We start from the raw sequence: 69,722 nt of genomic DNA, 5'->3' as shown, positions 1-69,722 counted from the left end.
TATTTCTACTGCCAGCGTGCCCTTCTTAAGGCGATGATTGCCGATCTGTCGCCTTCTGCGACATATAGCCGCACCCCCTTTGCCTCTCCTTATATACTTCGGATGAAGGTTACTCCCTCCATCCCAAATTACTATTTGTTTTGATTTTCGTAGGTACATAGCTTTTGTCATGCATCTAGATATATATTGTGTCTAGATACATAGCAAAAGTTATGCATCTAAAAAAGCTAAAACGAATAGTAATTTGGGACGGAGGGAGTATCATGGCAAGTCCCGATTACAAAGTAGAAACTTCTAATTGAATTGTAATTATATCTGTAGAGTTTGGACTCCTTGTGTAGTCGAGCTAGCTTGTTGGCCAAGTTCCCTATCAGTGAGAATACCTCGGGGCTCCACCTCTGTAAGTCCTTTATCGCACATAGCGTCACCATTGATGCCGATTCTATATGGTACTGATTCATCACAACTAAGTCCTTCTGATGGGTGTCAAATATGTTATTTGGTAAAGATCTATGCATTAGACGATTCGCAAGTATAAAGTATTGTCTTTACTCCGTCATTGGTTCCAGCAAAAGAATACATTGATGCTTGAACCTTCTCCTCAATCCAAATATCGGTTGTAGCCCATACTATACTCTTATCATTTCCAAAATTTTTATCATTGTTGATTTTTTTCAAACTTTGACCATCAATATTTATTTAGTTGATTAGTTGAGTGAAATTAATTAGATCAGGACCACTAGATTTGTCATCAAAATACTTTAAGCATTCCTTATATGTTTGTCAAATGAACGAAAAAGTTAAAGTGATAAATATTGAAGAGTGGAAGGAGTAATTTTTTCATGATAAAAGGTTTTACAACAAAAAGAATAGTACGCAGACACTTGTCATCAATCTAATATTTGTAAGTAAAATAATTGCCTTTTTTCCATAGTCAAGAGACAAAAGAGGTCTATAAGAAAAAGAAATAGCACTGTAACCTGCGGTCTATGCCTACTCCCCATGATTTTCTGCCACGGTCTATGCCTACTCCCCATGATTTTCTGCCATTTACATCAGATGTTCTATTGAGTAGCCAACCCATCAAAAAACATTAGCGATCAATTACACCATTATGCAATACTAGTGCTTGCCATCATGATTTTTCCATGAGCATCACCTTCGATTTTCACAAGCCAAATTCAAAGAAATTCTTAAAAATGCAGTTTGATTATAATTTTGCATGAATAAATGTAGTCCCACACAATCTAATGAAAATTCAAACATAAAACAATTAATATATTTTAAGAGTAATAATACATATTGAAAGAAGTTAGATATAATTCAACTACAAATGATGTTTATAAATGGAATTTATGAAAGAGTTGCATTATCATAACTTATAAAATGGTAGAAACTAACATTAACCAACTAAGCAACACGAAATGGATCTCTTACCAGAATGATGGATTTATAGGATTCACCTCTGCAGACAACTTTCAGTCATGAATAAAATCGACAATTGATCTCTACAGGACCTCCATCTTGCCTGAGAAAACCTTCCAAAAAACATGCTCTTGTCACAATCTTTTGTAAATTGATGCAATCACTCCGGCATAATGCAATGCACTTATCAGATATAAATATGTAAGTGAATATGCAGTAATTAGTACATTATTGTCCTCTTAGCGCTAGCTATCATGAATCCAAATTAGGGATAGAAAAAAAATAAAGGAATGGCAGAAATTGTTGAATCATATCACTCTACAGTCAATGAGCACGTCTAGACCTACCACCACCATCTTGTGGAAATTGAGACAGATGAAAAGAATAATAAGGTTTTGTTTTGTCTTTAACTTCTCGCTTTCTAGAAGAAGAGACTCATGGTGTAAACAGAGGGGCAATCACTCTTACTTGGATAGGCAGCAAGAGTTTTTACCATCATGTGTATGTAGCCCTGCTTATCAGTTTGGACTTAATAGTTTTATTAGTTATGTTTTTGCTTTGGACTTGCTGGAATTGGTTTCTATTGGGCTGCTCTATCACATGGTTGGGGTTGAGTTGGGTTTTAGGAGGAAGCAGGCTGGGGAGGTGTTTGGAGTGTGTAGTATTGCATCGGATGTAAATGGCATTCAGCTCACGGGTTACAAACCATAAAACTCTGACGGGCTCACGAACTATCCTCATCTCCTTGCCCTCCTGGCTCCCTCGTCCCTCCCTTCCAGCATAGCCACAGGCCACGGCTCCACCCGGCTTGTTGCCGCCACGCTTCTGCATGGCCACACGCCCCCACTAACGCCACCACGGCTCTACCCGCTAGCTTTTGATGAGGGCTGCATAGGTGATGCGGCTCTAGGGTTGAGGGGCGTGGGCGATGCAGCGCTGCGAGGCGGCGGCACTTGTCTCCAAGATCCATGACACCTTGATGTGGGGGGCAAGATCAAGTGAAGCATGTGCCAACTCCTTTTGATGTAATGAATCATCCCTTGCTTACCCCTTTGGAAGATCTTTTCGTTTCCTGTGATTCACTTCAACTTGTAATAGTATTTTCTATCATAATTAAACATGGGAAGGGATAAGCAAACAACTGTGAATCAGTAAAGGTAAAATGAACAAGATGCAGGAGCTGCTGCTGTATGTTTATTTTCTATTCCTTTTAGAGGCAGCAACAATTTCTGGCAGCTGTATGTTATTTGTTCTAGTAACAAATGATTAATTGAATCATTAGATAAACAAGACCTCCTGTGTTTTAATCCTTTGTCATGTGCAGTAGCTTGTAGCTATATGCAAATTTTGGTGGTCTGCTTGCCCTCTGAAATGCTAATTGTAATAAGCAGTATTAAATCATTGTTTTCTGAATGAACAGTCCGTTGTTAGCTTGTCTGTACAAGTCTATAATATGAGTACCGTGTCCAATCTAATTGTTTGTGATAGAGCATTTGTTAGAATCTGAACTTCTTTACTGGTCTTTGTACATCCATTGTTCATGTGGTTTGGTGAGCTGATTAGTTAGACAAAAAAAAATCTTTCACGTGGTTTGGTGAACTGGGAACTGTTTTAACATTGGTCATGATTTTAGGACTGTCCATGGAATTTCTTTCTTGTGTACAGGGACTTTTTGTTGTTCACTATCTATGCCTGATGAGTGTAGCTGCGAATTATATAGTGTGGTCGCAGCCCCAAGAGAACTTTGTGTTTGACCCTCAGCTTTGTCGTGAGTGAAGGTGTGATCTTAGTCAATCTAGTCTGATTTCTTTTGTAGTTTCTATTACCTAATATTTGTGTGTACTACTATTCTCCATGTATGCTTGTTGTGAGCTAGTAATAATCTTCCTGGATGCTTTAGTTGGATTCATGGAGCATATCTAGCTTCCTATATGACAAAAGGTTGTTGTGGTCTTGTTGTTTTGTGGCATGCATGTCTAGTTAGGTTCAGGCATGGTTAGTTAGATCATGTTGTAGTAGTTAGCAGGTGCTTTTTTGTTTGTGGCACCCCAAAGTACTCTCCACCTGTTATTTCTGATGTCAGTTACATTTCTACTGAATTGTTATTTTGCCATGGTTAGCATGCCTTGATCTTGTGCTTAGATTTCTTTTTTTCTAGAAAGGTCAAAGTATAATATTATGCTTTTACTAATTTTCATGTTGTCTTTGAAGGTTTTCCTGAGAATGGTACTGACAATGGATCAAATGATCAGTCTGCAACAGCAGCATCAGCATGAAGAGAGGTTGATGACAATGGATCAAATGATGAGTCTGAAGAATAAGTGTTCAATTCCTTCGGTCCTGCAGGCAATGGAGTCATTACTACCTAATCTGACATGGCATTTCATGAGCAGCGAGGATGGCATTCCATTTGTTAGATTAGAGTTTTATGATGGATTATGTCAGGATGGATTGACATGTTTTGCTATTTAAAATAGTTGAATTGCTAAAGTGTTTGTTGTATTATATTGGTAAGTAAGTATGAGTGATCTGAAATGCAACACCGTGCTTTGTATGGGTGCATGGGGTCAGCAATTGCTTTGCTTGCATGGCAGCATGGGTGTCACCCAGCAATATTTTGCACGGTACTACGGCAGCACGGGGTGCCGCGCCACCATCCAGCAATGGGCACCTCACGGGCTGGGAAATGGTTTCTTAATGGGTAGAAGTTATGATTGGCTAATAGTTTGTTTAGGTCAGTAGCAGAAACAACTAAATGGCTTGGGGTGGTCTGCTTTCTGCTGCTGATGGATTGAATTAAGGTGGGTTGTCTTCCCTTAGCATGCTAGCATAGATAGGTGGGGTTACAGGCTAGATTGCAGCCCAAACAAGCAGGGCTATGTGTATGGCTATAGGGAGGGATCTATGAAACCGAAATTAATGTGCTATAGGTAGAGAGTTATGTGGCCTAAAACCAAAATGAAAAAACCTATAAAAGGGACAAGCATGTCTCGGTTTGGAGGTTTAAAATTAGTGGCATGACTTGTGAGACCAAACTTAATGGTTGTTATCAGATGTTATTTCAAAATTTCAACCACTGATCTCTTGGTTAATAAATAGGAGTGTGTGTGTATATATATATGCATTATTAGTTTTAAACTAACATTTTCCAGAGTTTTGTTGGATTGAAGTGGTTCGCAGGAATATGTCCAAAGTAAGCATGAGATAACGCTAGTGGAGCATATGCAATCATGGTGCAAATGAACTCTAAATATATCATCCTAAAAAATAATCTCAAATTCCAAATTTGACATCACCATGTTGAAGAGCTCCTTCAGATAATCGAAATGAACATTTGGATCACCTAATTCGGAGTTCGGATGCAAAAGTTATACCTCTCAGAAGATGGCAACATGGCCTGACTGGTTCGGCCGGTCCAAACCCAAGCCTAGTGGCTCTCAACTTTGCCAAAAGGCTCATTGAACATCCCAAGGCCCAAGGGAAGGCAGTGGCAGCCCATTCACCCTAAGGGAGAGTCGGCCGACCTAGCCCAACTGCATATATATGATGGTGGGAGTTTCTTTAGCGTGAAATCTTGGTACCAGAACTGACCCTAGGATGTTGGTTCCCTCTAGGTGGCGCAAAAGAGAAGGATGATGAGAATCTTCCTCTAGAATTAAGTGGAGGTTCTCCACTCTCCCAGCAAGACACTTCTACACTATAAATACAGACCCCCATCTCTCACTTCCAACACACACCATCAAGGAGCAAGTATCCTACCACTCTTCCAAGATGCAGAACTAGTGTAGGCTAGTTTGGGAGTTAGAATCGAGCTGAGAGTTCTCTCTCAGGTTCTGGAGTTATCTTCAAAAGTCTAGGTATGAGCTCTCTTGTACCCTTTCTTTTGTAAGGCTTATCTCTCATTTAATATAGTGGTCTTTTCCTTATTTATTCTATGCCGAGCACTTATCTTATTTACTTTTCACGTTATCTTTTAGTACTTTACTCTAGTAGCGGAATAATAATTTTAGATTAATGAAGGTATTGTTGTTCCTGGATGCGCTCATATGTATTCTTTCTCGTTCATGGGTTCCTCGTTTGTGATAAGATAGATTTGTTCTATTTTATCGTGATTATCTCTATCTACAGTTGAGATGGAGATAGTAGTCGCTAGTGTAAATACGGTGTCTAGATTAGAAGCTAACTTGGTTTGCGCTCGGCTCCATAGATAGCTGTAGTAGGCGGAAGGTGGTAACAATCCTGTGTGTCCTCTGGATTCTACCACGTTCAAGTTGTATCTGTAGGTCCTTTATTAGGGGACATCTGGACTCCTTCTCATCCCTTTTTGAGATTCAGATTTATTAGTGTACTGAAGTGAATAGAAAATAATATCATGTTGGAACTTTATTCCATTTAGAAACACTGAGTTATAGTAAGTAGAGGTGACAGCTCTTACCTTGCTATACATCTCTTCCTGAGCGATATAAGCTTAGGCCCTGTTTGTTCTAGCTTTTGCTTTCCGAAAGCTGACTTTCTGAAAGCTGAGGTTCGTTTGGCAACCCAGCTTCTCCGAGGATAAGAGTGGATGGAAGAGATGTACAATGTCTCTATTACCCCTATGTGTCCGTACTGATTGTATTTGTTTCATGCACAATTATTCATAGACTTTGTTGACAACATAATTATAATAAATTTAATGGGTCATTATCCATGCATTTATAAGTCACAAACATGTTCAAACGACATTACACTACTCTCTCATGGCCATCAAAGCATCAGCAATACTATCACGGAAAGCATTCATGTCGCTCTCTTCATGTCCATGTGCTTGCGGCTGAGATGATGTTGCTTGATCAACACTTGGAACAAAGTCTTCATTTTGATCGCACAAGTCAAAAAGTTCATCAGTCAAAGCACTTTCTCTAATAAAGTTGTGTAGGGCCATACATGCAATTATAATCCTTGCTTGCTTTTCCATTGTATAACTCGATATTTTTTGTAATATGCTCCACTTCATTTTGAGAACACCAAATGACCTTTCAATCACATTCCGTAGTGATGAATGTAAGTGATTGAACACTTCTTTTTTACCTCTTGGCTCTGGACCTTGTCGAAACTCTGGTAAATGATACTTCTCTCCTTTATATGGTGAAAGAAAATCCTTCCGGTTAGGATAACCCGAGTCAACAAGGTAGTATTTTCCTACACATATTTCTAAGATGTTAGTAATAATATATGGTTCATTTAATAAAACAATTGTAGGTGCCATATTGTTGTACCTTCTGGCGGAAAAGGAAATTTGTCAGCATATTTCTGCAATGCTTCATTAAAAACCCTTGTGTCATGCACTGAACCAGGCCATCCAGCAACAACAAAATTGAATCTCATATCGAAGTCACATACAGCCAATACATTCTGAGTGGTACATCGGTACCGACCAAAATGTGTAATCTGTTCAGTAGAAGGAACAACTACAGGGATATGAGTTCCATCAATTGCTCCAATAGCACCATGAAAATGAGGTGAAAACCGATGCTCTTGTAGTTTAGGATGAACAATAGAAAACTCTGGATCTTTTGGTTTAATAATGTCTGCAGCCATTTTGTTCAAGCAATTCAACACATGAGTGAACTTTCTATTAATGGTCTCTGTAGATCTTTGAAATCTATCCTCAACTTGACTAAAAGGTTGAGAACCACCTACTATCCATAAAAACATGGCCAAACTTTCAATGGAATGCATACCCGTAGTTGATTTCAACCCATAGTTGGTAACTAAGGTTTCATGCAAACTATCAAAAACTGCCCTTGTCATCCTGAACATTCTATAACATGATCTATGTCTGTTCAAAGTGGTAGTAACCCATTGATAACCAGTCACCTCAGGTTGTCTCCTTCCTGACTTGTTTAGATAAGTTTGATCATAATACATACCAAACATGTTTGCAGCATTGATCAACCGATTCATCTTTTTCTGCTGACCAACTGCAATTTCCAACAACTTCGAATATTCATCATCACTTGATTCATCACTTGCAGAACTCATCTACATAAAGACACATGGATAATAACATCACAAGTTTGGTACGAATAACAGTAACTAGGTAGAACAAGTTTGGTACAACTAACAGTAGGTCACAAATACATCACAAGGCACAAATATAGAGTTTTACAAAAATAACAGTAGCTAGATAGATAGGATACATAAATAATTCTTGCATGGCCGACTACTTCTTTGTTTCTTCATAGCATCTCTTCAGCCAATTGAACCTTCCTTCATTGGTATCAAAGCTAGACAAAAAAAATTTCACGATTTGCAGAATGCTTGAACAACTGTGTTGCAATGTAGTGCTCATCACTTCCTTCTACAGCTCCACATTCTTTAACTAATGCCATAACCTCTCTAACCGACTCACGTGTGAAGTCACCGGTCAATGCTTTGGAGGTCACAGAGTTGGAACTAATCACATCATCCACCATGCGTGACATCACCCTCACCATAGGATTCTTCCCTTTCTTCCTTGGGCTAATTTTCCTAGGGCTACCAGATGTCACCTTCCTCTTCAGTACAGTGCGTGTAGATGATGTGGGTGTAAATTTCTCACTCCCTATTTCTTGAATTGGATCATCATCACTCTCTTCTTCATTGGGAACGCTATCCCCACCACCTTCTTCACTAGGAATGCATGCAGATTGGCCTGAGACATGACTCTTCTCAAACATTATTTCCCATTGTTTCAAACATGGTGGAGGAGCATAACGGAATGCCTTTTTCTCCCTCCTGAGGTGTCCCTGTAAAAAAATAGAGAATACATTAGTCACTTGCATATAGTACAAAGAATTCCAATGAACATACACACGACAGATTGCTAACCTTTGTATTTGTCTCCCACCATGTATCACTTGCTGTAGGTATCCCCAGGATGCCTTCCAAGGCCAGAATCGCTCCAAAGCAATTTCCAAAAACCATACAAGGTTTTAAAGTTATCCCAACGGTTTTTCAGTTGTTTCTGGGTATAATTTTTTCCTGTTTGAGTGAAAAACTTTTCTCGCAAGTTCTTACAGCCTCTTGCATTCAGTGTACCTATAGGCCTATTTCCAGCTGCAATCTTCTCAACAACAATGTTACAAAAAATTATAGTCATTTCAGGATTTTCCCAATCTGCTTGGCATACAACCTTCTCGATTTCGTTGCTCTTTCCCTTGCCCTTTCCTTTGTTATCCATCTAGACAAAGAGTTTTTGTTCATGATTGCATACAAAGATATCATTTAACAGATTGCTGATTCCAAATCCTAATCCATGATTCAAAGCTCCTAGACCGTGATTCTAGGCTACCATAATTCTAGGGGTTGTAGTGCTCACCTTGCTACAGATGTGGCGACGACGAGCAGGGCCACTGCAGATCGGGCCGCTGGAGATCGTCCACGAGCAGGGCCGCTACAGATCGGGCCGCTGGAGATCGTCCACAAGCAGGGCCGCTGCAGATCGGGCCGCTGGAGATCGTCCACGAGCAGGGCCGCTGCAGATCGGGCATGAGCAGGGATGGGGACGGGCGGCGTGAGCCTGTCGGACGGCGGCTCGACGGGATGGGAACAGGCGGCGGGTGCAGGGGTGACAGGCGGCGGCTGCAGGGGCAGGCGGTGGGCAGCGGCTGCAGGGACGGGCGGCGGGCGACGGCTGCAGGGACGGACGGCGGGCGGCAGCTGCGGTGACGGGCGGCGGGTGCAGGGGCGACGGGCGGCGGGTGCAGGGGCGACGGGCGGCGGCTGCGGCGACGGGCGGCGGGTGCAGGGGCGACGGGCGGCGGGTGCAGGGGCGACGGACGGTGGCTCGACGGGATGGGGATGGGCGGCGCGGAATGCGGATGGTGGCGGCGCGAATCCGGCCAGACGATGGCTCGACGGGATGGGCGGCGGGCGGCGCGGGATGGGCAGCGGGCGCCGCTTGCAGGGGCGGCGGGCGGCGCTTGTAGGGGCGGCGGCCGGAGGGAGCACGGCCGGATAGGGAGGGCGGCGCGATGGGGATTGCGGCGTAGGAGTGGATAGGATTTGGGAGGAGGAGGCGAACGGGAGAAAAAAAGAAGGTACCGTTTCGGCACTTTAGCGATGGCAGGCGGGTAATTCCTGCCGAAAGCTCGCGAGAAGCTGATTTTTTCCTCCTTTCCACCTTTCTACTGTAACTTGACTTTCCACAGCTTCTAGCCCATGAAAATCTAGGGTCGAAAGCTAGCTGTTTGTTTGGGCTTTCAGCTTCTGGGGGCTGAAAGCTAGCTGAAAGCCCACAAACAGGACCTTAGTCTTTTAGCTTGGCATAATAAATAGGAATGGCCTGCCTCAGGAACCATTTGCTCGACTCATTGTTCTCCCATCTGTCTACCATCTCCTGACTATTTTAGGTGTAGAGTTATCCTTGTGTGTCAATAAACTATTCTGCTACTCTCTCCATCCCAAATTACTGTTCATTTTGACTTTTCTAGGTACATAGCTTTTGATATGCAGCTGGATATATACTATGTCTAAATGCATAATAAAAGTTATGTATTCAGAAAAGTCAAAACAAATTGTATTTTGGGACGGAGGAAGTATATTATTATCACTTACCCCCACTTTGGTTTAGACGGTATTTTAATTAGTGGATAAGTCATTGTTAGTTATCAATATCCTTTAGCCACTGCTTCTTTGAGAAAAATATGATACTCTGGAATACTCCCATGTAACATGCTGCAACGATATCCGTACACTTGTAGTTCATTCATTCAGTAAGGCGTAAGAATTGCCAACAATGGCTCAAGTGGATGAATTGCCAACAATGGCTCAAGTGGATGAAGTAGTTATATGTAATTCACATCATGATCAATTCATATTTATTTGGTTTCTCCTAAGAGATTAGAGATTATATTTATTTGGTGACAATCCGGTTATGTTGGTGGTAGCAGTGAATGTTTGACTTGTGATCATTTTGGGTAGTGATGAAGGTTTGTGATGTGATAACCTTGAGTATTTGTGTTGAATGTTTGCATATCATTGCATTGCTAAAATGGACATATCTTGAACCTGCGTTCATGACGATGTAGTCATGTCACTGAACTTGCATTGCTAAACTGGGCAAATGATGAGTAGAGTACCACCACGTTGTTGTGAACGACTAGCTTGACACACTTTCATCTTCAAATTGAATGAATATGTGATTCGCACAATTCATTTATAACAAGTATAAATGATTATTACTCCAATATAATTCCTTGGTCTTTCCAATATCCTTCATGAGAATCATGCATGGATTTAGAACAAGCATAGGAATTGCATCTAGAATTTTGAAGTGCAGCAGATGAATTTTTCAGATGATCTATTTTGGTTTCCTTCGGGATATAGTAATGGTGCTAGCTGTGTGATCCAACTCCTTAATCAACTATGTAGCATCTAATCTGAAAGTTCAGTGACCGCTTCTCCGTTGCTCTTAACACTCAATCAATGGCTAATTGGCAAATGTTTTGTTTTTAGGAAGAATTGTTTTGTGTGTTCAGTTGTTCACATCATCATGTGGCACGTGGAACTGTGGGTGCCCATCAGCTACCACCCAGCCTCTCTCTTCATGTAGCACAGAACTGATGCTTGAATCTTAAGACGGGCTCTGGAAATGCAATCTGGCTTCTCCAGTTCAGTTCGATAGCTCCACTTGCGTCATCAGAAAAGAGAGAGGTTCAGTCTGAAAGAAAGTTCAGTAATAGCTGCTTCTCAGTTGCTTTGTTCACTAGATCGGTGTCAAATTGCCAAGTGTTTCGTCATGTGGCATCTTGGGACTGATCGATGTTGTGTTACTGCAAGACCTGATTTTCCAGGCTGCAGATACTTCTTGCAGATTGCTAGATCATGCATTCCAGACACAACCGCATTGCATTCACAAGATCTTTTTCCCCTTCTTCTTCGATCTTCTTGTATTCTTCCTCCAACAGAAAGAATATGTATGATATGATGAGCATATGTACAAGATGAGAGTATGTACAGAGACTGTTGCATACCCCAGTAATACACAGTATACCATTTGCACTGCTTCCTTCCTATCCTACCTGCTACAAATATTTTGGGAGCTAAATCAATATTTTCCTCCCCTAATTTTTCTACTTTGTAAACCTCAATCCATCTACACCCATAACCGATCATGACCGTATTTACAGTGATCTTTAAAGGATCAATAATCAACCAAAATCTATGTACAGAACCTGTGGCTAGCTGAAGTGGTTTACGAGTAGAGCTTGACGAGGCTGAAGCCCTGGAACGGCCGGTAGAACTTGAACAGGTTTCCGAAGATGAACGCCGTCGTGCCGGCGCCGGCGACGTCGGCGTCCTTCCTTGCCGCGTCGTCCCCGGCGGCGAAGGGGTTGTTCTTGACCCTCAGCGTGGCCTCGCCGATCTGCGCGCGGATGGCCTCGATCGTCTTGGCCTCCACGGGGTGCCCCTGCGTGTCCGACAGGTAGAACGTGTCCACGGCCTCGCCGCCGGCGGACGAGATCTCGGCGCGGCGGATGGTGAGCCCGTTCTCCCGGAAGATGCGGGTGATGTCGGAGAGCAGGCCGGCGCGGTCCCCAGTGCGCACCTCCAGCTCCAGGCCCTCGGCGGTGCGCCGCTCGATGGCGGCCTCGAGGCACCGCACCAGCCGCCGCCGCTCGGCCTCGCACCGGACGGCGTGCCCGTCGACGCGCCGGATGTAGTACTCCTGGTACGCGCCGCCGCCGGGCTCGGCGCTGACAGTGCCGTGGTGCACCACGTACTCCATGTCCGTGATGGTGCACACGGTGTCGAACAGAAGCTTGGGCCGGTCCCGGCACCGGACCACCACGGCGGAGTACCCGCGCTCGGCGCACGCCGTCACGGACACCTCCGTCCGCGCCGGGCCGCCGGCGGCGGTGGTGGCGTCGGCGTCGGCGTCGGCGTCGGCGTCGGCGACGGGCGCGGCGGCGTGACCTCCCCTGTCGTCGTCGAACATCATCTGGTGCAGACGCCGCTCCTTGTGCTGCGCGAGGCCGCCCGCGGCGCCGCCGCCGCCGGCGCGCACGTCGCTCTGCCCGCGCAGCAGGTTGCCGAGGCGCGCGCTGATGCCGGCGATGCGGCAGGCGTCCTCGATGGCGCCGCCGGCCTCGGCGTCCGTGACGTGCACGACGGCCGCGACGCGCGTGTTGTGCGTCCACAGCTCGGCGCTCTGGACGGCGCAGCCCATGGCGGCGAGCACCGCGCACACCTCGGAGAGCAGGCCGGGGCGGTCGGTGCCGGTGAGCTCGATGGAGGTGTACTCCTCCGACGGCACGATGCCCACGCTGTTGCGCGCCTCCGGGTAGTACCAGTCGTCAGACTCCAGCGTCTGCCGGGCAGCAAACCCAACTCGATCAGAATCAAATCACAGCAAAAAATCATTCGATTAAAAATCACAAATTTCAGAGAAAGAACCACCCGATTACCTTCTGGATGTATGAGATGGTTGAGGCGTCAACAACCTTGTTGCCGTCACGGTCGGTGACATTGAACACTGAAGGTTAGAAATGGAAAAGAATTCAGTTTCTTTTCTTTTTTCAGACCCGAAGAACTATAATTTGTTAGAGCGGGAGAAGTAGCATATAGTGATTGGGTACTGACCGTCCATGAACCAGCTGCCGTCGGAGGAGAAGTATGCCTTGCGGATGACGAGGTTGAGGTCGGCGATGACCTGGACGACGGCGAGCAGCGTGCCGTGGCTGTTGACGCTGTCCACCCTGATCACCGTGGCGTCGTCGGAGGCATCGTTGTCGATCACAACCCTGTAATTTGCACGGCATATGTAAGTAATCGATCGGAGAACAGAGAAACCCAAGCAAAATAGAACAAAAGTGAAGGAAGAAGAAAGAAAGGGAGGGCCTAAATCCAAGCTTCTCTGTTCTTCTTTATGAGCAAAACAGAGCAAGGATTGAAGAAAGCAAGAACAGAGGACCATGCTGCTCTGTTCTTCAAGGTTTGAGCAAACCAAGAAGCCAGCGGATTGAGTGAAATCGATTGCACAGATTTGCTATGGTAAAATCGAAATCTTCGATTACAAGAGAAGAAACACCGGCTTAAACAAGAACTGGATAGCGCAAGAAGGCTTAAACAAGAACCGGATAACACAAGGAGCTGATAGAAGCTGGCGTAGTTAAGGACCTTTCTTTATTCAAAAAACAAAATCCTCGAACCCAGATGAGAAGCAAAAACTGCGAAACTGAAGAAAGGAAAGACAAAAGGAGCAGGAAAAACCGATGTTCAATCGATCACCTGGGCGGGTTCATCCCCCTGACGAGCTTGGCGTACTCGTCGTGGTCGTCCATCCTCGCCGCCGCCGCCGCCATGAGAGCCATGGAGATGACGCCCTCACTCGCATCAACAGCTTCCGATACGCCGGCGGCAAGAGCTCGCGCCGCGCTAGAGCTTAAGCTACAGCCTACTGCTCCCTTGCCAAGTTCGTTGTGCCGGCCTGGCCCGGACAATCCTACTCTACTCTGGGAGTGGTGACGCTGATGCGTTCCTTCCTCTGCGTGTCTGGCGGGGCGACTCGCTTTATATAACGGGAGGTTAAATTCTGTCAGATTGCTACAGCGCGTTGCTTATAACCTGATAATCCATCTATCCCGGTAATTTTTTATGTTCTTGCTGTTGCCCCTCGTGTTTCATTTGCTGAATTCTGAATTTGTAAATGGAAAAAACAATTTGGAGGAGGTAGCTGTCAGGATCTAAAGTGCAGAGATATTTTAACCACTACTAGCTCCCTCAGACCTATCTCCATGCTTCCTGTACCTGGTTGTAGTGTTACTTAACATCGCAGTGACAGTAGCTGCCATGATGCACACTGGGTTTACAAGATCAGTGAAATTGTGGTGAGTTTCTCTCTCTCTCTCTCTTTTGCAGCAATGTTTCGTGATAAATTCATTGCTCAACTGTTTGTTCATTCCAATTGTAAAAGGAAAGGTTTATTCATTTCTACATAACTGGTGGAATAATAGTTCTATGAAGAGTAGATGAATGATGAATCCATGCTCTCATAGAAAAGTCTAGTACTGCAGTGATCCAACAATATGCAGGATTAAGAAAAAAATGGTAATTAGGTAACTAAGATGTTCTCTTAAAATTAAGAAAAAAAGAGATAAAATTGCATAAAGCCCAACATAAGTCACTTGAAGTTTGACATTCCCTCCATAGATCATTTTGTTGCAAGAAGCATCCCAGTGTGCGCATGCTTAAACGATTAAACGTTTTTCATAAATTGCGATCTGTCAATATATTCTTCGTGTATCAGCCCACGTGTTATTTATGGTTAGCTGGTGATTGGTGGCTGGTGAGGCCGCTCATTTGCTACAGTGATACGCAAAAAGTGCCATTTTTTGCTTTATGTTTTCCTAGCATTTTCAATCATATGAATAAAATGAGGAAATGATGATGATGGTGGCTCCAACCCCTACCTTCCCCGATGCCCGGTAGGGACTCAAATTTCATATCCACGATTTCGGCAATCTATAAATCTTATTTTGACTCACCCTTTGTTAAGAACTTTGAATCATCCAAAGATAAAGCTAGGACCATTATCAACTAATTACAATATTCAAGTATAGAAAACAAAAGCTAATGTTTTCAACGGTATATTTTTCAGCAAAATATATCTTGTCACTTTACACGGCCATTAGAAATAATCACATATACCAATACCAACCAAACATAGAAATACTTACCTGCATTTCTTTTCAACATCAACATGAATAATTTTTATAATTTCGATATCGATACGAGTTTTCATCAAGATTTTGTTCGCACCACCCTAGCCACATGTTTTCCGAGATCCGCCCCCTGCTTACCAAAGAGCTGCGTATTAATTTCAAAGAAACCATGGCCACTCTCATCCTCCTTGGCTTTTCATAAAACCCAAGAGCCATTCCACTCTCATCTTTTTTTTTTCCCTCTCGAGTCTTTGTTGAAGGAGGATTAGCTAGGCGGCCACCTTCCACACACATGCACGCTGAGTCTGCATGCCGCCCTTAGCCTTTTTGACCAGTAGAAACATGGAGACATTTTCCCTTAGAAAAATATGTGGAGTGCAGAGGATGAATATAAATCAGGTTTGAGCTCTCCTTTTACCTTTTCTATGAGTGTGTTGAAAGCAGGCATGAGGAAGAAGGTGCAAGAGGAAGTTGACGGCAAAGGCCAAAGGCGGTCGTCGTTGTCCATTAGAATCCCGTAGAGTCCTCAGGATCACGGCGACCTCGCTAGTAGAAAAACAACCTTTCATTTTTCGATTGTTTTGGATCCGGAACTAAAGAGGTTTTAGTCTCAAATCTAAATTTTGTAGTCCATGAAGGCAACTTTAATCTCGGTTGGTGTTACAAATCCAGACTAATGCCTCCGAGGGCTTTAGTCCCGGTTGTTATTGGTAATACTAACCGGGACTAAAGTGTAACATTTAGTCACCAACCGGGACTAAAGGGTCCTCCACGAGTTACTACAAAAGGATTGCATCTCATACTCAGTCAGATGTGCTGAGGCCGTGGGTTCGAATTCCACGCATCGTACACGCGCATATTTCATGTGAAAAATCGCGTGACTTGTGCCTTGCGACGTGCGCATGTGTGGGGGTCTCCTGGGAATTTAGAATATTTTTTTGTGCAAAACCTTTTAGTCCCAGTTGGGGAAACCGAGATATATAAGATTTTCCAACTAGGACTAAGGCTCGTTTTTCTACATGTGCTAGTTTTGGCGGCTTCATTCAGACGCATGCTTGCTTGCTTCATAATTCAGTGATTTTTTTCTTGGTTTAATTTTGTGGCTCAATTCAGTCCACTTCTAAAAAAATACTTTTGCTTGACTAATGAAGAATTTTTTATATATGGATGCTAACCCTCCTCGAGTTTTCATTAAGAAAACGCTACGCACCTGAAATTTTGCTGACAATTTTGCTGGGTGATTAGTAGTCGCAGTGTGATTTTGGATTGCTTCAAGAGATGGCGTCCTTGCACCCTTAAAAAAAGAGAGGTGGCCTCCTTCCAGAATCATTGTGTAGGGGCCTGTTTGGTTCTAGGGTGTTAAAGTTTAACACCCGTCATATTGGATGTTTGGATGTTAATTATGAGTATTAAATATAGGCTAATTACAAAACTAATTACACAGATGGAGTGTAATTCGTGAGACGAATCTATTAAACCTAATTAGTCCATGATTTGACAATGTGGTGCTACAGTAACCATTTGCTAACGATGAATTAATTAGGTTTAATAGATTCGTCTCGTGAATTAGCACCGGTTTCTGCAATTAGTTTTATAATTAGTTCATATTTAGTTCTCCTAATTAGCATCCGAACATCCGATGTGATACTGTTAAAGTTTAGCACCTCGTATCCAAACACCCCCTAAAGCATTATTAGTTAAAAAGCATCATGCCAACATACATGGTTTTGTCATGAAATGCAAAGATTTTGACATAGTAGCATCTTTACCAACTTCCTTTCTTCTGTTGCCCACAAAATAAAAATCTTTTTTACATTTTTGTATATACTATAGAATTTAGTTGTTTACCTCATTTGTATTCTGGCTAATTTTTAGTTAGTCTGTTTCTTCCTTTACTTTTCATCGTGCAAAATTATTTTACTTAGTCTATTTCTTTCTTCCGTAAATGCCAATTATCTTGCAAAAAAATATAGATCAATTACACGATTTAATTTTGGGCATATTTTTTCCCAGGGAGCAGTATTCAGGTTGTTTCAAGAGATGCCATATTTCTAAAATCGTCATGTTAAGCACTATTAGTTCTCCAGAATCGTGCTGAACACACATGAGTTTATTCTGAAGTGCTAAGATTCTAATGTTCTAATGAGTTTAATCCACAACTACTAAAATTTCGTTTGTTATAATATATGGTAGCATGTATAAAATAAACATGATTCCAGATTAATTAATTTCCATATGATAGTCATGCCAAATAATATTGCCAAGTTACCCCTTTCATCAAGTCAAAAAGTACCACCTATGCCGGCAATGCTAAAAGCAACCACAGCATGTTTTTATATGTTGACTGCAGAGTCTTGCAGTGGAGTACAAAAGTGATAACGCCAGGGACCTAACTTGCACGGCTAAGCAATGCAAGTCCAGGATTCTAATGCAGTGTGTCACAAATAAGTTAAATCCGGTGACACTCTTTGTGCCACCAGCCTGCATGTTTATCATTCGCTAATCTCTAATTGGTGCTTGGTGGATGGATTGAGCCTCCTAATTAAGGAATCTCTAAGGTGCCAAGGCAACTAAACAAGCCTTGTGTTATCTTAAGGAACCTCCACAGGAAAAGTGGCTTCTGCCTCGAAAAGGTGCAACTCTGTTCAGCAGCCTTTATGTGCTGGTTCAACAATCCTGTTTTGCCCATGCATCATACTCCTTGTTATGTTGTTTCTACCCATATGATTTCTCATAACTTGCATTTTTAACAACAGTATGGTACCAATTGGTACTGAACCATCCAAAGCAGTAGGGTTTATGGACTCCATGCAGTCAACATTCTGATCCTGTACGTCTTGGTCTAGCAAAAGTCGTTCAAGTGGTCATTATTTATGAAGAATTTTCTCTTTTCTTGACCTGAAAGTGCTTCTTCTTCCATGATGAAGCTTGCGCCGGAGGGAAGGGATAAGTCTGTCTTCTCTTCCACATACAAGTGGCTCATTAATCAAAATGTGTACGGGTCCAAACCAAACAGCAACATGTTCAAATTTTATAATGATATAAAAAATTCAGAAAATAAAAAACATTAATGAAAATACACCTAGCTGCAAGAAGTTCAGAAAATCAAGCAGGAGCTGGTAGTTAACACTAATCCATCCAAATTATAATGGGTAGGTTTACAAACTATACTTCTCTCGACAGCAGCCTCTCACCCTACATTTTTTTTTAAAAAGCAAATCATTTCAGCCTCTGCGACCACACGTAGCCAATTTTTCACAGAACATTCAGCACATAAGCTGATCACAAAGAGAAGCCTCTCACCCTACATGATCCATCCACAAGCTGGTATGGCAAGTTTCATGCCGGATACTGTACGTACGTACCTCGATACTGTATGTTCCTTCTGATCTAGAAAAATGAGAAGAGGCCGGATGCAGGTAACTTTTGTTACCAAAATTAAGTGCGAGTCTTGAGTTCTTAAACACGTCATTTTCTCGTCACTGATCACCGTCGTCACAGGATTCCGGCCGGCTCCAGCGGCGATCAAACAAGCAATGTCACGTGTCCAGTCTCCAAAGGGCTAACGACCTCTGCAGAATCATCATCATCAGTCCATCCATCACCCGTGAAAAGGGCTTCGAGGGTGCCTGGCTACGTGTGTGTACCTGCCACTGCCAGCAGCGAGAATATAGCTCTCAACCTTTTGTTACCATATCAAGGTGTCATTTTTCTTCCTGATTAACTACGCATCCGCTAATGAGACAGGCACATCATCGGCGAACCAACTTCTACTATATATAGTGACGGCGGGCAAACGGTGTCCGCACACGTGAACGGCCCGCCAAGACTTTTATGTTTTGATTGATGAATGAGATTGAGATGGAAAACTTATTTTGGTTGGAGATGGTTTTTTTTTATTTTTTCTAAATGCCAGAAGGCGTTTGGAGTTCACGGATCGAGAGGTAAAGTAGGCACAGATCCGGTTCGAGAGACTCAAACCCAGGTGGACGTGCTCAGGCGGTACCCTCTTATCCCAGAGCTTATTCTTTCTTAGCATGGAGGCTAGCTAGTTTTCCAAGATTGTTAAGGACATGTTGTCAACCCAATGGCTGCTATTAAAAGCTAATTATTGTTTCCCGGTCGGATCTGACGTGGCTAGAACCGGCATGATGTTTTTTTAGGGTTTCAGCGATGAGCGATCCAGCTGGCGCCCCCGACAGGTAGTTGAGCTTGAGCCTCTTGACAAGGACCCGGCCGTGCACTTTTTGAGTGTTTGGTTGAAGCGGCAGCATGATTAGTGCTATTTAGCTTGACCATAATCCAGCAGGCTTGATGACGCCTATCTCCAGAGCAGAGGCAAGCTCCAGGTCACAGTGTGACGCACTGCTGTCACTCGTTCCAACGGTGCAGGGTGATGAGGTCATGCACACGTCACCATTCACGCGGAGGCTTAGCGGCAGGACGACGCACCACCCCCATTATTTTACGCAATCATTAGGGCCTACTTGCAGTAGAAGAGAAAGCTACACATTAGCTACAAAATTATCAGGAAAATCTTGGTGATGGTAGCATTATCAGAGCCCTTATGGCCTACTACTCTCTAGCTAATTCTTTTCAAAGCAACCCAATAAAGATGCGATTTTCTTTAGTCACGCACACATTTTCTTTATTTAGTTGTTGTCCGACGTGGCCGCGCTCATCTAGCTCAATATGGTGTGTGTTCGTATCAAAATCTCAAGCGTTGCCGGTGTTTGGCGATAGGTCAATGAATCAAAAGCTGGCTCAAGTGGCGCATGGGGCTAGCCAACCAGCATCAGCCAAATCACATCATGGCCGGCATGAAAATGTTATAGAATTAAACATGAAGATATTGTTGCTCTGTTTTTGGACCAGATGCGCACACAGCACAGAAGCTTCAACAATTCTTCGAAGAGTAGATAAAAAAAACACATTTTTATCTTTATCATAATCAGTAGTAGTTGTTAAATAAAATTAACATGCATGCATGATTCACATGCATGCATTAATTAAAGTATACAATGCCAAAGGAAACGTTGAGTAGAAATTAAGAGGGATTTATTTCATCTTTTCCAAGTGCTCATTCGATTAGGGCAACATGTATAAAGTTGAAAGATATATGTCTGAACGCCTATTATAAAAATATATTCAGTGTCTAATTCGTATCTTATCTTCGTAATAAAGTCAATTGCAAATTAATTACTAAAGTAGACAGAAAAAAGTTAATCACTGGCGCGCAGCTCTGTCACAATTATTAATTAATTTGGATTTGTAGTCCTACATACTCTGATGATGATGTTTCTCGCCAGGGAAGATGCCAAGACGGTGTCCGTAGCTAGACGATATGGCATCTCCTCCGTCGCGCCCCTTTATCCATTAGGGGCCGCCGGATAAGAGATCGGATAAGAAAAGCAGCCGGCTTTAGCTCGCGAGGTGCCGCCACGTCAGCACCCAATCCAAGCAGCAAGGGTCGCTATACCAGCGCACCAGCACGTATCTCCTTGGCTGGATCCTTTCGCCCTTCGAGACCCGCTCCAGCAGCCAGCGATCTTTTCTTCCGCGATGACCACTGATATCATTCTTTTTTTTTAATTAAGTTGTCAGATTTAGTGACCGTCAGTCCACAAGGGAGTTACCCAGGTGGTAGATTTGTAGACGGAGAGATCGCAAGACCAAAAACTCGAATGGTAATATAGAGATGCAAGGTTTAGACAGGTTCGGACCTCCGGAGAGTAATACCCTACGTCCTATGTTCTGGTGGATTGTTTTGTTGGTACGGGATGCGAAGAGTTGACGTGCTCTTGAGAGGCGCCCCTGACCGCCTTTATATAAGCTGACGACCTAATGTTACAATCGGATAAGATATAATCTATCAGTTATTACATGGAGAGTAATCTGAGTCGGTTTACAATAAGTGTCCCGTGATATCCGGCAGAATCCGTTCGCCCAGCCTCCGGACTTGTACTCCACGTATCTTCATACATTAACCCGCACGGCATGGTCGGACGAGCCCACACAACCAGTATCCTAGTCGGTGGAGACCCATGGAGACCTTATCCCACGTAACTATTGCGAATCATCAAATATTTGTAAGGCAAACAGTAAACTATACAGTATGCACCACATATACGCATGGCCCTTAAGGTTTGCACCAGACATATTCTTCACAAATAAAGGGTATAGATGCTTGTTAGCCCATGGAGGCTGGGAGGGTCACTGTTTGCTGGCCACGAGCTCGCTCTGGCCGTGTGACCGTGTCCGATCGATCCCCTGGTCGATCATTCCTCGGAGCAAGGGATATTCTGCTCGTTCGTTCCTGGACCAATCGTGGCAAGTGGCCGCGCGTGCACGCTTTTGATGCGCGCCGTGCAGTGGCACCTACCTGTACGCCGCGGGAAAAGGACACGACGATGCCACGAGCGTCCACGTAGGAGTATGCACGCCACGCGCCGCTCCCGCTCACGTGGCGCGGTTTTGGATATTGGATAAGCCCGGCGCATGTCACGAGCATACACGAGAGAGAATCTGGTGCACCTGGAATGGACCGGCGGCCGTTGAATCTTTGGTATAGGACAGTAACATGCACCAAAAAGGAACACACTGTCCTAGTCGATCCGTGGAGACTTGGTGAACGAATTCACGCGCGCAAGTTGTGTCCGCCGTGAAAAAAAAATTGTTTGAAGGGGGGAAATTTAAAAAGAAGGAACAGTAAGTGAAAAGTAGGTCGCTTTTGGAAGTTGAGGCAGCGAATGAAGTAGCGTAGAGTTGGATGAATCGACATGATGGAGATCATCATCCAACTTGGAAGCAAGAATGAAGATCGGCGGCGAAGGCCGCCCCCTGCATCATCGTGGCCGGCGTCTGATCGACGACGTGCCTCCCTAGCCGCCGTGCTTGCCTTATCTGTCTCCTCTGGTTAATTACTCTGAGGCTGCACACGCAGGTGGGGATGGAATCAGCGCGTCCGCATCCGTATCCTCTGTTTGCCGATAGATGGAATCCATCATCCCCTCCAACTTGGGGTGGAAACAAAGCATCCATGGTTTCCACTGCTTTTATGTCCGTGATGAGAGCGACGGCGACGCCAAGAGGATAAGCACGCACGAACGCACTGACGCACGAGGACACCGTGCCGATCGATCACCACGTACGTAGTGCGTCGAATCGTTTTTGTTGTGGCAGTGAAAGTGAGTGGCACGTAGTACGTGGCGAGCGTCCAGCTGCGTGCGCCTCCATGATAAGATATGATGCCTTACATAACATGAGTGCTTGATCTTGCCATCTTGGTTCCTCTTCAGTCAGTGGTGTCATCATATATGCATATCTCAGCAGATACCAGCAGGTGATCAGCTAGCTACTAGTAGTATAAGTAATCATTTGTTGGGCATAAAGGGGTCACGGAGATCTGCCTGTGATCTAATTAATGAATTATTTCTAACTATACTATGATATACTAGCCGCGCAAAGCCACCGTCGAGCTCGATCATCAGTTCATCACCGCTGCTTCTTCTCACGGATCGATCGGATCGGATCGGATCACACTCCCGTGAGTTTCAAAACTTACGGTCAATTACTGACAGCAAAACGACAAATGCATCGTCTTCCTCCTCCGCTGCCTCAACCGCCTGCTTCCCTCGTGGCAGGCGGCGACCTCGCCGCCGTGCCGACCGCCCACCTCCCGCCAACCGCTCTCAGCCCCACCCTTCCGAACCACTCCGTCCATCGCCCCTGCCACTGGCCCTCACCACCGATGTCCACCACCGCCCGATCGGCGGCTCCCTCGCCGTCTCACCTCCCGCCCGCCACCCGCAACCACCGCCGGGCCGCCCGTCCCCCCCCCCCCCCCCCCCCCCCCCCTCCCCGAGCCATTGTTCTACAAACGCCGGCATACCAACCCCAAACATTAAATCCCAGCCCCAAATCCACAACCGGCCAACCCCAAAACCCTAAATCCACTCCTTCTTCTTCAATTCCGGCGGGTGAGCTCCGGCCACCAAGCCCACCACCAAATGCTCTCATTTGTGAGAGTGAGAAGGGGACTAGAGGAGGACGGAGCTAGGAGGAGGAGGAGGGAGAGAAGCATTTGGACATGGTCACTAGCCACCGTGGTAGCTGCGCAACGCAGACGAGAGAGAAATTCGAGAGGGTGAGAAATAGAGTTTGCGTGAGACAGAGAGAGCGTCATGCGGTGGTGGGCTCTTGGGAGAGGATAAGGGTGAGTGGGGCCCATCAACCACTTGTTTTGTGGTTGACGGCTGATGGTAGATTCAGCATTGCGGATCACACTGACCCAGCAGCAGGTCATCGTCGTCTGTTAGAGATCACCGTAGTAGCAATGCCCGTATGTCGCCGGCGGACTCCTGCAGCACACACACACACAAACCCACGACCTGGCGTTGTGGTCCTCCTCCTCGCCGAGGTGAATGAACACCTTCTCCTCCCGCAGTCGTACAGGGCCATGGGAAGGCCCTCCATTGGCCTTGCTCCCGTGACCCAAAGGTGCCTCTTGGAGTCCCGCCTCACCATGGGCTGGTACCTGCCCGGGCACCTTGCTAGGGATGTTTGCCGGCCCACTTGATGATGACCCAGGGTCGCCACCGCATCCGCGCCCGCGCCCGTGTTGGTTTCCACGGCGCGTAGAGCTCCCGGATGTGCCGCCGCCGCTCTGGTTCTCAGCTTCTCGCCACCTCCAATGCGCATCCCACTCCTCCTCGATAGGTACAGCTTGTCGTCGTGTTGCAACATGGGCGGCGGCGGCTCGAACACTTCCTTGGCGGCCTTCAATCTCCCCACCACGTCGACGATAGTGAGAATGGAGACGTCAAGCAGTGTGCAGATGGCCAGCACAATCTGCTTGAACTGTGTCGGCACGCTGCAGAGGATCTTGTCCACCACCTTGGTCTCCTCCACAACTTCGTCGAGCGTCGCGAGGTTGGCCACCATGCCATTCAGGCGAAGTGCGTAGTCCTCCACAGACTCACCGTCCTTAAACACTGCCAACTCGAATTCGCAACGAAGTTGTTGTGCGGTGTTTTTCTTCACACGGCCATCACCGATGCGCATGGTGGCAATGGCATCCCACGCCTCCTTTGTCGTCTCCTTCTCGAAGATCATGGACACCATCTCCAGTGGCACGGTGCTGCACAGAGCGTCGAGCGTCATCATGTGTCTTCCTGTGGATCGACGCTCGCTTCAACCGCCGTCCAGAGCACCCGGGCCTTGAGCTTCACCTTCATGAGCGACGCCCAGTTGGAGTAATTGGTCTTGGTGAGCACGGGGTAGCTAGGCCCGCCACCCACCTCACGGATTACTCGCTAGATCACGGCGCCCTCGTTCTTCTCGCCACTCACGCCCGGCAGCGTCATCTTCGGCTGTGGCGTCGGTCCCGTCATCAGCGCGTACTCGATCACGGTCTCGATTCCAACGGCGGTACCGTGCCGTGATCAAGTCCCGGCCCACAACTGGCTCTGATGCCACGTGTCAGAGATCGCTGGAGTAGCAATGCCCATACGTCGCCGGCGACCTCCTGCAGCGCACACACAAACTCACGTGATGTAACTGAACGCCGAGAGAAGTGGATTCAGTTTTGGTGCTGCCCAACTTGCAGCATTTTCTGTGACTCTACTGTTGATGGACCAAGCAGCCGTGTGCTCGCTGCCGATCGATGGCGCCGTCGTCGTCGTCTCGCTCCGCCAAATGGCAGAGAGCTAGTTGCACGCGGCGTGCCTGTGTCTGTCGACGTGATCACCGGCAGGACGGTGGTTTGCTTCTGCAACAACCGGAGAGTCCAGAACTGACGATGAACGCACAATTAATAACTTCGCTGTCCAGAGTCCCGCACGCTGGAGATTCCGTGCGCATGGACGTCTGCGTAGCTTCGCAAATATCCCGCGCGCGCTGGACAAAAATATCTCCTCCTGCTTGGCCTTTTTGGGCTGTTGTTGCTTTCACTGACAGTGCTAGCTACCATATCGATCGTCATGTGTCAGATATATACGTATACTCGAATATCATTACAGTATATCAAAAATAGCTTTTTCCCTTTTAGGTTGGGTTTGTGAAAACCCTCGTAATTATGGCTTGTATATATGCGGGTTCACGGCACGAACAAACCTATTTGCATCCCATCTGAATCCACCGTAACTCAAGGTCTTACTAGTGTATGACTAACACAGTTCAGCAGATCATCTGTTACGGTTAGACTGGTCTGTCTGCAGCTACCTTACCGCAGGTCGCCATCGTCGGATCTCACCGGAACGACCAGCTCCCGGCCAGATGGACCCAGCCGTGCCGACGATGTCGCCGTCTCCTCGTCCGATGATCCAATCGAGGAGCCGCACGGTGCCTGTCGATGCGATCGCCGGCAGGGATCGGATTGGATGGATGGACGGACGCCCGGAGACATTTCTTCTCAGACCGGAACTGACGACTGACCAGAACAAAGTAGCTTCGATCGCTATCCGGAGAGGTCTGTGCACGTCTGCTTAGCTTATTTGCTCGCACAATCCCGCTGATGGTCAGCAAATATCTTCTCTTCTCGTGCTTGACCTTTTTCGTCTGCTGCTTCCACACTGACTGTGCTATACAACGTCCGTGTTGTCTTCTCATTCAAATATAGCAGGAGATTACTTGCTTTGTTCAGACAAATAAATGGATAGATAGTGTGTGTCTCAAATATAGCAGGAGATTACTTACTTTTTGTTGAGATATTCTTCGATTTCCTATGTTGCCTCATCTTCAGTACGATGGCTCCATTAAATTTTGAACATTTTCACCACTTACCTCTTAGTTCTCCTTTTCTTGTGATTAAGTATCTTAATGGGAAACTCAACATAGGAAAGATCCGATTCTACCCATACTTCCTCTTATTCGATAAGCTCGGTCGGAACTCGAACACATTTCTTAAGTGTTGGAACCTTATTGCTTCAGTTAAATATAGATTTTATTTTTGTTAGAAATAATAGAGACCTTGGTTGTTTATGTGTAAGTCAGCTAGCATGTAGGGGATGGAGCTAATATAATGGCTGGGAGAGTCACTGTTTGATCGTTACAAGCCAGTCCTATGAATTCCGTCCTCTGCAAGAACGGATATATCCTGTTCTTTCCTGGACCACATGCACGCATGACACACGTAAGAGCAAGGCCAGCGTATAGTCCTTCCAAAATTTTTGCAGCTGGACATATCATCCGGTGCTTGCTGAGGCAAAATGCTAAGCAAAAGCAACCTTTTTATCCTGAGTAGCCTCTAGTTTAATGGTTGGGGGATGTTTGGATACACCTCTTTAGTACCCGTCACATCCGATGTTTGATACTAATTAGGAGTATTAAATATAGACTATTTACAAAACTCATTGCACAGATGGAGTCTAATTCGCGAGACGAATGGATTAAGACTAATTAGTTCATAATTTAATAATGTGCTGCTACAGTAAACATGTGCTAATCATGGATTAATTACGCTCAATAGATTCGTCTCGCGAATTAGTAATTCGCATAGGGGTTCTGCAATTAGTTTTATAATTAGCTCATGTTTAGTCCTTCTAATTAGCATCCGAATATCCGATGTGACACTCCTAAAGTTTAGCACCTCGTATCCAAACACCCCCTAGAGCATCTGAGTAACACCTAGCAGGTTCGGGTTCGACTCCCCGTAGGAGCGAATTAAACTGGTCTGGAATAAAAAATATAAAATAATAGGTAGGAGCACTTCGGTCAAAAATAACCTTTTATCCTATAAATAATTATAGCTGGCAGCTTTTTTCCTCCCATGCATGTAGTCAAGTAGTAATGATTAGTAAAAAATACTACTTTATTTGAAGTACCAGGTGCAAAAGCAAGCGCCGCTGCTAAGCTGGTGCTTCGTAGCACCCTGCCCTCCAGCGTTTGGCGCTTAGAAAAAGTGGTACTGCTGGTTTAGAGCACCCCCTTAAAACTCACGCTCGAGCTCTGCTCTAACATCACTCTGATGTGCACCGTGGCACCTACCTGTACGCCGAGAAAACAACACCACAATGCCGGAAGCGGCCACGTAGGCGCAAGTAAGCCACGCGCTGCTTACATGGCGCTGACAAGACATCGCGATCCATCTTTGCTGGTGTTTTGGATAAGGCCATGGGGTGTGTGAGTGCCATTTGTCACGGCCACGAGAGAGAATCCTGCCGTGTAGGTCGGTCTCTGGATTTGGCCCTTGTTTACTTCACTCCCAACTCCCAACTTTGACACTATGCAAAAGGAAGATTCCCCATCACATCAAACTTATGGTATATGCATGGAGTACTAAATGTAGATGAAATTAAAAACTAATTGCACAATTTTGTTGTACTTTGCGAGACGAATCTTTTAAGCCTAATTAGTCAATGTTTGGACAATAATTCACAAATACAAACGAAACGCTACAGTGTGCTACAGTGCCAGTACAGTAATTTGGCACCTCCCAATTTGGCCAACTAAACAAGGCCTTGGTTGGTTTCACGACTTGGTACAAAAGATATGTCTCGGTCCGTACTGATTCGGTGAAAAAAAAAATTCTGCACGCATGTTATGTCCACCATGCGAAAATGTGCTAAAAGGAACTAAAACAGCAGAGAAAAGAGTGTCACTTTTAGAAGTTTTTTTTGTGTGAAAAATGTCACTTTCAGAAGTTGGGGGATGCTCGCAGACAACTCGGATTGACGTAAGGATCGATCCAGGCCGGGCATGGGTTTGTTGGCTCCCGACGACGTGCCTGCCTAGGTACCGTGATTCTGTTATCCCTTAGGCTTCGATCAACTTGTGTGCACCATCGCCACAAATACTCTATCCATTTCAAATTGTAGACTGTTTCAGCTTTTCTAGATTCATAAATAGTAGTATGTATCTAGACATCCACTATCTAGGTGCATAGTAAATTATACACCTAGAAAAACCAAAACGACCTACAATTTAGAACAGAAGTAGTATATAACTGAAAGCACGTATGGGGTAAATTGGAAGAAGTCTCCGAATGTCAGACATATACTCCTACTACTCCCTCACCCCTAAAAAGAGTTGGCCTCCATAAATATAAATATTCCTAGATTTGTCCCAAATTAAATATTTTTTTATTGACTATCAATAGTGAAAAATTTCTAAACATCGACGGCACAAAATTGATGTTACAAGATCAATCATGAAACTAAAATAACTTGTAAATCTTCTTTTAAAATAATTTATTTTTATAGGTCTATGGTAGCATCATAGTATTTGGTGGAATTGTCTTCCCTTTATATATCAATTCTCGTTTAACTGTGGCAAAATCATTTGGTTTCTCCCTCAAATTCCTAAATTCCGGAAAGATACTATGCTCGCTGAAGAGACAACCCAAACGTGGCATGGTTAGGGTAGGCGAGCTCTATTGTTTCTGGCAGCGGCAGGTCTAGCTTTGAAGGTTGGGTGACTCTTCTTCCTTCCCTTCTTCGGGGTGTGTGTGTGGGGTAGGGGGGCTTGAGCCCCTAAATCCGCCCTTCGTTTCTGGAGAATAAGTTTCGAGAGTACACCATGTGTGCTAAAGATCTGCGGTACGATGGTGCTCGATCTAATATTTTTTTTTTTGAGATGGATTGGAACCGTGTAGTTGGTTGGACAATGAACGACCACATATACGACCGACATGTATGTGCACGTGTGGCCAATGTCACCAAAGCATGCGATCTGACCTTTCGGGTTGGTGCATCTCCACGCTGACGGTGTTACTTAAGGTAGCAAGCAAGCAAGCAGTGACTGAGCCAGAAACTCAAAAATTTTCCTCGTAGGGGAGGGGGCAATAGCGTTAACTATTTCAAAATTGTATTGCTTGGGGAGACCTTGGCTGGCACCTAATACCCCCCGCCCTGCGGCTACACCCCTGCAAGCAAGGTATCATCATCTACCAGTATCACCGGCCCGCACATCATTGCTGGTTGTGTGTACCGTACATGCAGGGGATCGGAGCAGACCTGCTGCTATTGGGGGCTGATAGATCTTGCACCTGTTGGGGATCGTGTCGTGCACGTCCTTGTGTCGATCACAAGAGAGCAGCAACACCGCCGTTGTCCCCGAGCAAGTGAAAGGGAGACCTGCAAAGATTCTTCTTCTCCGTTCGATCGGTTGAGCTGATCGAGCGAGCGAGCTGGGGTTTGTGGGCCCGGGTGATCTACTCGTCATTTCCTCGACGCTGACTAGCTCGCCTATCCCAGAAATCTGATCGGCCGATCGAATCAGCCGTCCCTTTCTGAAGATCTCGCGCGGCGACCGCGAAGTCGATGAGATGCGAACAACAACACGGCCGCGCCACCTGCATATATATTAGTATATGACGCTTGGTCTTGCTCGGATTCTCACTCAACCATCGACTTCGACGAGAGGCAGCCGGACCGGGTGGTGGGGGGAAATCTTGCTTCGTGAGCGCACTACCTTTTCCTGGACGTCTCCTTAATTAGGCCGACAAAGATCATCTCGCGTGCTTGACTTAGGGTTTGTTTGGGTCCCACGTAGTAGAGTTTAGCACATGTCACATGTTTGATACTAATTAGAAGTATTAAATAGTCTAATTATAAACTAATTGCACAGATGGAGTCTAAATCGCGAGACGAATCTATTAAACCTAATTAGTCTATAATTTGACAATGTGATGCTACAGTAACCATTTGCTAATGATGGATTAATTAGTCTTAATAGATTCGTCTCGTGAATTAGACTAGGGGTTCTGCAACTAGTTTTATAATTAGCTCATATTTAGTCATCTTAACTAGCATCCGAACATCCGATACGACACGGTTAAAATTTAGCACCTGGTATCCAAATACCCTCTTAGTGACAGTACGTGCTGCCTGCTAGCTGCTTCCACACACTGACAGTACGTGCTAGAGCTTAGCTAGCTAGCGTGTGCACTAGAGTATATCATCATGTGCAGGTGATCGACTAATTAGTTGATTAATAATAAATCACAGTGTGATGTGTGCTGATGTGCATGAACGAACGAATGAGCGGTCGACCACTTGCTTTACGGCAACGACGACGATCGAGCTCGTCACCGTACCATTCATATACATGATTGGCTCGTCGATAATCATTGTTTGCACCTGTTGGATCACGGGGATCATCGCTACTACAAGACTAGCAACAGCACCGAGAATAAAGAGCTGGTCAAAGCAAGGGACATGCAGAAACGATTGTTTGCACTCCTGGATGGATGGCGGTACTGTGGCGCGCGTGCTGACTCCTGGACCGGCGGCGGGGAGCACTCTTGGCTGGCTGGCTCGAGCGAGCATCGTCGTTCTCCTTCCGGCTGGCTCCGACTCCGACGATGGCCGGCCGCTGCACTGACGATTATTCTTTGTAGCTAGCAGGTCAACTGTCGTTGCTGCTCATGTCCGGCCGTGGCGCGTGGCAGCCTAGAAGGCTCCGAGGATGAGGAAGATGGATGGATGGATCGCCGGATCGGCAGCCGGGTCTCCCTCCCTTTCAAAAAAGAAAACAAAATCGAGCTGCAGGATCACTGTGAAAAGAAAAAAAAAAGGCTGAAAAATAAATTGGAGAAAAAGAATGCGTCTGCCGGGAGTCGAACCCGGGTCTATTGCTTGGAAGGCAATTATCCTAACCGTTGGACTACAGACGCTTTTGTTTGTGTCTCTCGTCCGTACTCTTTTATTAGTAAGGAGACATCTAATGTCAAACGCCGCCATTGACCACTTCATTTCTGATTCTCCATCGCAATTTCCAAGTTGCAACCTCCTCGCGTGTCACCATGGGCGGAGCTCCCCATACAGCAGGGTGGGGCAGCTGCCCCAGCTACCCAGCAGGCCAAAGTCCCCCTTCCCCCTCTTCCTCGGTGAAATCCGGGCGCTGAATCATGGTGGCTGTGTGAGTCCTTGGCCAATAATGGCGAAGAATGAAGGAAGAAGAAAGAACCAACTGTTATGTGACTCTATGGGCCAACTGGGCCAGCGAGTCCATGAGGTGTTTATGTTTTGGAAGAGGCCCAAACGGTGAGTCTACCTCTGTTATGCCTCCAGAGAACCGCTGTCTCTGCTTTCTTGCTCGATGTCCGCCGTTTTGGCGCTGCCGGCCGTCCCCTAGCGCGCAAGCCAGATCCAAGGCCTGAGAGAGGGATATGCCCAATCGACCAACCCCAGTCAGAGAAATCCGAGGGAGGGGAGGGAGAGCAAGCAAGCGGTAGCAGCGGCGATGCAGCAGCATGCAGCTGCATCTCAGTATGACGGCGGCGCTGCGTCTTGGCATGACAGCGGCGTAGTAGTGGAGGTTGGCGTCTACTCTTCTGGTAGGACCAAGGAGAATTCTGCCCCAGCTAGGATTTTGGGCGAGCTCCGCCGCTGCGTGTCCCCGTGTACCTGTCTAGTACATGATATCCAAGCGCCATTAAATTCACACGAAGATACTAAATCATGCATAGATGCACCCCCGATTTTACAATCAAGACCTTGAATTACAGGATGTTCACCTCGATGGCTATAATTCTTGAATCTCTTAATTAGTTAGATTAGATGGCAAAGCTGTTGGAGTTGCTTACATAACCAAAAGTTTGGGCTTTGCTACTTTGAGCCGAAACCAAAGAGCCTACCTAATTCGGCCCAACTCTTCAGTCAGCCCACCTCGCACTATCGCGGTGGTGCCAGGCCACTAGAATTCTGCCGAATAAAGCACAATACGCCTAATCCATTTCGTTTTTTTTTTTTCGAATCAATCCATTTCGTTTTGCAGAACATTCGCATCGCAGCCCATACGGTATCCCTTTTATCGCTGACAGGAGGACCCACTCGTCATTCTCACCTCGCCAATTCCTCCCCGTCTTCCACCTCCCCCCCAACCCCAATCCAAACTTTGGAGGGAAACCCCCAAAACCCCCCAAAAACTCTTCCCCAATTCTATTCCCCGATCAAACCGCCGCCAAAAATCGAATTTCCTTCAGGAAAGATGAGGCGCCGGAACCTAATCGTCGATTCCGACGAGGACGAGGACGAGGACGACGGCATGGGCACGGTCACCCCCGCATCCGCCTCCGCCTCCGCCGCCGCCTCGGCCTCGGCCTCCGTCGCCAGCGGCGGCGGCAGCGGAAGCGTCGGCCGGCCCTCGCCCCAAAACCCTCGCCCCCTCCCGGTCCCCTTCCCCTCCCTCTCGCAGTCCTTCGACCCCGTCGTGATCTCCGACGACGACGACGAGGAGGAGGTCGACGAGATCGTGGACTCCGACGGGGATTCCCCCATTGTCGATGCCCCCGAGGTCGCCTCCCCGCCGTTTCCTCCCGCTCCTACTTCCGCTCCCCCTCCTACCACTACCCCATTTCGGACCCCAAACCCAACTCCACCTCCTGCCCGGACCCCAACCCCGACTCCGCCTCCTCCCGCGCCGGCTCCCCCTCCTACCACTACCCCGTTCCGGACCCCAACTCCGACTCTACCTCCGGCCCGGACCCCAACCCCGACTCCGCTTTCAGCAGCGCCTCCGCACCCGACCCCGCCGCCGTCGGCGCTGAGCGGGCGGCTGCGTCCGGTGTACGAGCTCCTGCGGGGGCTCGGGCTGCGGCTGCGGCCGGAGTGGCTCGAGTCCTGCGCCGCGGGCATTCCCGGGTTCGACGGCCTCGGAGGCGCGGAGGCGCAGGCCAGGCGGTGCTTCGAGCAGTTCCTCTTCGCCGACATGAACGCCTGCGGGGCTGGCGTGCTCCCGGAGGGCGTTGGGGGCATGCACGCCGCCGTCCTCGATGGCCCCTTCGTGCTTCAGGTCCGACATTGCTTACTGCAATTTTGGGGGGAATGATTGTTATACTTTGCTTACTGAGCTGTTGATATCCATTCTGTTTCTGGTGCCTCCTTGCGCAATGTAGTTGTAAAATTCATGGAATGACGCACGTGCTTCTGATAGGTAAAAATAACGTTTGCAAATTAGTCTCTGTTTTGGACTTAGCTGTTACTGCCTGGCGGTTTGATTTTCATCTGAAATGGGTTGTCAAACTCGAACGTTAAGCATTGGTTTGCTTGATGTATTCTTAGCTTGTGCTCCAGAAATGCACAGTTCACTAAAATTGGAAAATCTGGGTTGGCACTGTTGCCAAGAGCTGGCTGCATAGTATTAGAAATACTGAAGGTATTCTTCTGTTTTTGGAAAGATCAATACTGAAGGTATTCAGAGCTTGAAGGTAAATGCAGACCACATCAATTGGGAAAAATATTTCAGACTCGAGATTGCTGTTACTTTGGTTGGGCTTCTAAGCTAAGGGTTAAGGTGTTTAGTTGCTCCAAGCTAATGTAGCTATATTTGACTTCATGTTCAAATATAGAATCGTAAAAGGTACGTGTTATAGTAAGTAATTGTGCAGGCTAGTTGGTCTACTTAAATTACAAAATTAGATCCTGTTCCCGGTGCTAAAAATAAACAGAAGTTCTCAAGCAAACAGTTTGACTCATGCATAAATCTGCAGAAGTCTTGTTTTCCAAACGTGGCCCTGCTGAGTAACTAGCCTATGATGCGAATTCTTTTGTTAGGAGCTACAATTAAACTGTGTAAGAATAAATCAGAGAAATGGTTGGTCAACCTTACATGGTTATATCATCTTCTGATTTATGAAATCCGAAGTAATGTTCTCCCTGGCAGTCCTCTGTACATTACACACACTAGATCACTCTGTACCATGCTAGTTTTTGTAGGCTTTGGTATGTGCTAACTTGCTAATTGTTGATTGTTTCAGGAAATTGGGTTTTCACTATGCATTTCCTACACAGCATTATGCCATTCAAATTTTGTGTATTCCTAATTTCCATATGCCAGTTTATTTGCTACAGTACACGTTCATCCTTGTACATTTAATCTTGTATGCTTGCTGCACATTTTCTTAGTTTTTCCTTTCTATAGTATAGGAATATGTGGTAAAGGGCTCCATGGTTGTTTTGAGATGCAGTATTATCTGTATGACTCTGGGTTTTGTAGGTTGATGAAATTGTCAACATGTCAGCTCCTTTAAAGGAAAGATATCGTGATGCGCATGCGGGACCAAAACGATGCTTAAAACTGTCAATGACAGATGGCATGCAACGCATATTTGGAATGGAGTACAGGCCTATCAAAGATCTGGCAGTTCTAGCTCCTGCTGGACTAAAGGTCATTTTTTGCCCCTTCATGCCTTAGAAGGTTGCCTTACCTTTGGAGTTTATTTTTTCCCTCCTTAGAATGTAATTGAGACAAATATGCTGGTTGCATTTAGCATAGCGATATAACATATACACTATGATGTATTTTGTTTTATTATCATTGCATTCTGTATATTAAGGTATCATTTTGACTGTTGTGTGATATCTGTATATTAAATTCATGCGGATAATTTTTTTGGTTGTTGATTACATCACTCTTTCTATTTTTTCTATCCACAAGATATTTTACCCTGTTGAGTGCTGCTAAACTTTTGTCAACCACTTTTTCTTGGATTGTTTAATATATTTTCTTACATGTCCCTTCTAATACGAACTTACATGATCATATCTGGATAATGCGATTGAAAGGTGGTCGCTTAGTTTCCCTCTGGTGCTTTTTCATTGAAAACAATTTTCAAAGCTTCTTTCTCTGACAAACATAAAAAGGTGATGCATGTGACATGTGAAGCATTATAAGCGAGCTGGCTATTTGGCTAAGGCATGACTGCAATTAAGAAATGTTGGAACTCGGTTTCAAAAGCCAAGCCTTCTCAGGAACTCGTCATCATTTGTATTTTTCTTTACTAATTTCTTATCAGCTCACTTAATTTTTCATTGCACCACAGATTGTTATAAGGAATGTGCACATAAGGAGGGGTCTTCTTATGCTAGTTCCTGAGGTTATTGAGATTCTTGGGGCCGTAGTTGATGAATTGGAAGCAGCGCGTGGTAGACTTGTTTCTGAAGTAAACAAACCACCTCGTGGCAAAAGGTATACATAGCACATTATTGAACCTAATACATGCTCATACATGATATTTTATTTCTAGGTATGTTGCCTCAGAAGTCAGAATGGATATTTAAGAAATACCTCAACACTTGTTCTGCAATTTTCCCATTAGATTATGATCATTCATTGCATCAACTGAAATGCAAACACTTCAGTTTAGGATCTTTTATGTGCAGTGAAACTTTTTTCTTTCAGTTTGTTTCTTTTTCCTTCAACTGTAATTATTCCAAACTTTATACACTGAATACTCAATTTTCATACATATTTAATAGCACTCCTTTATGGGGCCACTAGTAGTTCTGTCATGACTTAATATTGATATAGATCTCACATGCGTTCACCTCTTCATGCTGCAGGAAACAAGGTGGGTTGCCTTTGTCTTCAAGAGCCACCCTAGCTGCCTGGCCATGTAGTACAAATGTTACAGATGGTGGTGAGCAAGGGATCTCAATGCCTAGAGCAGTTAATTCCTCTCGTCCAACAGGATTAGGTACTATATGGCCATGTAGTACCAATGTTACGAATGGCGGTGAGCAAGGGATCTCAATTCCACGAGCAGTTAATTCCTCTCATCCAACAGGATTAGGTACTGTATATTATTGGTATAGAATTCATTGGCTACTAGCTTTTAGGCTTAGCACCCTTTTTTGAGATAAGATGTATAACTGAATTAAATTAATAATGCTAGTCAGCCCGTGACTCCTAGATCTAGGAAGTATATCTGGTCATTGTCATTTAGATTGAGGAGGGTGGTGGGAATATAACTTAGTCTCTCTTGCGAATGTGTGGAGTGTTTTTCAGAGAGGTCTATTGACCTCACCTTTGAATATATTTGCTCTCTTAATAAAATGGCACGCAGTTCTCCTGTGCTGTGCAGGAAAAAAATTAATAGTTCTAGTAATGTACGTACAGAAATAAGTGGTTAACATTTTTATTTTATTAGAGGACTTCCGCTTCCCTTCTGATAATAAAAAAAAGACTCCTTATATTAAAACTTCTCATTTACTCAAGTGGTGATACTAGTTACTGAATTCGCTCTCTACGATCCTCCATTTTATTCAGATATAGTGGCATTGCTATTTTATTGTATTATGTTTGTTGCCCACATTACTGCCACAATCTAGCTAGGATAGCATGACCATCATGGAAAATGATTTGTTTGTTACCACTTTTGTGGCAGCAGAATTTCTTAGCAATCAGTCTTAAATATTGTTGTAGGAAAAAATTCCATTCTTTCAACATGCCTTACTTTGCTATCGAGCAATCCATACGTCTTAATTTTCCATTGATTTAAGAACATAAAGCTCTCATAATTTTATCATTTTCAAGTTTCAGTGTCAAGTAATTTATGTATGCAGGTAACACTTTCCAGGGTAGAAGTACAGAAACTTTGGTTGAAGAGCATGTTAGCCCTCCTGTAGTAGTAAACACTGTCCAAGAGCAAATTCAGTATGTCCAAGAAATCAACATGGAGGACCCATCTACTTTTCATACCATGAAAAATACAGAAACGTCTGCACATACTACCCATGAATATGATCACACTCATATCATTGAAAGAAGTACACAGACCGTCGTAGAACAATGTGTTGACCCTCCTATTAGAGCAAACAATGCCCATGAACAAATACAGCATGTCCCAGAAATCACCAAGCAGGAACAGTCTACTGCTTTTGGTACGACGGAAGGAACATTGTCTGTATCTACCCCTTTTGGGTGTGATTCCCAACGTGGGTCACATGTTATTGAAGGCACTACTGCTAATGATGTGGAGGCTGCACGATCTCCAAATGTTGACAGGATAAATCAGATGGAACATTCTTTTATTCTAAATGGTGAAAATGAAAAACCATATACATACATTTGCAGCATGTTTTCTGACTGGGGTACACAACAGGATACAAAAGCCTACATTCAAGGAAAGATCAAGGTTCATTTGCTTCTTGCTACCTTACTGTTTATTTGCAAGCTTAGGAACCTTTCTGTTCCTTTTTAATTAAAAAATGTTTAAAAGTGTGTCTATCCCATATTTCCAGTTTCACCGAAGTACTTTTTTTATTCAAGAAATGCATGAATATTCTGTTCATTTATTAAATTTCTGTTATTTATGGGAGTGGGTCAGTGTTAATTGATGGCATAACTGCTGCAGGGTCTGATCACTTCTGTTAAACGTTTCCAATATAGACGACGCACGACATATGAGCTTTATGTATATATAGATGATGGGAGTTTTATTTCTGAGGCCTTTGTTGACCATAATGTGAGTACACCTGTTTCTATTAGTAATTTATCCTAGTTTTCTATCATACCACATTTCATTAAATTCAGTTTTGCTTGATAGATTGTAGAAAACATGCTTGGTCTTTCTCCTGGAGAGGTCACTGCAGCTCTTGCTGGTGAATTCGAGTTTGCATCAGCCAGTGAAGTAAAAGAAACTCTGAGAGGATTTCAGAGTTTTTTGATAAATTTTGAGGTTGGTTTATTTTTCATAGATTCATACGCTTTTTTACCTTAATAAATTGTGATTTTACATTGGAAAAATAATTTCTTATTGGCTACGCTTGTTAATTATCATACTAGACGAGTCTTGTTTGTATCCAAAATATCTACCAGCAGGGCCCAAAATGTGGTAAAGAATTGCATCTAGGATTGTCTTTCTATTCCTCTTTGGTTAAATGTGATGGTATGTCATAGGGACATTTGAGCTGACATAAATTCAAAATTGTCAAAATATAAGTATCTGCTTATTAGACCTAAGCAGGCCTTGTTTTGAGGGGAATAGGATTTCTGGGTTTTGGGGCCTCCCTTGTAGTAAAAGCCAGTTTGTTGGCTTCATAGAATATAATTCAATTAATCAAGTTAAGTAAGTCCATGAAGTTGATTTTGATAGATAATGCTCATAAAGCCTGCTGGACACTTTTGATTGGTGCCTACTGTGATAGGAGGGCTTAATCTAACAGTATATTCAAATATTGGGTAATCATTTTGAGTTTGTCCCTACTTATATTTGTATAATTATTATACATCCTAGAGTAGTCTTGGGACCATTTATACTGTTTCTGTTTGAAAAGATAAGAGCTATTCAATTTTTAATTTATAGCGTTTGAAAGGTGTATAAGCTTCGGTTCCCTTGATCCTAGGGTATGATGCTTATCGAGTTCAACAAAGACTCCTCTATTCCTATCATACGTGAGTTGGATGAAGGCTGTTCAAGTTCTAATGCATGGCTTCTGCTGCAAAGGCTGAAAATGTTTTCTTCTCAAAGACGCATACGAAGTCTGGATGCTATGGATACCACTCCATGATTATTTGCATCCTTTTATGACTGCTGATGGATACACAAATATTGCTGTGGTTTCGATAAGCCAGGCCATTGGCCAAGTGCATCTGTGAAGTATTAGTACTTAGCTTCAGGCTTCCACCACCCATTGGCTTCTTGTATATCTTAGCCTAATTATCTTTTGTGTGTTGGTGCTCATGCTTTATTCTGAACATTTTAATCCACCCTGATGGCTGATTCACATCACTTGATATCCTATAGTACTGTGAAATTTCTTTGATAGTTTAGCAATAGAAAGTTTATGAATTTGAAGCAACTCAGGGATCCAGAAATGGTGCTAGTCCTAAGCTACAATTGTTATGGCCTGCCATCTGCATGATCTGGGCTTTTGGGTTCTTTGATAAAATGGTAAATACTCCTTGTCTCGTTCTGTTCTGAACTGCTATCCTGTGATCGACTGAGAAGCTCCTCTATGCTCATGGCCACCAGTGCCGATTTCAGTAAGTTGACATCATTGGCTTTTATTTGTGTTTGTTAAGTAGGTAACCATTCAAGAGAAATAGCAATAGGGTTGGCGTCATTGGCTAATATATTGTTATAGTAGTATGGCACAATGTTCTATTTTTCTGTTTCCAGACAAATCCTTTTAACTAATAGTATATTCTTATCACATTAATATTTTTTAAAATCTGTGTTCCTTGAATGCCGTCTAAGTTCTTTTAAAATAGCATTATAATTCTAAATCCAGATTTTCGAAGGTTTGTTCCACTGGGATTTCTGGTTAATGGCGTGCACCAGGTCGTTCCTGGTGCTTCTTGGAATCTTGTTGCATCTTGCATCTATCGGAAATCTGGAAGTTTGTCTAGCTGTTATAGTAAAATGTGTTAACGAATGAGAAGAAAGCAGAGCATATAGCGGACTTGAAATTTCATGGGTAACAGATTTGAACGAATTCTATCGGTTTGTCATTTGAAGGTTTCCATTTTTTTTCCTAAGTCACGGGATACAATGATTGAATCTTTGCTAGTTACAAAGAATGCTGCTTATATATTGACACGGTGCTCAAATTATTGCCCTTGCCAGGCCGCAGGCCCTACTTTGTCAAGAGTAAGGTAGCCGTTCTGATATGTTACCATTGAATTCATAGCTCGGCGTGCGTTCGGCGGAGCTCCCAGCGCTGAGAAGTGATTTTCTGCTAATTTTGTAAAGTGATTCTTTGAAATGAAATAAAAAAATTAGGAGCTGGAAAAAAGTAGCTTCTCTTGATTCCACGAAGTGGTTCTCCATTCTAATTTTAAGAGTTTATGTTAAAGAATCATAGAGAATCATTTTCAACCATAGAATCACTTCTTTTAGAGTATCAGCTCTCGTAAAGAATTAGAATAAGATGGAGCTCTACAAAAAACAGTACGAATGATCCGAATAGATGAACCTCTACCAAAAACCATACGAATGATCCGATTCATAACAGTACGAAATGATCCCACATAACAGATCCGATTCATAACAGTACGAAATGATCCCACATAACAGTACGAATGATCCGGATCAGATGAAGCAACCATACGTATGATCCGATTCATAACAGTACGAAATGATCCAGTACGAATGATCTGATTACGAATGATCCGAATCAGATGAAGCTCCGATCCGAATCAGATGAAGATCCGAATCAGAAGCTCTGCCAAACAGGACAAATGATCCGACGTCTCGTGTGTTGCGCAAACTCGTGGGAAATTGAATTTCTAAGATTTCAGACTTTTTTTTTTCTGATAGTATCTTCCCAATGCAGTTATCCCCTTTATTTCTTTCTTTGTTGTGAGCGTGATGAATTACGCAAAGGTTTAACAAGGCGATAAGAACCTAGCGCCCTGAACTGTGAACTGTGAACCACGATGCAGCAGCCATTTTTTGTTTCCCTTGCAGATAAAGGACATGGATACCGTGACTGTTGACGCTGATGAAATTTTAGCTTTATTTATAGCCTTACATGTCATCATCAAGCAACTTATTCATATTCCATGTCGCCACAGCCTGAACACAAAGACCAGCAGCGCAGGGCAATGCCACTGCAGTGCTGTACATCCACTAGTTGAGCCCGGCCGTCTGGCCTCACTACTGCTCCTTGATCTCCGGCGACCGGAGCGACGGCGGCTGCACGGCGCGGCGCACGCCCGGCAGCTCGACGAGCCACTTCCCCAGCGTGTCGGTGGTGGAGGTGGCGCCGGCCCTGCCGACGGTGAGGAGGCGGGAGTTCCATGCCAGGACCTCCGGGAGGCAGACCCGGAGCAGGTACACCCCCATGTACCACCTCGGCTCGAACACGTACCTGGCGCCCCGGCACACGTCGCGCACCACCGCCCGCGCGAAGTCGCCCACGGGCTCCGCCGGCGTCGGCCCCAGGATCGCCTGCACCGGCAGCACAAGCTCTCTGTTAGTCATCAATGGCGGGCGCTATGGCAGTTAGCCTTAGCCACACCGGATCAACAAGGCATTGAGCGAGATCAGCCATACGTCTCTTTCGTCCTGGTCCACCTTCATCTCGCCCTCCTTGGTGAGAATCTTCCCCTTGGTGATCTCCGACTCCACCACGCCCGGCACCACCTCGGTGATGCGGATGTCGCCGCCGAGCTCCATCCGCAGGGTGTCGTAGAAGTTGAGCGCAGCCGCCTTGCTAGCCTGCGAGCCAGACATGAACAAATTCATTCAGATGCTTTGTTCGAGTTGGTATGCTGATGAGTGGTGCTGACATTGTAGAAGGTGTTCCTCCCGATGAATATGTAGGACGAGTTGGAGGTGACGCCGACGATCCGGCCGTGGGTTTTCTTCAGGTGAGGTATGGCGAGCCGAGTTGGGTACACATGGCCCCAGAAGTTGATGTCCTGATACAGAAAGCAGCAGGCACATTCAGTTTAACAAATGCAGACACACCATTAGGTAAACTATTCCCCTTCAAAATGCACACGAGATGAATTGTCATTGATCGGCCTGAAGCAGGGTGTACTTCTGAACAGTTCAGGGAACTGTGGGTTCACTACTGCTCGTACCATGAGTTTTCTGAAGTGGTTCACGTCTTCCACCTCTTCGAACATGCACACCTGCCAGATCGAGGCGTTGTTCACCAGGTGATCCACTGCAAATTTCTCGGTTAACTTCGTTCTTACAAGTTACAAGCGAGGGATGCGTTTGGAAACAGAGCTTGGAGGAGCAGGATGTGTAAGGAACTGAACCATCCGACCGATTCAATTCACTCGTCAGAGCGGTGCTGGATGAACCGCGAAATCGATCGTGTCAGACTTACATCTACCGAAGTAGCGGATCGTGTCGTCGATGAACTTCTCGCAGTCTTCAGGCTTGGAGACGTCGGCCGGCAAGACGAGGACGCCCGGCGATCCAAGCCCCAGCGCCCTGTCGCCGACCTCGCGGAGGCTCATCTCCCTCCTCGCCACCAGCGCCAGGTAGGCTCTCCTCTTGGCGTACTCGTAAGCCAGGTGCTACACATATACACGCATGTACGATCTGACGGATCAGTATGTGCTTCTTGCAAGGAACGTATATTGATCATCAGTTTGATCAATCAACCAGTTTACCAGTTTCAAAAAGTACCTCGCCGATGCCGGAGGAGGCACCGGTGATGAGGACGACCTTGCCGGCGACGTCCTCGGGGAAGACGGCGCCGAGGAGGTAGGTGGTGAGCTTCCACACGTAGTACGGCGGGAGGAGGACCGCCAGGAGCGCCATGAGCGACGCCTGCAGCGCCGCTCCGGCCAGCTTGCTCATCACCGTCATCGCTAGCGCGTGCAGTTCGTCGTCGCCGGCGGTAATGCAATGCGACCTCGCTCCAGAACAGCGGCGCGCTAGCTCGTGGCAATGGCGAAACGGACACGCTCGCCGCCGTGTGGGTGCCTATCTGCACGAGATGTGGCTGTGTGGGATGAGTGATGACTCGTTTGGGCTGAAGGAGACACGTGGAGAGGCGACGACACCTGGGGGCCGGGCGGACAAGCACACGTCCATGCCACCGCCTTGTACGTGCAGCGCACACCAGACACCGCCCAACAAGTCCACGACGAAGCAAAGCTCATTCACACTCGTCGCGAAATCGAATGGCATTTTGTAAGGGGAAAAAAACAACTCCAGGTTTGCTTCGTTCGTATCAGCCGTCTTTTGTAGTCGTCGCATCTCGTGGCACGTAAGAATTGTTCTATTAGTGTACTAACAAAGGCTTGTTTGTAATTTTTTAAGCAACAGGCACGGAGCTTGTCCACTGGATATTTCCACTGAAACTGACGCTGATGGGTAACAAATTGGTGTATTTCAGTGCAGGGTAACTGAAGGAATTAAATTCCTTCGTCAAGATGATGAATCGAACAAAACCCTTTAACCACTGCTTAATGGCCCTAAGGTACTGAAAGAATGTCAATGTACAAATACAAGAGACTTGAATAATTTACACTGCACAAATACAAAATATATAGATTGTACACCGTAAAACATGAAAAAATCGAAGTAGAACCTGTAAGCTAAAAGTAGTTTTCCTTTCCGTACAATTAGAGCTGGCAGAAAAATCAAAGTAAAAGTAAAAGTTTTCCTTTCAGTACCACTTACAGATTTAGAGTTCATTTGGCAGAAAAATTGAAGCACAGAAACCAAAAAGGTTTTCCTTTTAGAGGCTCGCTTGGCAGAACTCCGACTATAGCTTCTCTGATGAAGCAGCTTTTTCAGTTTCGATTTATTTAATTAGAAAAACATAAGCTCCGACTATAGCTTCTCCAGCAGTTTCGATTTATCTGATTAGAAAAATATTTGGTAAAACGACTTCTTTTGACATTTTGAAATGGTTAAAAAGTTTTCTTTTCTTTTTTCTTTTTCTTTCCTATTCTTTTTTCTCTTTCCTTACCCTTCTCTCTTATTCGTTACTCCGTTACTGCCCACCCTCCGGCCTCCCCCTTTCCTTGCCTTCTCCCTCCTCCCCATTCTTTTCTTCCCCGTCGCCATCGCCCCACCCTCCGACCTCATGCCACCGCTCGCCTTGCCCTTCACCTTCTCTAGCCCCGTGCCACTGTCGCCCCGTTCGCCCCCATCCCCTCATGACCGCGCCCCACGGGTGCCCTCCGGCTGCGGCTGCTCCCCCACGTCGCCAGCGCCCCCGGCCACGCCTCCTCCCCCACGCCGCCGGCAACCTCTGGCTGCGGTTGCTCCCCCACGCCGCTGGTGCCCTCCAGCCCCGCCACGGAAGGGGCAGACCGGGAACTTTGGCCCTGCGGTTGAGATGGAGCCGCGGAGAGCCGGTGAACGGGAATCGTGGGACTTTCTTGGTGAAGCCGTTTTGATAGGAGACCTTAGGGGTGTTTGGATGCACCCCACTAAACTTTAGCACCTGTCACATCGGATGTTTGATACTAATTAGGAGTATTAAACATAGTCTAATTACAAAACTAATTGCACAGATGGAGTCTAATTCGCGAGATGAATCTATTAAGCCTAATTAGTCCATGATTTGACAATGTGGTGCTAGTCCATGATTTGACAATGTGGTGCTACAGTAACTATTTGCTAATGATGGATTAATTAGCCTTAATAGATTCGTCTCGCGAATTAGACTCCATCTGTGCAATTAGTTTTGTAATTAACTCATATTTAGTTCTCCTAAATAGCATCCGAACATCTGATGTAACCCTGCTAAAGTTTAGCACGTCGTATCTGCTAATGATGGATTAATTAACCTTAATAGATTCATCTCGCGAATTAGACTCGATCTTTGCAATTAGTTTTGTAATTAACTCATGATAGATTCGTCTCGCGAATTAGACTCCATCTGTGCAATTAGTTTTGTAATTAACTCATGTGCAATTAGTTTTGTAATTAACTCATGATAGATTCGTCTCGCGAATTAGACTCCATCTGTACAATTAGTTTTGTAATTAACTCATGTGCAATTAGGTTTTGTAATTAACTCATGTTTAGTTCTCCTAAATAGATTTTGTAATTAACTCATGTTTAGTTTAACTCATGTTTAGTTCTTTTAGTTCTCCTAAGTTCTCCTAAGTAGGCTCCATGTTTAATTCTCCTAAATAGGCTCCATGTTTAGAAGAGCTCCATATGTTTAGAAGAGCTCCATATTTAGTTCTCCTAAGTTCTCCTAAATAGGATCCGGATGTTGTATAGTTCTCCTAAGTTCTCCTAAATAGGATCCGGATGTTGTATAGTTCTCCTAAGTTCTCTCCTAAATAGGATCCGGATGTTCTCCTAAGTTCTCTCCTAAATAGGATCCGGATGTTCTCCTAAGTTCTCTCCTAAGTAGGATCCGGATGTTGTAATTAACTATCTGAGGATCCGGATTGTTGTATAGTTCTCCTAAGTTCTCTCCTAAGTAGGATCCGGATGTTGTAATTAACTATCCGGATGTTGTATAGTTCTCCTAAATAGGATCCGGATGTATGTTGTATAGTTCTCCTAAATAGGATCCGGATGTTGTAATTAACTCTAGTTCTCCTAAATAGGATCCGAACATCCGATATAACGCAAATTTAACACATCGTATCCAAACAGCCTTATCCAAACACCCTTTAGTTGTGTACCCACACAGCACAAGGTACTACAAATTTGAAGGCACGCACTTGGGGCTTGTTTGCTTGCTTGCTGCCTGCATCTTGCTGTCTGGTGCAGGCAGTTGGACCAGGCCGTCGATTTTGACTGCCTGCGGTTGGATGCCCCAGCCTGGCGCTAGCTGCCTGAGCCAGGACTGCAAGCAAACAGGCCCTTGATACGAACGTTACAAGTTTTCCACTCAGCCGATGATATGATCACGGGGCCACCATTTACATTCGATTTCGCTCTAACGTAGTAACCTTATTTGGATGCACCGAACAAAACGACGACGAAACCACTCTGCTTCTTCCAGATCAGCTCCCCACTGCAGCGTCTTGATCTAGTCCCGTTTGATATCGGAGCTGCGCAGCGACGCCGGCTGTAGCACCCCCTTGGCGCCGGTGGCCTCCAGGAACCTCCTGGCCTTGGCCTGCCGGTCACCGTGGCCGCCGCCGGCGGTCCGGCGGTAGAACACCCGCTGGCTGAAGTCCGCAACCTCCGGCGCAAGCATCCGCCAGAGGAACATCGCCCGGTACCACAGCGGCACGGTGAGGTGGCGCCGGCCGCGGCAGACGGCGTCGACGATCGCCTCCGCGCACCGCTCGGCTCGCACCACCGGGAACAAGCCGACCTGAGCCTGCGCAATCCAAGAATCCAAGCTCATCATGCATTTGAGGATTCGAGGTTGAGGCAGGCACATCACACAGGTAGTGTACTCACATCTCTCATGTCCTGATCGACTTCCACTGTCCCTTCCTTCGACAGGTGCTTTCCTTTCGTCATCTCCGACTCGATCCACCCGGGAGTGGCGATCGTGATGCCGACCTCGTCGCGGAGCTCCATCCGCAGGGTCTCGAAGAAGTTGAGGACAGCAGCCTTGCTGGCCTGCAATGTTTTTCGGTAAGTTCTGAGTGTCGGTAATTTCTGCTATCTGCATTCACGACTAGACCGAAGGAGGTCGCTTGATGTCGAGAAATGTACATTGTAGAAGCTCATTCTTGGCATTGCCAACACCGCTGCAGCCGAGGAGTTGGCGAATATCTTACCACCGCTCTTCTTCAGATGAGGAAGAGCACAATGAGTTGGATGCACTGTGCCCCAGAAGTTTACGGCCTGCACCATATAGATCAGACATCCATTTGCAGAGCCAGCTTGGCAATACTGTGGATGAATCTGTAATTGAGTTGAGAGAAATTAATGAGAGAACGGAGCAGCGCATCTGCTGCTTATAAACTGTACCAGGACTTGCTTGAAATCTGCAACATCTGGCACTTCCTCGAACCAGCACACACTCGCTACACCAGCATTGTTAACGAGATGATCCACTACAAGAGAATAGGTAAAACTAATGATCATTTAAACATGATTTTTTTAAAAAAAATGTTGCAATTATATACGCAGAAGATTGACTGTCATAACTCACATTGTCCGAAATGTTCAACTGTGGTCTGCACAAACCTCCGGCAATCCTCTGGATTTGCAACGTCCCCTGCAACAACTAGAACGTCCGGCGAACCTACATCCTTCGCCTTCGCAGCGACATCGTGCAGACTTGCTTCCCTCCTCGCCACTAGAGCCAGCCTCGCTCCCTTCTTTGCGTACTGGTAAGCTATTTGCTGGATACACGCAGATAGATGAGACGTACAAAATATATGTACTTCAGTAAAGGTTTTTTTGTCATTTGAGTTCAATGAAAAAAAACTCTAAACAATTTTACCATGAATTACCATCTAAAACAATTGCACCCCACTATTGCAACTGAAATTCTGCTCTATAAAATCAAAATTGCTGGCCTTAAGCAAGAAGAACATGCATCTACGAGATCGGCTTACTGCTCCATGGAACAACATGGGTATAAATGGAAGACTGGCCAGAGACAGACGCCCATACCTCGCCAATGCCGGAAGAGGCGCCAGTGACGAGCACGACCTTCCCGGCAACGTCCTCCGGCGCGACAACGGCGAACGCGGACGTGGCGAGCTTGTAGACGTAGTAAGGCGGGAGGAAGATCGCCAAGAGGAGCAGTGACCGGCGCGCCGCCCAGTCCATGAAGGTGTTGACGAGGTCCGTCGCCGGCGTCTCGCTGCGCAGGATGGTGTACCCGACCTTCAGCATGCTCAGCATCTCCATGGCCGCCCACCTTCTTCTCCTACTGCTGTTCGCCTCTGCACTGTTCTGTCTTGCGCTGCAGGCCATGGGAAGAAGGCAGAAGGGATACTGCATAGAATGGTGCCCTCCCAGCGCGACACGTCACACGAGGCAGGACACGTGGAATGGAGTCATGGAGAAGAGCTACCTGTGAGCTTCACAGCGAGGCAGGTGGCCTCTCTCGTCCATTCGGGAGCACAGCCGACTCAATAAAAAATTGCTGAAGCAATGGTCCGTATAAGTCTACAGGAGTGATCAGTCCAGGTATTTGCCGTATTAACAGCAGTACACATGTATTAATATGCAACAGAATTTCAGTTCAGAAAATTGGAATGTAGCTTATAATATATTTGTAACAAATGCAAAATTTATACAAATTCATCAATTTACAAGATTCATATAATTAATCAGGAATAGTGGCTCTCATGGTGGCCCATCATTTTTACACCATTTGTACAAATTAAGAACTGCTAATGTACAACTTGTGTGTATTTACAATTTACAAGAGTTCATCGATGGTACAACCACGTGGCCAAGAATATAACCTTCCATCCATCTTCTCACCTGGAAGCAGAGGAAGGCTTGAATGACATGCAGATTGGTGGGTTAATTCCCAGGATGGAGAGAACAGCGGAAGGGATGCTCCAGATCCCATCCCCACAGATCAGCCCAGACGCCACAGCCACCGCGTAACCGTCGGCCTCCTCCCGGTTCAGCTTTTGCCAGGCGAACAAGATCACCGTGCCTATGAACATGTCCACACCGAAGTAGGCGCCAACATAGAACGGCGCGGCCATGGCAATCGGTATGGGGATGAACCTGGACACGTTCGGGGGCGTCACGTCCTTCAGGAGACTGATGGCCAAGGCGAGGAAAAAGGCGGCACAGCAGATCTCAACGCAGTGCATAGGGAGTGCGGAGAAGCCTTTGATACCCAGGATGGCCATCTCCCGAAACATGATGGCAAATGGGGCCTTGTACTCGCCATCAGGATTGCCGATGTCGAAGGCCGTCCAGAAGAGCCACAGCGTGAGTGGAGCAATGACACACCCGAGTGCAATGCCGATCAGCTGGGCAACGAACATTGACCGTGGCGAGGAGAGGGTCAGGTATCCACTCTTGAAGTCCTGCATTAGATCGGCTGTGGAGCAGGCGATGGACATTATGATGCCACATGCTGCAAGGCCAGCGATGACTCCACCGCCGTCACTGCCGACAAGTGAGGCGAATGCGAAGAGGGCGATCTTGCCGTAGGTGGGGGCGAGGTTCAGGTTTGTGAGGCCCATGCCGTAGGAGTTGCAGAAGGCAACAGCAGGAGCAAGGAAGTAGCACAAGAGGACAAGGTACCACTTGAGCTGGGGAAATATGGTGGGCACAGTGGCGGTGGATATTGCTGCCAGTGCGATGTAACCAGAAGCAGCAAACCAAGGAGGTATACTATCTTTGAGGAATACCTCAGTTTGTAGTTTCTCTTCCACTAACTGTTCAGAGTTCTCATCATCTGCAAAAATAAATAAATAAATAAATAACCATGGGACAAACATTGGACATATAACTCAGGAAGATGATATGTTGACCTAAAAGCAATATGCACTAAAAGTAACAAAGAGGTAATCTTTTTGTAAAACGTAATAGGAAATGGCCCAAATTCATCTCACAGCATGCGGTGAAAACATTGCATGTCAGCTAAGAAGTAAGATGTTACCTTCCAGAGCTTCAACAGGAAGATCATGTTGTTTGGATCGTACATTACAGAATTCCTTAGCAATAATGACAAATATCTTAACCAAGTTATAGAGACCATCTCCAAGTATGATAGAAATGGCTATGAAAACCTGCAGGTATAGACATGATATGAAGAAATCAAGCATGGCGGCATGACAAAAAAAAAATCACTTGCAGAGACCTGTGCACATTAATCATATAAACTACTAACAGAAGAATAGCAGCTTGTTGAGAGAATCTTATGCAAATAAGGTTCAATTTAACATAAAGCTGCAGATTCAGTTAGCTTATTTACAACAAAACAGAAACACCACTTATGAAAAAAAGAAAATAGGAGTATACCTTATAACCATACAGGCCTCTGAAGTCACTGTTACCAAGGTTATCTGGGTACCAATGACCAGCCTTTGCACTGATAAATGGCCAAAGAAAACACCAAGATATGACTGACCCAAGGAAAACCGAGCAGTTCACAATATGGGGGGAAATAAGACCAAACCCAACATAACTAGGACTGAAGTTGAAATAAAATCTGCCACAGTACAAAAGGAAAAGTTCAGAAAATGAGGTTTTCTTGACCTCCTCACATGTATAAGAATACTTTATTTTCAAGTTTGAATAGGTAACTGAATACACATTGCAACCATAGCATGTCACACATCAGTCATTAACACTACAACTTCATTTGTTTTTTTTTGAACAGTGGCAGAGTAGGATGGAAGATCAAGCAATGCAGAATCGACACTACAGAACTTGAATTTTAATTGTCAGAAATAATTAGTGGACTTCGGCATATCTGTGGTGAGTCAAATTAATTGAGAATATTTCCTGATAAGTGTACATTTTTTTTGGAGAAAAATATAGGCAGTGAAGCAGCCTAGACTAAATGACAGTGTTCATTTAGATAAAAGAAAATGCTGAATAAAAGATCTATCCACAATAAACAAATCAGACCAACATAATTTGTAGGTTACCACAATTAACCAGTATTTATTCGAGGAAATAAGCCAGATTGGTATGAACAATCACATTGATAACCATGTGATAAAAATTGAGAGGGGGAAAAACTGGAATAATGAGAACTTACGTATTCTGAAAAGCTAAAAGCCCAAATGTCGGGAAATTGTCAAAACCACAAGAGTCACCAACACCACTAAAGAACCACTTAAAGAAGCTCCAGCCAAAACTAATGCTCATGTACTTTACAAGACAATTTACCTTTTTCCTGCAAAATAATAGAATAACACAAGCAAGTGAAAAGGGGACAAACTTTGAAACAAGACCTGCCTACAGTTATATAAAGACATGAGACAACATTTGTTAGAGTACAAAATTAATGACACCATCTGCACATCGGTTCTTTTGCTGCTGACGTCAGAGTGCAAATGTTCCAAACGTATTTAACAGTGTGCATAAAGGTAGTATTTGATCCATTCAAGAATTTTCTACTTTATAATAGCCCCATTTAGAAAATATACTTTCTCAGCCATATGGATTGTATGTGTCATTTTTCATGCATATGAATTGTCTAATTAACTGGTTTACATACTTTGTAAAATCACATTTTTACTCATCAAGATACATACTCTAGGAAAAAGAGTTCTTGTGCCTGAAACAGTGAGAAAATACTTGCAATCATGAACCGTAAAGGCATGCTGAGTACCTTTTGCCTTACCCTGCAAGATCACCTTCTGCTTTCCCATGCAAGCTATTAATCATCAGGGCAGTAGCAGTCCCACCAGGGAATGTAAGCTTGTAATCAATCACCATCACCTGCAATTGCAAGCTCGGAACTTATTTTCAAACAGAAAAACACCAACCAAGCAACCAAAGCTAAAAAATGAGGACAGATAGAGCTATTTAATTTAAAGTATAACCATGCGCTGAAGTTCATTATTTTGGAAAGGCTGGACAAAACACTTGAACACAACTCAAGCATCCTTCTGTTGCTAGATTTCTGAAGTAGAGGTACCTTTCGCAGAATGACAATGCTAAATGGCCCAAGGAGAGCAATGAGGAACAGGAAACTGATCATCCATCCAAGTGAAGGATCTCTAACATCCTCCGGTCGATTACCCGGATAGTCTGGTCCCACGAGCTCATAAGTCTTCCTGTCCATTGCAAAGATGTACGAGGCCGAGCACCCTGCCAAGAACACACATCCTCAAAATCACACGAGAAACTACATTAATTCTGTACAATTAATACTACATCATTCACATTAACAACCAAAACACAAGTCTTTGCAGTATCCTGAGGACCAATATACCCACTGAACTGAACTGAACTGAACTGAAAGAGGTGTAACTGAAGTCTGGAAGTCAAGTACCGCTAAATGCGATGCCGGCGCAGGCGATGGCGCATGTCTGGATGACGGTGTTCTCCTGCCTGGTGAAGGGCGGCCCGCGGCCGAACCCTAGTCTCCCGGCGACGGCCTGCCACGCCGCCGCGAGGAAGAAGGCGAGGAGGCCCGAGGCGACGTTGAGCGCCGGGATGACCCCGACGGTGAGGTTGAGGCGGTGGATGACCACGCAGAGCAGCGCGCCCAGCGCCGCCGCTACGGCGACGCCGCGGACGGTGACCTGCTCCCGCCACGGGGGCGCGGCCGGGCTGGCGGCGGCGCCTGGTAGGAGGAGCGGGGAGGCGAGAGGCATTGCCAGCGGGGAGCAGACGAGAACTCAACCTGCTCGAGCGGAGGAACAAGGAAGGATGATACACGTGGTTCGAGGTCAACGGCCCAACTCTAGCACCTTGGGCCGTTTCACTTCTGCGTCTGGAATCTAATGGGCCAGCTCGGACGGCCTTTTGGTCCTTCTTTCAGCGAGTCCGCCGTGCGCGCTGCTTGCAGGCGGCACCACCACGCCCACGTCACGTTAACTTGTTATTAAGCCTGGGGTTAACGAGTTTTTTAGTCCCAAATGTAAAAATATGTGTAACCCTGTCGCGCCATAAAATAGGAAGCCCTAGCTCCTGCCTTGCTGGGTCTAGTGGCGCAGACCTGTAACCCTAGGCATTGGGGGTAGAAGTTGGTGATGTTGTAGAACCTCATTGGTAATGATATGGCAACCCCCTAAGCCGGCCGGTTAGGGTTTCACTTAATTGCACCTTTTTCGTTGTTGCCATCTTCACCTTCGTTGCACCTAATTCGTGGTTGTCAGCTCTGTGAGCTTACATAGTCATATTATTTATCAACTCTGTCTTCATGAGCTCTATGTCAACTCATGTGCACTCGCTCCTTGATAACACACTTAGTATAATTGATATGTTCAGATGATGGCTGGATGGATTTAAATTGAATCTTAAGAAGTTAATCTCATTTGAGGGTAGGGTCTTGAACTTCATGGATAAGAGTAACTCGAACAATGGCCCCCTCTAAATCAAGGACCTTGCTTCCTGAGTGGGGGTGTTCCTATTTTCTGGAGTGCTGATTTTTCACCCAACTCCAACAACGGTCCCTATATTTCAGCCCCTACTCCACGCTCTTCCTGTTGCCTCGCACGAACCTCCTCCTCGCAATGACACCATGTGCCTCCATGTTGCCAGAGCTGCAGCATGCCAGCACCACCGAAGGAGCTCGAGAGCATGGCCCGTTGGGTGCTCGGTTTGGAGCCTTGCCCCATGCCGTCCCACTCCTGCTCCATTGACCGATGCTCAAATTGGTGGTGCCCACTAGGGTTACTAGCGGATCCAACCAATGGCGATAATCGAGCAGCTTGCGCAGGGTGGAGGACCGATGTGGAGAGGGCACGAGCGTTGACGTTGTCGCCGTCAAATTTTGGAACTCGTCCGCCTCCCTTCTCCCTCTATAAGCACGGGGCACATGGGAAGCGGAGGCACGTTCAAAGGTCATGGCCCGATTCATTGGCAGACGGCCTTAAAGCCAAGGTGGACGGCCTCTATAATCAATGGAGGGCAATGAGTCGACGGTGAATGGGAACGGGGATGAGTGACGCTTTGGGACGACGGAGTTCGCTCGGGGCTGGGCACAAGGTGAAGGGTGAGGGGGAGCGCAGAGGCACAGACGGTGCTCCTTTAGTGACCGGCCTTGCACGGGAGCACGAGCTTAAACTACAGCGCTCGGAGAAGGAAGGACGGTAACAACCGGAGACAGAGGAAATGGTGGGCGACTGAAAGTCCGGGCTTGGGGATAGCTGTGGAGGGGAGATTTAGAAAGCCTCCCCAAAAAGGGGCTATATTAGGGACATTGTTCAAATTTATTTTTAGCCTCGGCACCCAAATTTGAAGTAGGGGCCTTGTTTCGGGGCCCTCCTGGAGTTGTTCATGAAAAGATGTTGTTTTTCACAAATTTAAAACCCATGTGCAAGGGACACATTTGATTAAAAATTGGACATAATTATTGCAAAAATTGGATGAAATGTGGACATACATATCAGATTACTAGGAATCCAAATTATTTGCCAAAGGATGCACGGTTGATGTTGATAAACTATGCTTATATGATCGACATTTGCCATTAACTATTTAATTTGTTGGAGTTTTTCCTTTCTACCAAATGGCTCAATCTTTGTAATGAAGTATATCAGCTAGGCTAAGAAATGTTGTTATTCCATCACTTAAAAAAAGAGAGGAATATCAGGGCTAAAACTACATATACTCTTTTAGGACTACCTAACAATCGAGTAAAAAACCTAATGCTGTCAATTAATTTTTGGACCCAATAGAATGAGGCCACGTAACATTGGCAGTAATCAAAATTTGGGTGAGGTAAAATAAAAATCACTCCCTTTTGCCCACTGAAACATAGAGTGGAAATCGGCTGAAAACATGCACTCAAAAAAGGGATCCACCCACAAACTGAGAACAAACATGTCATCTAATAAAAAAGATTTGTTTCAGAGTATTAAACGGGGTATGGCATGGACAGGACATGAATTTAAAAACACAAAAAGTAATAAACTGAAATTTAGAATATTAAAGCATACTTTAGACTTACAAAACATTATAAATTCTTCCATAAATTTAATCTAACTTTTGCAGAACACAAATAACTTCAAAAAGAATCAGGAAATAATGACAAGACAAAGACATTGCACACAAAATTAAAAAAATAGAAACACTAAAAGAAAACTGATACGTGCGAACATAAGATCGGTGTTTTATACCCGGCAACCTACCGAGGGGTATCCCGAGGTAGTAGATTGGTTGATGGGGAATCATTGGACCTGGAACTTGATGGTAAAAATGAGGACACAAGACACGGATTTATTCAGGTTCAGGCCGCCAGAGTAGCGTAATACCCTACATCCTGTTTGGTGAAGTATATTGCACCCTGCGCTTGGGTATTGTGTAACCTGATTGTTAGCTATTGATGATGGTTCTAAGATGCTGATCTAGGTACCCCTGCTCTCCTTTATGTACTTCAGGAGGCAGGATTACTAGTCGGTTACAAGGAGGAGTCCTAGTAGGATTACAGAGAAATCCTAGTAGAAGTCCGTCTTCTTCCTTACTTGCGGGTATTGGGGATCTATCCCCGACAACTTGTGACATGTCTATAATTATAACATGTAATGATAAGAATCAAACATATTGTTTTGAAATAAGAGGCCGTTCACGTACATGCACGTACGTTCATCCCAATGAACGTACGCACACTGTACCCTACCTGACCTCACTCTAATGGACAAGGCTAGAAGATCTTAATTTAGAAGAAGACACCACATGTACGTACATTCACCCCTATAAACATGCACACACAATCCCTATGAGCCCATCTAAGAGATTGGGATGGCTCATCTTAAGATTGATAAAGCCACCATACAAGTTTACTAATGAATCCAAACTTGCTAGAGCCCACCTAAGCCCCTGGTAGATCCACCATAGGTAGGCAAACACTATTTTGTATATATGCCTTGTGATTACACTGATAACCATGGCACCATCCGGGAGAGAAAGATCTGGCCATGATTGATGGGCCAGGCCGAATTGAATGACAAAGGCACCTTCGAACAGTGTGGTGTTTTCCACAAGCACGTCCGTCCTCCTCGAAACGAACTATAGAACAAAAGAAGCGCCCATATACTATTAGGCCGATTCACTGACGGGCCGGAAACAATTACAAGAAACTAGACCGAATTGCCTTATCCTCCACCGATGGGGGCGAGCGTTGATACTAGGAGTCGAGCGCGTGACTACGAGCGGGCGCGTCATACAAGAGCACGCGTGGTCACTGCAGGTGGGCCCACGGAGCTCCTATATTCTTCTCCTCCTTCTCTCCTTGAGCTCGCTGCCGGAGTTCGGAGTTCGGAAAGCGGGGCTGCTGGGGTTGCTGTCGCCTCTGGGCTTAGAAAGGGGAGGAGGGGTGGCGGAGAAGCTAGGCAGTGGAGGCGGGTTGGGGGGGGGCCGGTGCGGCAAGGAAGGAGGTGTTTGGATACGAGATGTTAAACTTTAATAATGTCACGTCGGATGTTCGGATGCTAATTAGGAGAATTAAACGTGAGCTAATTATAAAACTAATTGCAGAACCCTGTGCTAATTTGCGAGATGAATCTATTAAACCTAATTAATCCATCATTAGCAAATGATTATTGTAGTACTACATTGTCAAATCATGGACTAATTAGGCTTAATAGATTTGTCTCGCGAATTCCACTCCATCTGTGCAATTAGTTTTGTAATTAGCCTATGTTTAATACTCCTAATTAGCATCCAAACATCCGATGTGACGGATGTTAAACTTTAACACCTTATTGCCAACAGGCCCGAAGTATGGCACAACAGTAGGAGGTACTGGTTGGTTTTGTCATCAGACAATCTTCAAGTCGGCAGGGTTGTTGCATTGGATTTAATACGTCGCAGGTCAACTACTGCTCGAGCGGAAGTGATTCGTGTAGTTCTAAGCCAACAGCCCAACTGCTCTAATGGGCCTCTGCGTCTGGAATCCAATGGGCCGACCCGGACAGCCTTGTGGACTTTCTTTCAGTGGGTTCCTACCTGGCACCGCCCGTGACATTAAGCCTCGGAATTAACAAGTTTTTTTTAGTGCTAAATGTAAAATATTTGTAGCGCTGATTAAGTACGACGCCCTAGCCTAGGTGGCAGAGAAGTTGGGTGATGTTGCGAAGTCTCTTTGGCATCGCTGCAGCCTGCAGTAAAACCACCCATAATAGGTCGTGTTTAGTTGGCACTATGCAAAAAGAAGATTCCCTATCACATCAAATTTGCAGTAAATGCATGGAGTACTAAATGTAGATGAAATCAAAAACTAATTGCACAATTTTGTTGTACTTTACGAGACGAATCTTTTGAGCCTAATTAGTCAATATGTGGACAATAATTCATAAATACAAACGAAATGCTATAGTTGCACATTTATAGCAAAATGCAAACTTTGCCACTCCCAATTTGGGAACTAAACAAGGCCATGAGGAGGTTCAATCTGCAGTTCTGTTGGGGAACAGAGGGTAGGGCATCATGTTTGTCTGACACCAAACCCCACTGCTGCACGGATTAAAACGGGCCTGCACCTGATATCTTCGGATAATGGCTTCTCACTCACTCCACTCTAACATGTAACCCATGGAGCGTGATTGATATCTTGAGAGGAGTAGCATCATGGCTGCATGACTTCTTTCGGAGGAGTATCTTGGTATCCCTCTGGCTACATCACTGGCATAATTTTTTCACACAACTGGACAGACACAAAGTTTGATCAACCTAAAGTCCTAAACACATCGAAAGCTGCATAATTAGAAAAGATGGCTATTACGCAAGTGAACATATACACAGGCCAGACAAAAAGAAAGGATAAGAAATCGACAAGGATGAACAAAAAGCCACTGTTCCCAACCTTGTCAGCAATTTATGCAAGTGAACATATACACAGGCCATTCTTTATTTTCCCAATTATCAGCTGGCAATAGATGGCTTGAAGTACATACAAATTGGTGGGTCAATCCTCAGGATCGACAATACCTCAGAAGGAATGCTCCACATCCCATCACCGCATATCAAACCAGATGCAACAGCACCCACAAACTCTTCGGATTCCTCGCGGTTCACCCTCTGCCGGACGAACAGGATAACCGTCCCAACAAACATGTCAATGCCGAAGTACGCACCAATGTAGAAGGGAATGGCCATGGCCATTGGGAGTGGGATGAACTTGGACACATTCTTTGGAGTGGCGTCCCGAAGGAGGTTGATCACTAGAGCCGCAAGGAAGAAACCACAGCAGATCGTTAGACAGTGTTGGGGCAGTGCCCTAAACCCTTCCACACCCAAAATCACCATTTCACGGTAGATGATAGCATATTGTGCTTTGAACATGCCATCAGGATCCCAGATGTCGAAAGCTGTCCAGTAAAGCCAGAAAGTGAGAGGAGCAATGATGCATCCAAGGGCGGTTCCAATCAATTGCGACACAAACATGGACCTTGGTGAAGACAGTGTAAGGTACCCAGTCTTGAAGTCCTGCATGAGATCAGCACCAGTGGATATGATTGTCAACATGACATCACATGCTACTAATCCAGCAATTACACTGCCATTGTGACCAACCCATGAGGCAAAAATAAAGAGGCCAAGCTTTCCGTACGTCGATGCAAGGTTCCAGTCTGTTAGGCCCGCGCTGTACGAGTTGCAGAAGGCGAGTAAGGGAGCAACAACATATGCAGAGAGGACAAGGTACCACTTGAGCTGTGGGAAGATCACTGGGATAGATGCAGTTGATAGTGCCGCGAGGGAAATGTAACCAGATCCAGCTAACCAGAGAGGAATCCCATCTTTGACGAATGTTTCGTTTTGAAGCTTTTCATTGGCTGATAATTTATAACCTTGTCATCTGTTCAGGAATAAAAGAAAAACTTGTATAAGATACACTTACACTTGATTTATTGTTAAGTGAGCAGAATGTCGTATTAATACCATTCTGAAGCTGGACAAGTGGAAGCCTTCCTTGCTTTGACCGTTCATTCAATATTTGCTTGATAGTAGGATAGAGGATCTTGATGAGGTTGCAAGTTCCATCACCGAGTATTACAGATAAGGATATGAAAACCTGCAAGGCATGGGGCAAAACATGTTAACATAAAGTTGCGAAGAGTGACCAGTCTATGAAGTGAGAATAATGGCCATTTATACATCGCCAGAGACACCATAACTTCGCAGCACTTACAATCCTTGAGCACATTTTCATGGTTTTTTTCACCATTATTCTACCAAAAATGAATTGCAGGATAGTAAGAGCATTATCAGTACCCCCACATTCCCTAAATAGCTTATATTCAGTTCAGATTAACCAGGTCTTTTTAATATGGAGAGGGAAGCAACCTTCGTTTACCAATCTTTGTGAATCAAAATATGATTTTAAATGAACCAAATAAAGAGCTAGCGGATTGTAAAAATGCAGCATAAATTTACAATGACTTTGTGGAAAGGACAAATAAGAGTTTCAAGAATAAGGTACCTTGTAGCCATACAGCCCTTGAAGTCATTGTTTCCAAGGTTAGATGGATACCAGTCCCCAGCTTTAGTGGATACATAAGACCAAAGGAAACCCCAAGATATGATGGCTCCAAGAAGTGTAGAGCAGTTAACTGCATGTGAACATATAAGACCACATCCGATGTATGTTACACTGAAACCAAAATAAAACCTGCAAAGATGAACAGGTAAGTGTTTTCAAGAACATTCATTGGATGATGTCCCTGCTTAAAGGATAGACACTTTAATGTGAAACGTTATAGCACTCCAGTCTTTAGCTGTGTGAACTTGAAGACATAGGAGTGAACCTAGGATTTGGCAATAGAGGGGTCGAAGAGATAAAACAAACTTTCAATTTTTTTAAGAACCGTATATATTTTAGTTGTATATAGTATCTAGCTGTTCTTTATAGATGACATAATTTTCTCTTCTTTAGTAGAATGAAAGATTGGTGCTATTGTGAGTCATTTGTCCATGATTAGTTTGAATATATTTATTTTATGTTTATTATTGCACCAATACCCATAGTAACAAATTGAAATTTGACCATTCAAAATTTTAAACTTAAAAGTATGGTAGGTTATGAAATATTTGTGTAATGGAATGGTTAACAATGATTAGGGACAAATATCTTAGAAGTTGGGGTAAAATTGACACAAGACAGTTCATCATACTTTCCAAAAGTCCAAAACACTATATGCGAGAAAATATATTTCCTAAAAGCATCATGATTATAGTATTGTAATACACTGAGATGCATAATAGATGAAATGAGTTTGTTATGACTATACTATGTTGGTACATTATTTTGCTTCTGTATATTCACTATTGTATGCATCAAGGTGGGGGAGGGAGGAGGGGGACGCATGGCCCATGCCCCCCACCCCCTGCGCCACTGTAAAGCTGTGAAGAAATATAATAAAAAATATAACAACGGCATACTTACGTGTTTCTAAACGCTGAAAGTTCTAGAGATGGGAAATTATTAAAGCCACAAGAATCTCCGACACCATTGAAGAACCACTTAAAGCAGTTCCAGAGAAAGGTAATGCTTAAATACTTTCCAAGGCAGGCAACTTGCTTTCTGAAACAATAAAAATGGAAGTTAGTATCTAAATATAAAATATATATCTTGTGAAAATTAGTATAAAGGCAACAAAGTTCTTTATCATAGTTTCAAAATGAGATGCTGCATCATGTGCTTTACCCAATGTATATAAATTTCATACAAACTAGTGATTTGGTAATTTCTCTAATCTACATTCTGAAACACACGAAGTCTTAAGTATTCCAACTTTACAAATGTGTTTTCATTGTTATTTAGATTAGTTCCCTGAAAAAATGTTTACAAGATATTACTTTTTTTTATTAAGTATCAAAAATTATATTATAATATGATTGATCATTAAATTTGTGCATAAGAGACCATTCCTATGCCCAGACCATAGATTTTATTTGTTTTTTTACTCCACTGCAACTAACTATTTATAAGGAAAAGTGTATTTTTCATGCGTTACGTATTTTGATAGTGTGGCATTCATCCCTCATATTTTAATTGGTGCAAATCGATCCCTTAACTAATTATATCGGTGCACGAATCATCCCCACCTCAACTTAAAAATGGTTTAGTGCCATCTATTGGCAGTTTATTCCACATAATCATCCGACTAATCACTGCTTAGCGATGTAACGAGTCAAAAATATAAACCCCATGAAATTTTTTAGTAAATCCTCTAAAATGACTACCCACAAAATTGTTTTAGGGAAAATTAACAAAACCGATTCTCATCGAACTGTTATAGCAATTGACTCAACATAAGATGTGGCTAAGCAATGATTAGCAAGATGATTATATACCCAAAACTGCTGTTGTATGATACTAAACTATTGTTAAACTAAGGTGGATATGATAAATGCACCGGTTTAGTTAGTTAAGGGATTGATTTGACCAAATAAAATATGGGGTGAATGTCACACTTTTGCGGTACTTAATGAATAAAAAAATACAATTTTTCCTATTTATAATCATCTCCAAATCTATCCTGCATGTGCCATTGAGCATTTCCTTTCAAAAAATGCTACAATAGCAGAGAACCTATAGCAACAATCCAGTAGAAAACTAATTTTCACATATGTGACAGTGAGACAGAAAGGGAACCACAAGGTTGAAGGTCAGACTAAAAAAAGTGCATAGTGAATGACTGAATGACCCCGCAACACATAGCTGATTATTGTGTACAACATTATGGAATAGGACAGATCCATGTCTTACTCTGCAAGCTCAGCTCCACTGGCAGTGTGGAAGCTATTGATTAGCATAGCTGTGGCAGTTCCACTGGGATAAGCCAGTTTGTAGTCAATTACCATTACCTAGCAAACATCAAGACAGACCTTACAAGTTAGTATATTTCATTAAAAACGAGCTTGTAATCGGATAAAAATGCATGCTCGGAGTTGGAGATAAGATCCACAAGCACCTTGCGCAGTGCAACAAGACTAAATAGGCCAAGGAAGCTGACGGCAAACATGAACCCGATCATCCAGCCCAATGAAGGATTATTGACATCCATATTGCTGTTGCCAGGATAATCATCCCCAATGAGTTTGTAAGTTTTCTGATCCATCGCAAGCATGTAGTTTCCACCCCCTGCATCCAAAACAAAATGTTTTGGCCATCTTAAATCAAAGCAGACGAGTAGGATACTAAACAATACATGACCAACCCACTTCCCCAATGCAATATCAAAATCAGATATCTATGTAGAGACTAGAGACTTGGCTTTCCCTCCATAATAACAAGTTGCCCCATAAGTACCATGACCATTCATTTTATGAACAAGTGTGTGAAAACTCAAAAAGAGTGTGAAATGAAGTAAAATCTTTGTGAATTTCTTATATTAGAGGGAAAAATCTTTGTGAATTTTCTAGAGGGAAAAAAACTTTCTGCAGCTGTTAAGCCCTTTTTAAATTTTACCCAGGCATAAACTGAACCATATGAACAAGATAACACAAAGTAATTCTCAAGTTTCGTGATGACATAGCAGCAGGTACTTGCCGCTGAAATAACATCCCCCAAGCTGCAAACGCACGCAGGAGGATCGCGATGGCGACTGCACATACCCTGAAGGCGAGGCCGTAGCAGGCGACGACGCAGGTCTGGATGACGGTGTTCTCCTGGCTTGGTGAAGGGCCTGGACGCGACGCCGATCTTCCCCAGCGCCACCGTCCACGTGCGGACGAGGAAGTAACCGAGCAGCCCCGCCGCCACGTTGAGCGAGGGGATGATCCCGACGGTGAGGTTGAGCTTGTGCGTGATGAGGCAGAATGGCACCCCCAGGACCGCGCTGACCGCCAGCCCCCGCGCCGTCACCTGCTCCCGCCACGGCGCCGTCCCCGGCGGCGGCGGCGAGGAGCGGGCCGGTGGCCTCAGCCGCGTCCGCCTCGGAGCCCATCGGCTGCGGCGCGGCAGGCGATAAGGGGGCTATGGGCCTCCAATTTGAATTGAAGTTGATCCGCTATTTTTAGTGGTTGAAAAAGATGACGGCCGTCCATCGAGAAAAATCCAGTGGATGAAACTAGAGAAAGCTGGAGCGAGTAAAATGTGAAAAGAGGGATGGTAAGTGTTTACTACGTTCTTTGATGTGAAATTAATCAGCTCAAAGAGCGAGTAAAACTATTGGATTAAGCTACCAGGGTTCAAAGAAGTTGTCTCAAGAGCATGGCACGCACCATCGACGCATCACGAACCCTTCCATCGACTTTATCACAAACTGCATGGCACGGCAACAGCGCTACGTGAGTGGAGCACCCGACTTATTCCAGATGCCAGGATGCAATTGCTCATGGCCAATGAAGTGATCCTACGGCTGGATATAGCCCAGGAATCGAGACCTTTGTCGACGGAGGAGCAATGGTTGCGCAACAGACTTAGGCCCCGTTTGGATACACAATGCTAAACTTTAGTACCGTGCTAAACTTTAGCACCCTCAAATGAAGTGCTAAAGTTTAGCACTTGGGGTTGTTTGGATACAGTGCTAAAGTTTGGCACCTTGCACTACGGGAAAGCTTAACGTCGCCGAGTGTAATTACTTCGCCGAGTGCTTTTTTTCGGGCACTCGGCGAAGTACCGTTTTGCCGAGTGTAACATCAAAAACACACGGTAAAAATAAAACACTCGGCGAACGACCGGTTTGCCGAGTGCCACCCAAAAAACACTCGGCAAACACCCAACAGGCACTCGGCAAACTTTGACACTCGGCAAACTGACGCCCACGTGACTTCCCCGTACTGCCGGCGGCGCCACTCCGTGACGGACGTTAGTCTTTGCCGAGTGTCAAAGTGTGGCACTCGGCAAAGGCACTAGTTTGCCGAGTGTCATGATTGGACACTCGGCAAACTATAGTCTTTGCCGAGTGTCTTTTGACACACTCGGCAAAGGCACTAGTTTGCCGAGTGTCATGATGGGACACTCAGCAAACTATAGGGTTTGCCGAGTGTCATGATGGGACACTCAGCAAACTATAGGGTTTGCCGAGTGTCTTTTGACACACTCGGCAAAATTTTTTTTTTCCCCTCCTCCACCCCCCAAACTTTTTACACTCCACATGTATGGCATTTGGCACTGCATGGTAGAAGATGGACTATTTTTTGTTTTGTTTGCTATATTTAATCAATTAATTTCATTTAGAGTAATTTTTTGATTTAAGTCAAATTTGAACTGCAGGTGGTTGGAATAATGGAATAATATGAGTGGAAAAATCATATTCATGTTAGTGAGTCTAAATTGAGGTCTCACCCAGAAAATGAAAAGAAATTTCGAACATTTTGCTAAGGAAACACGACTACGAACGTGTGGCCAAATGATTGTTTAATTCTCAAAAATACAAACGAAGTTTGAAAATCATGAGATGTTGCAAGATGCTATGATTTCGTATGCAGAGGCTGTGGTAAAAAATTGACAAGGTTTCGCACAAGTTTTGACATATGATGTTTAGAATTCGAAGCATCTCCGGAGAAGATTCGTAGAAGTTCAAAGGATCCGGTAAGATTTTGAGATGAATCGATAAATGTAATTCTCATTGAGTCCAAATTTTTTTATAGGCTATAGAGAACATAGATAGGTTCATGTCAAATTTTGGGAAATTTTCAGATCCGTTTGGTAATTTTTATTCATTAATTGCACGTATATGAAGTTAATAGATATAAATTTAATATGAGCTATAAATCCATGAAATAATGGTACAATATTACTTAAAAAATGGAATACGCAATGTATAGTGAATTTGACTAGGTTTACACAAAGTTTACATACTTTTAATTACTAAAAGTGTTGTTGCACATGCAATATAGGTAGGTGTTTGCCGAGTGCGAAGTAGGGCACTCGGCAAAGACATGGTTTGCCGAGTGTCATAAATAGGGCACTCGGCAAAGTCACCCCGGGTCCACGTGACAGTGTCAGTACGAAATTCGGGGAAAAAAATACACTTTGCCGAGTGCCCCGGATCTAGCACTCGGGAAAGGGTATGCCGAGTGCTAGATCAAGGGCACTCGGCAAAGGTGACCCCGGGTCCACGTGGCAGCCTCAGTACGAATTTCGGGGAAAAAAATACACTTTGCCGAGTGCCCCTGATCTAGCACTCGGCAAAGGGTGTGCCGAGTGCTACATCACGGGCACTCGGCAAAGGTTTCGGATATCCACCCAATCGGCTAAGTCCTCACGCACACAACCACACATACACGCACGCGCCGCCCCGGCCGTCCGTCCCGCTGACCGCCCGCGCCGCCCGCCGCCGCCGCCCCACGCGCCGCCCCGGCCGCCCGTCCCGCTGACCGCCCGCGCCGCCCGCCGCCGCCGCCCCACGCCGCCGCCTGCCCCACGCCGTCGCCCGCGCTGCCCGCCCCACGCCGTCGCCCGCGCTGCCCGCCCCACGCCGCCGCCTGCCCCACTCCGCCACCCGCGCCGCCCGCCCCGCCGCCGCGCGCGCCGCCCGACGCCGCCCCGACGCCGCCCCGACGCCGCCCGCGCCGCCCCGGCCCGACGCCGCTCCGGCCGCCCGACGCCGCCCCCGGCCCGCGCCGCCCGCGGCCGGCCCCGGCCGCCCGACGCCGCCCCGGCCGTCCCCGGCCCGTGCCGCCCGCGGCCTGCCCCGGCCGCCCCCGGCCCGCGCCGCCCGCGGCCTGCCCCGGCCGCTCGACGCCGCCCCACCCCGACGCCGCCCCGGCCGCCCCCGGCCCGCGCCGCCCGCGGCCGGCCCCGGCCGCCCAACGCCGGCCCCGGGCGTCCCGCTGCCGGCCTGCCCCGCACACGCCCGCCGCCGGCCCCGGCCGCCCCTGGCCGCCCCGCGCCGGCCGGCCCCGACCCCCGGCCCCGACCCTCGGCCGCCCCGCGCCGTCGCCGCCAGGCCGCGCCCCCGCCGCCGCCCCGCGCCCGCTCCTCCGTCACCCCTCCGGTAAGTTTATGTTGCCGCTACACATCATAAATTAGAGTATGCATGAAAATTGGAAATTAGAAATTAAATGTTGAAAATACTAGAGAGGTAGCATTTATTTTATAAATTAGAGGTATGGATTTAGAAAATTCGAGAAGAAGGAATAGTAGAAATTACAAAAGGTTGAAAAGAATAGAGGTGTGGTTGTGGTTGTTGGCCATCGTGCCAACTCTTTGGTGAGATTGTGGTTGTCGGCCATCGTGCCGTTTATTATGTTGCAGGTTTTGGAAACCTCCCCGTGCAGGGGAGATGCTGCCGGAATTTTGACTTAAACAGTGATTTGTTTCTTTTGTTGCAGGAGAGGCTAACAAGGACCGTCCTCGACTCGTCACTTTGCAGGATAGCAAGGTGAGGCATGCTACACCTCTCTTTCCGTATAATGTTCGTATATCACGTAACCTAGTTAGGCGTCTCCCGTTCGAAAGAGATACGGTTGGAAATATGCAGATCTTTGCATATCTATAATCGTATCTGTTTCGAATTGTCCGCGTTTTTTGGACAGCCCGAGGATGTGTAGGTGGGTTTAGTATCCATGGTCTACTCCGACCCGAGATAAAATTTTGGCAGCACCTCCCTGTTGTTCTCTAGATACACAATCTCCTATCAAGGACGTGTATTTGGAGAACAGCGGGGAGGTGCTGCCGAAATTTTATCTCGGGTCGGAGTAGACCATGGATACTAAACCCACCTACACATCCTCGGGTGGGATTAGGACCTATCTTTACCTAGTAGACAATATAGGAGCGTGTATATGCAATGTGAATTTTGTATTACTTATTTAAATGGTAGAGGATGGAGGATCGTCAGTGGATGTACACGGGTCGCACTAGTCAGAATACGTTGACCAATGAATGGCTAGACAAGACGGATTCTTTCTTGGAACGGGCGTTTGCAAGTGTCAATGGAGCTCGATCGACTTGGTGTCCGTGCAGCAAATGTGGAAACATGCGTCGGCAAACCAAGCTGGAGATGGGCAAACATCTGGTGAAGAACGGATTTACGTCAGACTACACCAGGTGGATCTACCATGGTGAATCTGACCGTGGGAGAGAGGAGGTCTTGAGACAACGAATCGAGGAATTTGATGATGATGCCGGGGTGGGAGACATGTTAAATGACTTTCATGAAGCACACTTCGAAGAGGCACGTAGGGAGGAGGAGCCAGAGGCTACCGCTAAGGCTTATTACGAAATGTTGTCTGCGGCACAGCAACCCCTTCACGGCCATACCAAGGTTTCTCAGCTAGATGCCATTGCACGCCTAATGGCTGTGAAGTCTCAGTTTAGTTTGAGTCGAGACGCGTTTGATATTATGTTGACAGTTTTTGGAAGCCTGCTCCCGGTTGGTCACATCTTGCCAAAGAGCATGTATGAGGCACAGAAACTCCTTCGTGCACTTAAGATGCCATACGAGCATATACATGCTTGCCCGAAGGGATGCATCTTATTTAGGAAAGAGTATGCGGAAGCAAAATACTGTGTGAAGTGTGAATCGTCTAGATTTCTGGAGGTTGACTATGGTGACGGTCAGAAAAAGCAGCTCGCAATTCCTGTGAAGGTTCTACGGTATCTTCCTTTCATACCGAGGATCCAACGGCTTTTCATGACTGAAGAATCCGCGAAACAGATGACATGGCACAAAAATGGCCGTCGCTATAATCCAGAGAAGCTGGTACACCCATCCGATGCTGAAGCCTGGAGAAGCTTTGATGCGTTTTATCCTGCAAAAGCTCTAGAGGCCCGTAACGTACGTGTTGCGTTGGCAACTGATGGGTTCAATCCCTATGGAATGGCGGGAAAGCTTAACGTCGCCGAGTGTAATTACTTCGCCGAGTGCTTTTTTTCGGGCACTCGGCGAAGTACCGTTTTGCCGAGTGTAACATCAAAAACACACGGCAAAAATAAAACACTCGGCGAACGACCGGTTTGCCGAGTGCCACCCAAAAAACACTCGGCAAACACCCAACAGGCACTCGGCAAACTTTGACACTCGGCAAACTGACGCCCACGTGACTTCCCCGTGCTGCCGGCGGCGCCACTCCGTGACGGACGTTAGTCTTTGCCGAGTGTCAAAGTGTGGCACTCGGCAAAGGCACTAGTTTGCCGAGTGTCATGATTGGACACTCGGCAAACTATAGTCTTTGCCGAGTGTCTTTTGACACACTCGGCAAAGGCACTAGTTTGCCGAGTGTCATGATGGGACACTCGGCAAACTATAGGGTTTGCCGAGTGTCTTTTGACACACTCGGCAAATTTTTTTTCCCCTCCTCCACCCCCAAACTTTTTACACTCCACATGTATGGCATTTGGCACTGCATGGTAGAAGATGGACTATTTTTTGTTTTGTTTGCTATATTTAATCAATTAATTTCATTTAGAGTAATTTTTTGATTTAAGTCAAATTTGAACTGCAGGTGGTTGGAATAATGGAATAATATGAGTGGAAAAATCATATTCATGTTAGTGAGTCTAAATTGAGGTCTCACCCAGAAAATGAAAAGAAATTTCGAACATTTTGCTAAGGAAACACGACTACGAACGTGTGGCCAAATGATTGTTTAATTCTCAAAAATACAAACGAAGTTTGAAAATCATGAGATGTTGCAAGATGCTATGATTTCGTATGCAGAGGCTGTGGTAAAAAATTGACAAGGTTTCGCACAAGTTTTGACATATGATGTTTAGAATTCGAAGCATCTCCGGAGAAGATTCGTAGAAGTTCAAAGGATCCGGTAAGATTTTGAGATGAATCGATAAATGTAATTCTCATTGAGTCCAAATTTTTTTTATAGGCTATAGAGAACATAGATAGGTTCATGTCAAATTTTGGGAAATTTTCAGATCCGTTTGGTAATTTTTATTCATTAATTGCACGTATATGAAGTTAATAGATATAAATTTAATATGAGCTATAAATCCATGAAATAATGGTACAATATTACTTAAAAAATGGAATACGCAATGTATAGTGAATTTGACTAGGTTTACACAAAGTTTACATACTTTTAATTACTAAAAGTGTTGTTGCACATGCAATATAGGTAGGTGTTTGCCGAGTGCGAAGTAGGGCACTCGGCAAAGACATGGTTTGCCGAGTGTCATAAATAGGGCACTCGGCAAAGTCACCCCGGGTCCACCTGACAGTGTCAGTACGAAATTCAGGGAAAAAAATACACTTTGCCGAGTGCCCCGGATCTAGCACTCGGCAAAGGGTATGCCGAGTGCTAGATCAAGGGCACTCGGCAAAGGTGACCCCGGGTCCACGTGGCAGCCTCAGTACGAATTTCGGGGAAAAAATACACTTTGCCGAGTGCCCCTGATCTAGCACTCGGCAAAGGGTGTGCCGAGTGCTACATCACGGGCACTCGGCAAAGGTTTCGGATATCCACCCAATCGGCTAAGTCCTCACGCACACAACCACACATACACGCACGCGCCGCCCCGGCCGCCCGTCCCGCTGACCGCCCGCGCCGCCCGCCGCCGCCGCCCCACGCGCCGCCCCGGCCGCCCGTCCCGCTGACCGCCCGCGCCGCCCGCCGCCGCCGCCCCACGCCGCCGCCTGCCCCACGCCGCCGCCCGCGCCGCCCGCCCCACGCCGCCGCCTGCCCCACGCCGCCGCCCGCGCCGCCCGCCCCACGCCACCGCCAGCGCCGCCTGACCCGCCGCTGTGCGTGCCGCCCGCCCCGCCGCCCGACGCCGCTCCGGCCGCCCGACGCCGTCCCCGGCCCGCGCCGCTCGCGGCCGGCCCCGGCCGCCCAACGCCGGCCCCGGGCGTCCCGCTGCCGGCCTGCCCCGCACACGCCCGCCGCCGGCCCCGGCCGCCCCTGGCTGCCCCGCGCCGGCCGGCCCCGACCCTCGGCCGCCCCGCGCCGTCGCCGCCAGGCCGCGCCCCCGCCGCCGCCCCGCGCCCGCTCCTCCGTCACCCCTCCGGTAAGTTTATGTTGCCGCTACACATCATAAATTAGAGTATGCATGAAAATTGGAAATTAGAAATTAAATGTTGAAAATACTAGAGAGGTAGCATTTATTTTATAAATTAGAGGTATGGATTTAGAAAATTCGAGAAGAAGGAATAGTAGAAATTACAAAAGGTTGAAAAGAATAGAGGTGTGGTTGTGGTTGTTGGCCATCGTGCCAACTCTTTGGTGAGATTGTGGTTGTCGGCCATCGTGCCGTTTATTATGTTGCAGGTTTTGGAAACCTCCCCGTGCAGGGGAGATGCTGCCGGAATTTTGACTTAAACAGTGATTTGTTTCTTTTGTTGCAGGAGAGGCTAACAAGGACCGTCCTCGACTCGTCACTTTGCAGGATAGCAAGGTGAGGCATGCTACACCTCTCTTTCCGTATAATGTTCGTATATCACGTAACCTAGTTAGGCGTCTCCCGTTCGAAAGAGATACGGTTGGAAATATGCAGATCTTTGCATATCTATAATCGTATCTGTTTCGAATTGTCCGCGTTTTTTGGACAGCCCGAGGATGTGTAGGTGGGTTTAGTATCCATGGTCTACTCCGACCCGAGATAAAATTTTGGCAGCACCTCCCTGTTGTTCTCTAGATACACAATCTCCTATCAAGGACGTGTATTTGGAGAACAGCGGGGAGGTGCTGCCGAAATTTTATCTCGGGTCGGAGTAGACCATGGATACTAAACCCACCTACACATCCTCGGGTGGGATTAGGACCTATCTTTACCTAGTAGACAATATAGGAGCGTGTATATGCAATGTGAATTTTGTATTACTTATTTAAATGGTAGAGGATGGAGGATCGTCAGTGGATGTACACGGGTCGCACTAGTCAGAATACGTTGACCAATGAATGGCTTGACAAGACGGATTCTTTCTTGGAACGGGCGTTTGCAAGTGTCAATGGAGCTCGATCGACTTGGTGTCCGTGCAGCAAATGTGGAAACATGCGTCGGCAAACCAAGCTGGAGATGGGCAAACATCTGGTGAAGAACGGATTTACGTCAGACTACACCAGGTGGATCTACCATGGTGAATCTGACC

The 69,722-nt window shown here is 45.6% G+C and overlaps 5 protein-coding genes, 1 long non-coding RNA gene, 1 other non-coding gene and 1 pseudogene across 8 annotated transcripts; 2 read left to right on the top strand and 6 right to left on the bottom strand.

Annotated features, from left to right (window-relative positions):
• Positions 1–11,296: 11,296 nt before the first annotated feature.
• On the bottom strand, positions 11,297–13,960 carry LOC117865838 (ACT domain-containing protein ACR6). The gene is made up of 4 exons (XM_034750079.2): positions 13,681–13,960; positions 13,033–13,193; positions 12,858–12,925; positions 11,297–12,760 (listed from the first exon to the last, which is right to left on the bottom strand). Exons 1-4 carry the CDS (start codon positions 13,761–13,763, stop codon positions 11,645–11,647), a joined length of 1,428 nt encoding a protein of 475 aa, XP_034605970.1. The 5' UTR covers positions 13,764–13,960; the 3' UTR covers positions 11,297–11,644.
• A 16,694-nt stretch (positions 13,961–30,654) lies between these two features.
• On the bottom strand, positions 30,655–30,726 carry TRNAG-UCC (transfer RNA glycine (anticodon UCC)). The gene has a single exon. It is a non-coding gene; the product is annotated as a tRNA-Gly (tRNA).
• Positions 30,727–31,929: 1,203 nt separating this feature from the next.
• Positions 31,930–38,689, top strand: LOC117862471 (recQ-mediated genome instability protein 1). Of its 2 annotated transcripts, none has more exons than XM_072295208.1 (8): positions 31,930–32,846; positions 34,050–34,220; positions 34,876–35,021; positions 35,396–35,568; positions 36,398–36,969; positions 37,189–37,299; positions 37,381–37,512; positions 38,180–38,689. In XM_072295208.1, exons 1-8 carry the CDS (start codon positions 32,043–32,045, stop codon positions 38,342–38,344), a joined length of 2,274 nt encoding a protein of 757 aa, XP_072151309.1. In that variant the 5' UTR covers positions 31,930–32,042; the 3' UTR covers positions 38,345–38,689. The 2 variants fall into 2 exon arrangements, with proteins under 2 accessions (XP_072151309.1, XP_034601841.1); XM_034745950.2 differs by having other exon boundaries at positions 31,932–32,846; positions 35,396–35,625.
• A 1,581-nt stretch (positions 38,690–40,270) lies between these two features.
• On the bottom strand, positions 40,271–42,222 carry LOC117865736 (11-beta-hydroxysteroid dehydrogenase 1A). The gene is made up of 6 exons (XM_034749976.2): positions 41,926–42,222; positions 41,621–41,813; positions 41,367–41,452; positions 41,070–41,201; positions 40,834–40,998; positions 40,271–40,728 (listed from the first exon to the last, which is right to left on the bottom strand). Exons 1-6 carry the CDS (start codon positions 42,106–42,108, stop codon positions 40,435–40,437), a joined length of 1,053 nt encoding a protein of 350 aa, XP_034605867.1. The 5' UTR covers positions 42,109–42,222; the 3' UTR covers positions 40,271–40,434.
• A 2,638-nt stretch (positions 42,223–44,860) lies between these two features.
• On the bottom strand, positions 44,861–47,133 carry LOC117865327 (11-beta-hydroxysteroid dehydrogenase 1A). Its single transcript, XM_034749497.2, has 6 exons — positions 46,801–47,133; positions 46,334–46,526; positions 46,150–46,235; positions 45,892–46,023; positions 45,631–45,795; positions 44,861–45,547 (listed from the first exon to the last, which is right to left on the bottom strand). Exons 1-6 carry the CDS (start codon positions 47,131–47,133, stop codon positions 45,251–45,253), a joined length of 1,206 nt encoding a protein of 401 aa, XP_034605388.1. The 3' UTR covers positions 44,861–45,250.
• LOC117865330 (uncharacterized) lies at positions 45,138–46,846 on the top strand. The gene is made up of 4 exons (XR_011898730.1): positions 45,138–45,594; positions 45,676–45,810; positions 45,899–46,514; positions 46,710–46,846. It is a non-coding gene; the product is annotated as an uncharacterized lncRNA (long non-coding RNA).
• Positions 47,134–47,370: 237 nt separating the features above from the next.
• LOC117865326 (probable metal-nicotianamine transporter YSL5) lies at positions 47,371–51,465 on the bottom strand. Its single transcript, XM_034749496.2, has 7 exons — positions 51,113–51,465; positions 50,756–50,928; positions 50,459–50,556; positions 49,871–50,008; positions 49,126–49,315; positions 48,764–48,893; positions 47,371–48,559 (listed from the first exon to the last, which is right to left on the bottom strand). The coding sequence occupies exons 1-7, from the start codon at positions 51,435–51,437 to the stop codon at positions 47,619–47,621; spliced, it is 1,995 nt and encodes a 664-aa protein (XP_034605387.1). The 5' UTR covers positions 51,438–51,465; the 3' UTR covers positions 47,371–47,618.
• Positions 51,466–56,254: 4,789 nt separating this feature from the next.
• LOC117865328 (probable metal-nicotianamine transporter YSL6) lies at positions 56,255–61,990 on the bottom strand (annotated as a pseudogene).
• Positions 61,991–69,722: the final 7,732 nt, after the last annotated feature.

The sequence above is a fragment of the Setaria viridis genome, chromosome 7 (genome assembly GCF_005286985.2).
Source record: "Setaria viridis chromosome 7, Setaria_viridis_v4.0, whole genome shotgun sequence".
Lineage (NCBI taxonomy): Eukaryota > Viridiplantae > Streptophyta > Magnoliopsida > Poales > Poaceae > Setaria > Setaria viridis.
The sequence above is the reverse complement of the archived record's forward strand: the minus strand, read 5'-3'. Positions and strand labels throughout refer to the sequence as shown.

Excerpts from the sequence above, each read along its gene's own strand:
- LOC117865838 (XM_034750079.2), bottom strand. The coding sequence starts at position 13,763 with ATGGCTCTCATGGCGGCGGCGGCGGCGAGGATGGACGACCACGACGAG. Across the intron at positions 13,194-13,680 it reads AGGGGGATGAACCCGCCCAG|GGTTGTGATCGACAACGATG; the intron begins GTGATCGATTGA and ends TGCAAATTACAG. Across the intron at positions 12,926-13,032 it reads CGGCAGCTGGTTCATGGACG|TGTTCAATGTCACCGACCGT; the intron begins GTCAGTACCCAA and ends TCTAACCTTCAG.
- LOC117862471 (XM_034745950.2), top strand. The coding sequence starts at position 32,043 with ATGAGGCGCCGGAACCTAATCGTCGATTCCGACGAGGACGAGGACGAG. Across the intron at positions 32,847-34,049 it reads ATGGCCCCTTCGTGCTTCAG|GTTGATGAAATTGTCAACAT; the intron begins GTCCGACATTGC and ends TGGGTTTTGTAG. Across the intron at positions 37,513-38,179 it reads GTTTTTTGATAAATTTTGAG|GGTATGATGCTTATCGAGTT; the intron begins GTTGGTTTATTT and ends CCTTGATCCTAG.
- LOC117865736 (XM_034749976.2), bottom strand. The coding sequence starts at position 42,108 with ATGACGGTGATGAGCAAGCTGGCCGGAGCGGCGCTGCAGGCGTCGCTC. Across the intron at positions 41,453-41,620 it reads GATCCGCTACTTCGGTAGAT|TGGATCACCTGGTGAACAAC; the intron begins GTAAGTCTGACA and ends AGAAATTTGCAG. Across the intron at positions 40,999-41,069 it reads GGAGGAACACCTTCTACAAT|GCTAGCAAGGCGGCTGCGCT; the intron begins GTCAGCACCACT and ends TCTGGCTCGCAG.
- LOC117865327 (XM_034749497.2), bottom strand. The coding sequence starts at position 47,133 with ATGCAGTATCCCTTCTGCCTTCTTCCCATGGCCTGCAGCGCAAGACAG. Across the intron at positions 46,527-46,800 it reads CCTCTTCCGGCATTGGCGAG|CAAATAGCTTACCAGTACGC; the intron begins GTATGGGCGTCT and ends GCGTGTATCCAG. Across the intron at positions 46,236-46,333 it reads AGTTGAACATTTCGGACAAT|TGGATCATCTCGTTAACAAT; the intron begins GTGAGTTATGAC and ends ATTCTCTTGTAG.
- LOC117865326 (XM_034749496.2), bottom strand. The coding sequence starts at position 51,437 with ATGCCTCTCGCCTCCCCGCTCCTCCTACCAGGCGCCGCCGCCAGCCCG. Across the intron at positions 50,009-50,458 it reads GCAGAAGGTGATCTTGCAGG|GAAAAAGGTAAATTGTCTTG; the intron begins GTAAGGCAAAAG and ends ATTATTTTGCAG. Across the intron at positions 49,316-49,870 it reads CTTTTAGCTTTTCAGAATAC|ATTTTATTTCAACTTCAGTC; the intron begins GTAAGTTCTCAT and ends GTACTGTGGCAG.